Genomic DNA, 72,089 nt, shown 5'->3' with positions numbered 1-72,089 from the left:
AACTAACTTTTTCTTAAAAACCTAACTTATACCAAAACTAACTTTTTCGAAAAAACCTAACTTTTTCGAAAAAACCTAACTTTTACCAAAACTAACTTTTTCGAAAAAACCTAACTTATAAAAAAACTAACTTTTTCGAAAAAACCTAACTTATACCAAAACTCACTTTTTCTAAAAAACCTAACTTTTTCTAAAAAACTTAACTTTTACCAAAACTAACTTTTTCTAAAAAACCTAACTTATACCAAAACTAACTTTTTCGAAAAAACCTTACTTATACCAAAACTAACTTTTTCGAAAAAACCTAACTTATACCAAAACTAACTTTTTCTAAAAAACCTAACTTATACCAAAACTAACTTTTTCGAAAAAACCTAACTTATACCAAAACTAACTTTTTCTCAAAAACCTAACTTATACCAAAACTAACTTTTTCTCAAAAACCTAACTTTTTCTAAAAAACCTAACTTTTACCAAAACTAACTTATTCTAAAAAAAATAACTTTTTCTCAAAAACCTAACTTATACCAAAACTAACTTTTTCTTAAAAACCTAACTTTTTCTTAAAAATCTAACTTTTTCTTAAAAACCTAACTTATACCAAAACTAACTTTTTCGAAAAAACCTAACTTATACCAAAACTAACTTTTTCGAAAAAACCTATCTTTTACCAAAACTAACTTATTCTAAAAAACCTAGCTTTTTCTTAAAAACCTAACTTATACCAAAATTAACTTTTTCTTAAAAACCTAACTTTTTCTAAAAAAAATAACTTATACCAAAACTAACTTTTTCGAAAAAACCTAACTCATACCAAAACTAACTTTTTCATAAAAACCTAACTTATAAAAAAACTAACTTTTTCGAAAAAACCTAACTTATACCAAAACTCACTTTTTCTAAAAAACCTAACTTATACCAAAACTAACTTTTTCGAAAAAACCTAACTCATACCAAAACTAACTTTTTCGAAAAAACCTATCTTTTACCAAAACTAACTTATTCTAAAAAACTAGCTTTTTCTCAAAAACCTAACTTATACCAAAATTAACTTTTTCTTAAAAACCTAACTTTTTCTAAAAAACCTAACTTATACCAAAACTAACTTTTTCGAAAAAACCTAACTCATACCAAAACTAACTTTTTCGAAAAAACCTAACTTATAAAAAAACTAACTTTTTCGAAAAAACCTAACTTATACCAAAACTCACTTTTTCTAAAAAAACCTAACTTATACCAAAACTAACTTTTTCGAAAAAACCTAACTTATACCAAAACTAACTTTTTCGAAAAAACCTAACTTTTACCAAAACTAACTTATTCTAAAAAACCTAGCTTTTTCTCAAAAACCTAACTTATACCAAAATTAACTTTTTCTTAAAAACCTAACTTTTTCTAAAAAACCTAACTTATACCAAAACTAACTTTTTCGAAAAAACCTAACTTTTTCTAAAAAACCTAACTTTTACCAAAACTAACTTATTATAAAAAACCTAACTTTTTCTCAAAAACCTAACTTATACCAAAACTAACTTTTTCTTAAAAACCTAACTTTTTCTTAAAAATCTAACTTTTTCTTAAAAACCTAACTTATACCAAAACTAACTTTTTCGAAAAAACCTAACTTATACCAAAACTAACTTTTTCTTAAAAACCTAACTTATACCAAAACTAACTTATTCTAAAAAACCTAACTTATACCAAAACTAACTTTTTCTTAAAAACCTAACTTATACCAAAACTAACTTTTTCGAAAAAAACCTAACTTTTTCTAAAAAACCTAACTTATACCAAAACTAACTTTTTCTAAAAAACCTTACTTATACCAAAACTAACTTTTTCGAAAAAACCTAACTTATACCAAAAGTAACTTTTTCGAAAAAACCTAATTTATACCAAAACTAACTTTTTCGAAAAAACCTAAATTATACCAAAACTAACTTTTTCGAAAAAACCTAACTTATACCAAAACTAACTTTTTCTCAAAAACCTAACTTATACCAAAACTAACTTTTTCGAAAAAACCTAACTTATACCAAAACTAACTTTTTCTTAAAAACCTAACTTATACCAAAACTAACTTTTTCGAAAAAACCTAACTTATACCAAAACTAACTTTTTCTTAAAAACCTAACTTTTTCGAAAAAACCTAACTTATACCAAAACTAACTTTTTCTAAAAAACCTAACTTATACCAAAACTAACTTTTTCTAAAAAACCTAACTTATACCAAAACTAACTTTTTCGAAAAAACCTAACTTATACCAAAAGTAACTTTTTCGAAAAAACCTAACTTTTTCTAAAAAACCTAACTTATACCAAAACTAACTTTTTCTAAAAAACCTTACTTATACCAAAACTAACTTTTTCGAAAAAACCTAACTTATACCAAAAGTAACTTTTTCGAAAAAACCTAATTTATACCAAAACTAACTTTTTCGAAAAAACCTAAATTATACCAAAACTAACTTTTTCGAAAAAACCTAACTTATACCAAAACTAACTTTTTCTCAAAAACCTAACTTATACCAAAACTAACTTTTTCGAAAAAACCTAACTTATACCAAAACTAACTTTTTCTTAAAAACCTAACTTATACCAAAACTAACTTTTTCGAAAAAACCTAACTTATACCAAAACTAACTTTTTCGAAAAAACCTAACTTTTTCGAAAAAACCTAACTTATACCAAAACTTACTTTTTCTCAAAAACCTAACTTATACCAAAATTAACTTTTTCGAAAAAACCTAACTTTTACCAAAACTAACTTATTCTAAAAAACCTAACTTTTTCTCAAAAACCTAACTTATACCAAAATAAACTTTTTCTTAAAAACCTAACTTTTTCTTAAAAACCTAACTTATACCAAAACTAACTTTTTCTTAAAAACCTTACTTTTTCTCAAAAACCTAACTTATACCAAAACTAACTTTTTCTTAAAAACCTAACTTATACCAAAACTAACTTTTTCGAAAAAACCTAACTTATACCAAAACTAACTTTTTCGAAAAAACCTAATTTATACCAAAACTAACTTTTTCGAAAAAACCTAACTTATACCAAAACTAACTTTTTCTTAAAAACCTAACTTTTTCGAAAAAACCTAACTTATACCAAAACTAACTTTTTCTAAAAAACCTAACTTTTTCATAAAAACCTAACTTATACCAAAACTAACTTTTTCGAAAAAACCTAACTTATATTAAAACTAACTTTTTCTCAAAAACCTAACTTATACCAAAACTAACTTTTTCGAAAAAACCTAACTTATAAAAAAACTAACTTTTTCGAAAAAACCTAACTTATACCAAAACTAACTTTTTCGAAAAAACCTAACTTATACCAAAACTAACTTTTTCTAAAAAACCTTAATTTTTCGAAAAAACCTAACTTTTACCAAAACTAACTTTTTCGAAAAAACCTAACTTTTTCATAAAAACCTAACTTATACCAAAACTAACTTTTTCGAAAAAACCTAACTTTTTCTCAAAAACCTAACTTTTACCAAAACTAACTTTTTCTTAAAAACCTAACTTATACCAAAACTAACTTTTTCGAAAAAACCTAACTTATACCAAAACTAACTTTTTCTAAAAAACCTAACTTATACCAAAACTAACTTTTTCTAAAAAACCTAACTTATACCAAAACTAACTTTTTCGAAAAAACCTAACTTATACCAAAACTAACTTTTTCATAAAAACCTAACTTATACCAAAACTAACTTTTTCGAAAAAACCTAACTTATACCAAAACTAACTTTTTCTAAAAAACCTTAATTTTTCGAAAAAACCTAACTTTTACCAAAACTAACTTTTTCGAAAAAACCTAACTTTTTCATAAAAACCTAACTTATACCAAAACTAACTTTTTCTAAAAAACCTAACTTTTTCTCAAAAACCTAACTTTTACCAAAACTAACTTTTTCTTAAAAACCTAACTTATACCAAAACTAACTTTTTCGAAAAAACCTAACTTATACCAAAACTAACTTTTTCTAAAAAACCTAACTTATACCAAAACTAACTTTTTCTTAAAAACCTAACTTATACCAAAACTAACTTTTTCGAAAAAACCTAACTTATACCAAAACTAACTTTTTCTAAAAAACCTTAATTTTTCGAAAAAACCTAACTTTTACCAAAACTAACTTTTTCGAAAAAACCTAACTTTTTCATAAAAACCTAACTTATACCAAAACTAACTTTTTCGAAAAAACCTAACTTTTTCTCAAAAACCTAACTTTTACCAAAACTAACTTTTTCTTAAAAACCTAACTTATACCAAAACTAACTTTTTCGAAAAAACCTAACTTATACCAAAACTAACTTTTTCGAAAAAACCTAACTTATACCAAAACTAACTTTTTCTAAAAAACCTAACTTATACCAAAACTAACTTTTTCTAAAAAACCTAACTTATACCAAAACTAACTTTTTCGAAAAAACCTAACTTATACCAAAACTAACTTTTTCGAAAAAACCTAACTTATACCAAAACTAACTTTTTCATAAAAACCTAACTTATACCAAAACTAACTTTTTCGAAAAAACCTAACTTATACCAAAACTAACTTTTTCAAAAAAACCTTACTTTTTCGAAAAAACCTAACTTTTACCAAAACTAACTTTTTCGAAAAAACCTAACTTTTTCATAAAAACCTAACTTATACCAAAACTAACTTTCTCGAAAAAACCTAACTTTTTCTCAAAAACCTAACTTTTACCAAAACTAACTTTTTCTTAAAAACCTAACTTATACCAAAACTAACTTTTTCGAAAAAACCTAACTTATACCAAAACTAACTTTTTCTAAAAAACCTAACTTATACCAAAACTAACTTTTTCTAAAAAACCTAACTTATACCAAAACTAACTTTTTCTAAAAAACCTAACTTATACCAAAACTAACTTTTTCGAAAAAACCTAATTTATACCAAAACTAACTTTTTCGAAAAAACCTAACTTATACCAAAACTAACTTTTTCTCAAAAACCTAACTTATACCAAAACTAACTTTTTCGAAAAAACCTAACTTATACCAAAACTAACTTTTTCTTAAAAACCTAACTTATATCAAAACTAACTTTTTCGAAAAAACCTAACTTATACCAAAACTAACTTTTTCTAAAAAACCTTACTTTTTCGAAAAAACCTAACTTTTACCAAAACTAACTTTTTGGAAAAAACCTAACTTTTTCATAAAAACCTAACTTATACCAAAACTAACTTTTTCGAAAAAACCTAACTTTTTCTCAAAAACCTAACTTTTACCAAAACTAACTTTTTCTTAAAAACCTAACTTATACCAAAACTAACTTTTTCAAAAAAACCTAACTTATACCAAAACTAACTTTTTCTAAAAAACCTAACTTATACCAAAACTAACTTTTTCGAAAAAACCTAACTTATACCAAAACTAACTTTTTCTAAAAAACCTAACTTATACCAAAACTAACTTTTTCGAAAAAACCTAATTTATACCAAAACTAACTTTTTCGAAAAAACCTAACTTATACCAAAACTAACTTTTTCTCAAAAACCTAACTTATACCAAAACTAACTTTTTCGAAAAAACCTAACTTATACCAAAACTAACTTTTTCTAAAAAACCTTACTTTTTCGAAAAAACCTAACTTTTACCAAAACTAACTTTTTCGAAAAAACCTAACTTTTTCGAAAAAACCTAACTTATACCAAAACTAACTTTTTCGAAAAAACCTAACTTATACCAAAACTAACTTTTTCGAAAAAACCTAACTTATACCAAAACTAACTTTTTCTAAAAAACCTTACTTTTTCGAAAAAACCTAACTTTTACCAAAACTAACTTTTTCGAAAAAACCTAACTTTTTCGAAAAAACCTAACTTATACCAAAACTAACTTTTTCGAAAAAACCTAACTTATACCAAAACTAACTTTTTCGAAAAAACCTAACTTAAACCAAAACTAACTTTTTCTTAAAAACCTAACTTATACCAAAACTAACTTTTTCGAAAAAACCTAACTTTTACCAAAACTAACTTTTTCTAAAAAACCTAACTTATACCAAAACTAACTTTTTCGAAAAAACCTAACTTATACCAAAACTAACTTTTTCGAAAAAACCTAACTTTTTCGAAAAAACCTAACTTTTACCAAAACTAACTTTTTCGAAAAAACCTAACTTTTTCGAAAAAACCTAACTTATACCAAAACTAACTTTTTCGAAAAAACCTAATTTATACCAAAACTAACTTTTTCGAAAAAACCTAACTTATACCAAAACTAACTTTTTCTCAAAAACCTAACTTATACCAAAACTAACTTTTTCGAAAAAACCTAACTTATACCAAAACTAACTTTTTCTTAAAAACCTAACTTATATCAAAACTAACTTTTTCGAAAAAACCTAACTTATACCAAAACTAACTTTCTCTAAAAAACCTTACTTTTTCGAAAAAACCTAACTTTTACCAAAACTAACTTTTTGGAAAAAACCTAACTTTTTCATAAAAACCTAACTTATACCAAAACTAACTTTTTCGAAAAAACCTAACTTTTTCTCAAAAACCTAACTTTTACCAAAACTAACTTTTTCTTAAAAACCTAACTTATACCAAAACTAACTTTTTCAAAAAAACCTAACTTATACCTAAACTAACTTTTTCTAAAAAACCTAACTTATACCAAAACTAACTTTTTCGAAAAAACCTAACTTATACCAAAACTAACTTTTTCTAAAAAACCTAACTTATACCAAAACTAACTTTTTCGAAAAAACCTAATTTATACCAAAACTAACTTTTTCGAAAAAACCTAACTTATACCAAAACTAACTTTTTCTCAAAAACCTAACTTATACCAAAACTAACTTTTTCGAAAAAACCTAACTTATACCAAAACTAACTTTTTCTAAAAAACCTTACTTTTTCGAAAAAACCTAACTTTTACCAAAACTAACTTTTTCGAAAAAACCTAAGTTTTTCGAAAAAACCTAACTTATACCAAAACTAACTTTTTCGAAAAAACCTAACTTATACCAAAACTAACTTTTTCGAAAAAACCTAACTTATACCAAAACTAACTTTTTCTAAAAAACCTTTCTTTTTCGAAAAAACCTAACTTTTACCAAAACTAACTTTTTCGAAAAAACCTAACTTTTTCGAAAAAACCTAACTTATACCAAAACTAACTTTTTCGAAAAAACCTAACTTATACCAAAACTAACTTTTTCGAAAAAACCTAACTTAAACCAAAACTAACTTTTTCTTAAAAACCTAACTTATACCAAAACTAACTTTTTCGAAAAAACCTAACTTTTACCAAAACTAACTTTTTCTAAAAAACCTAACTTATACCAAAACTAACTTTTTCGAAAAAACCTAACTTATACCAAAACTAACTTTTTCGAAAAAACCTTACTTTTTCGACAAAACCTAACTTTTAAAAAAACTAATTTTTTCGAAAAAACCTAACTTTTACCAAAACTAACTTTTTCTAAAAAACCTAACTTTTTCAAAAAAACCTTACTTTTTCATAAAAACCTAACTTATACCAAAACTAACTTTTTCGAAAAAACCTAACTTATACCAAAACTAACTTTTTCGAAAAAACCTAACTTATACCAAAACTAACTTTTTCGAAAAAACCTAACTTATACCAAAACTAACTTTTTCTAAAAAACCTTACTTTTTCGAAAAACCTAACTTTTACCAAAACTAACTTTTTCGAAAAAACCTAACTTTTTCGAAAAAACCTAACTTATACCAAAACTAACTTTTTCGAAAAAACCTAACTTATACCAAAACTAACTTTTTCGAAAAAACCTAACTTTTTCTAAAAAACCTAACTTTTACCAAAACTAACTTTTTCTAAAAAACCTAACTTATACCAAAACTAACTTTTTCGAAAAAACCTAACTTATACCAAAACTAACTTTTTCGAAAAAACCTTACTTTTTCGACAAAACCTAACTTTTAAAAAAACTAATTTTTTCGAAAAAACCTAACTTTTACCAAAACTAACTTTTTCTAAAAAACCTAACTTTTTCAAAAAAACCTTACTTTTTCGACAAAACCTAACTTTTAAAAAAACTAACTTTTTCGAAAAAACCTAACTTATACCAAAACTAACTTTTTCTAAAAAACCTTACTTTTTCGAAAAAACCTAACTTTTTCATAAAAACCTAACTTATACCAAAACTAACTTTTTCGAAAAAACCTAACTTATACCAAAACTAACTTTTTCTTAAAAACCTAACTTATACCAAAACTAACTTTTTCGAAAAAACCTAACTTTTTCTTAAAAACCTAACTTATACCAAAACTAACTTTTTCGAAAAAACCTAACTTATGCCAAAACTAACTTTTTCGAAAAAACCTAACTTATACCAAAACTAACTTTTTCTCAAAAACCTAACTTGTACCAAAACTAACTTTTTCGAAAAAACCTAACTTATACCAAAACTAACTTTTTTGAAAAAACCTAACTTATACCAAAACTAACTTTTTCGAAAAAACCTAACTTTTTCTAAAAAACCTAACTTTTACCAAAACTAACTTATTATAAAAAACCTAACTTTTTCGAAAAAACCTAACTTATACCAAAACTAACTTTTTCGAAAAAACCTAACTTATAAAAAAACTAACTTTTTCTTAAAAACCTAACTTATACCAAAACTAACTTTTTCGAAAAAACCTAACTTTTTCTAAAAAACCTAACTTATACCAAAACTAACTTTTTCGAAAAAACCTAACTTATACCAAAACTAACTTTTTCTTAAAAACCTAACTTATACCAAAACTAACTTTTTCTAAAAAACCTAACTTATACCAAAACTAACTTTTTCGAAAAAACCTAACTTATACCAAAACTAACTTTTTCGAAAAAACCTAACATATACCAAAACTAACTTTTTCTAAAAAACCTAACTTATACCAAAACTAACTTTTTCTCAAAAACCTAACTTATATCAAAACTAACTTTTTCGAAAAAACCTAACTTATACCAAAACTAACTTTTTCTTAAAAACCTAACTTATACCAAAACTAACTTTTTCGAAAAAACCTAACTTATACCAAAACTAACTTTTTCTAAAAAACCTTACTTTTTCGAAAAAACCTAACTTTTTCATAAAAACCTAACTTATACCAAAACTAACTTTTTCGAAAAAACCTAACTTATACCAAAACTAACTTTTTCTTAAAAACCTAACTTATACCAAAACTAACTTTTTCGAAAAAACCTAACTTTTTCTTAAAAACCTAACTTATACCAAAACTAACTTTTTCGAAAAAACCTAATTTATACCAAAACTAACTTTTTCGAAAAAACCTAACTTATACCAAAACTAACTTTTTCTAAAAAACCTTACTTTTACCAAAACTAACTTTTTCGAAAAAACCTAACTTATACCAAAACTAACTTTTTCTTAAAAACCTAACTTATACCAAAACTAACTTTTTCGAAAAAACCTAACTTTTTCTTAAAAACCTAACTTATACCAAAACTAACTTTTTCTCAAAAACCTAACTTGTACCAAAACTAACTTTTTCGAAAAAACCTAACTTATACCAAAACTAACTTTTTTGAAAAAAACCTAACTTATACCAAAACTAACTTTTTCGAAAAAACCTAACTTTTTCTAAAAAACCTAACTTTTACCAAAACTAACTTTTTCTAAAAAACCTAACTTTTTCGAAAAAACCTAACTTATACCAAAACTAACTTTTTCGAAAAAACCTAACTTATACCAAAACTAACTTTTTCGAAAAAACCTAACTTATACCAAAACTAACTTTTTCGAAAAAACCTAACTTTTTCTAAAAAACCTAACTTATACCAAAACTAACTTTTTCGAAAAAACCTAACTTATACCAAAACTAACTTTTTCTTAAAAACCTAACTTATACCAAAACTAACTTTTTCTCAAAAACCTAACTTATACCAAAACTAACTTTTTCTAAAAAACCTTACTTTTTCGAAAAAACCTAACTTATACCAAAACTAACTTTTTCGAAAAAACCTAACTTATACCAAAACTAACTTTTTCGAAAAAACCTAACTTTTTCTTAAAAACCTAACTTATGCCAAAACTAACTTTTTCGAAAAAACCTAATTTATACCAAAACTAACTTTTTCGAAAAAACCTAACTTATACCAAAACTAACTTTTTCTAAAAAACCTTACTTTTACCAAAACTAACTTTTTCGAAAAAACCTAACTTATACCAAAACTAACTTTTTCTTAAAAACCTAACTTATACCAAAACTAACTTTTTCGAAAAAACCTAACTTTTTCTTAAAAACCTAACTTATACCAAAACTAACTTTTTCGAAAAAACCTAACTTATACCAAAACTAACTTTTTCTTAAAAACCTAACTTATACCAAAACTAACTTTTTCTAAAAAACCTAACTTATACCAAAACTAACTTTTTCTCAAAAACCTAACTTATACCAAAACTAACTTTTTCTAAAAAACCTTACTTTTTCGAAAAAACCTAACTTATACCAAAACTAACTTTTTCGAAAAAACCTAACTTATACCAAAACTAACTTTTTCGAAAAAACCTAACTTTTTCTTAAAAACCCAACTTATACCAAAACTAACTTTTTCGAAAAAACCTAACTTATACCAAACCAAACTTTTTCTCAAAAACCTAACTTGTACCAAAACTAACTTTTTCGAAAAAACCTAACTTATACCAAAACTAACTTTTTTGAAAAAACCTAACTTATACCAAAACTAACTTTTTCGAAAAAACCTAACTTTTTCTAAAAAACCTAACTTTTACCAAAACTAACTTTTTCTAAAAAACCTAACTTTTTCGAAAAAACCTAACTTATACCAAAACTAACTTTTTCGAAAAAACCTAACTTATACCAAAACTAACTTTTTCTTAAAAACCTAACTTATACCAAAACTAACTTTTTCGAAAAAACCTTACTTTTTCTAAAAAACCTAACTTATACCAAAACTAACTTTTTCGAAAAAACCTAACTTATACCAAAACTAACTTTTTCTTAAAAACCTAACTTATACCAAAACTAACTTTTTCTAAAAAACCTAACTTATACCAAAACTAACTTTTTCGAAAAAACCTAACTTATACCAAAACTAACTTTTTCGAAAAAACCTAACTTTTACCAAAAAACCTAACTTTTTCTAAAAAACCTAACTTATACCAAAACTAACTTTTTCTAAAAAACCTAACTTATACCAAAACTAACTTTTTCTTAAAAACCTAACTTATACCAAAACTAACTTTTTCTAAAAAACCTAACTTATGCCAAAACTAACTTTTTCGAAAAAACCTAACTTATAAAAAAAACTAACTTTTTCGAAAAAACCTAACTTATACCAAAACTCACTTTTTCTAAAAAACCTAACTTATACCAAAACTAACTTTTTCGAAAAAACCTAACTTTTACCAAAACTAACTTTTTCGAAAAAACCTAACTTTTTCATAAAAACCTAACTTATACCAAAACTAACTTTTTCGAAAAAACCTAACTTATACCAAAACTAACTTTTTCTTAAAAACCTAACTTATACCAAAACTAACTTTTTCTTAAAAACCTAACTTATACCAAAACTAACTTTTTCGAAAAAACCAAACTTATACCAAAACTAACTTTTTCTAAAAAACCTTACTTTTTCGAAAAAACCTAACTTTTGCCAAAACTAACTTTTTCGAAAAAACCTAACTTTTTCATAAAAACCTAACTTATACCAAAACTAACTTTTTCTCAAAAACCTAACTTATACCAAAACTAACTTTTTCTCAAAAACCTAACTTATACCAAAACTAACTTTTTCTCAAAAACCTAACTTATACCAAAACTAACTTTTTCGAAAAAACCTAACTTATACCAAAACTAACTTTTTCGAAAAAACCTAACTTATACCAAAACTAACTTTTTCGAAAAAACCTACCTTATACCAAAACTAACTTTTTCTTAAAAACCTAACTTATACCAAAACTAACTTTTTCGAAAAAACCTAACTTATACCAAAACTAACTTTTTCGAAAAAACCTAACTTTTTCATAAAAACCTAACTTATACCAAAACTAACTTTTTCGAAAAAACCTAACTTATACCAAAACTAACTTTTTCATAAAAACCTAACTTATACCAAAACTAACTTTTTCGAAAAAACCTAACTTATACCAAAACTCACTTTTTCTAAAAAACCTAACTTATACCAAAACTAACTTTTTCTAAAAAACCTTACTTATACCAAAACTAACTTTTTCATAAAAACCTAACTTATACCAAAACTAACTTTTTCTAAAAAACCTAACTTATACCAAAACTAACTTTTTCTAAAAAACCTAACTTATACCAAAATTAACTTTTTCTAAAAAACCTTACTTTTTCGAAAAAACCTAACTTTTACCAAAACTAACTTTTTCGAAAAAACCTAACTTTTTCATAAAAACCTAACTTATACCAAAACTAACTTTTTCGAAAAAACCTAACTTATACCAAAACTAACTTTTTCTTAAAAACCTAACTTATACCAAAACTAACTTTTTCTTAAAAACCTAACTTATACCAAAACTAACTTTTTCGAAAAAACCAAACTTATACCAAAACTAACTTTTTCTAAAAAACCTTACTTTTTCGAAAAAACCTAACTTTTGCCAAAACTAACTTTTTCGAAAAAACCTAACTTTTTCATAAAAACCTAACTTATACCAAAACTAACTTTTTCTCAAAAACCTAACTTATACCAAAACTAACTTTTTCTCAAAAACCTAACTTATACCAAAACTAACTTTTTCTCAAAAACCTAACTTATACCAAAACTAACTTTTTCGAAAAAACCTAACTTATACCAAAACTAACTTTTTCGAAAAAACCTAACTTATACCAAAACTAACTTTTTCGAAAAAACCTACCTTATACCAAAACTAACTTTTTCTTAAAAACCTAACTTATACCAAAACTAACTTTTTCGAAAAAACCTAACTTATACCAAAACTAACTTTTTCGAAAAAACCTAACTTTTTCATAAAAACCTAACTTATACCAAAACTAACTTTTTCGAAAAAACCTAACTTATACCAAAACTAACTTTTTCTAAAAAACCTAACTTATACCAAAACTAACTTTTTCTCAAAAACCTAACTTATACCAAAACTAACTTTTTCTCAAAAACCTAACTTATACCAAAACTAACTTTTTCGAAAAAACCTAACTTATACCAAAACTAACTTTTTCGAAAAAACCTAACTTATACCAAACTAACTTTTTCTAAAAAAAACCTAACTTATACCAAAACTAACTTTTTCGAAAAAACCTAACTTATACCAAAACTAACTTTTTCGAAAAAACCTAACTTATACCAAAACTAACTTTTTCTTAAAAACCTAACTTATACCAAAACTAACTTTTTCGAAAAAACCTAACTTATACCAAAACTAACTTTTTCTAAAAAACCTTACTTTTTCGAAAAAACCTAACTTTTACCAAAACTAACTTTTTCGAAAAAACCTAACTTTTTCATAAAAACCTAACTTATACCAAAACTAACTTTTTCGAAAAAACCTAACTTATACCAAAACTAACTTTTTCATAAAAACCTAACTTATACCAAAACTAACTTTTTCGAAAAAACCTAACTTTTTCATAAAAACCTAACTTATACCAAAACTAACTTTTTCGAAAAAACCTAACTTATACCAAAACTAACTTTTTCTTAAAAACCTAACTTATACCAAAACTAACTTTTTCGAAAAAACCTAACTTATACCAAAACTAACTTTTTCGAAAAAACCTAATTTATACCAAAACTAACTTTTTCGAAAAAACCTAACTTATACCAAAACTAACTTTTTCGAAAAAACCTAACTTATACCAAAACTAACTTTTTCTAAAAAACCTAACTTATACCAAAACTAACTTTTTCTAAAAAACCTAACTTATACCAAAACTAACTTTTTCATAAAAACCTAACTTATACCAAAACTAACTTTTTCTTAAAAACCTAACTTATACCAAAACTAACTTTTTCGAAAAAACCTAACTCATACCAAAACTAACTTTTTCGAAAAAACCTAACTTATAAAAAAACTAACTTTTTCGAAAAAACCTAACTTATACCGAAACTAACTTTTTCGAAAAAACCTAACTTATACCAAAACTAACTTTTTCTAAAAAACCTTACTTTTTCGAAAAAACCTAACTTTTACCAAAACTAACTTTTTCGAAAAAACCTAACTTTTTCATAAAAACCTAACTTATAAAAAAACTACCTTTTTCATAAAAACCTAACTTATACCAAAACTAACTTTTTCGAAAAAACTTAACTTATACCAAAACTAACTTTTTCGAAAAAACCTAACTTATACCAAAACTAACTTTTTCGAAAAAACCTAACTTTTTCATAAAAACCTAACTTATACCAAAACTAACTTTTTCGAAAAAACCTAACTTATACCAAAACTAACTTTTTCATAAAAACCTAACTTATACCAAAACTAACTTTTTCTCAAAAACCTAACTTATACCAAAACTAACTTTTTCGAAAAAACCTAACTTATACCAAAACTAACTTTTTCTCAAAAACCTAACTTTTTCATAAAAACCTAACTTATACCAAAACTAACTTTTTCGAAAAAACCTAACTTATACCAAAACTAACTTTTTCGAAAAAACCTAACTTTTTCATAAAAACCTAACTTATACCAAAACTAACTTTTTCGAAAAAACCTAACTTATACCAAAACTAACTTTTTCATAAAAACCTAACTTATACCAAAACTAACTTTTTCTCAAAAACCTAACTTATACCAAAACTAACTTTTTCTCAAAAACCTAACTTATACCAAAACTAACTTTTTCGAAAAAACCTAACTTTTTCATAAACACCTAACTTATACCAAAACTAACTTTTTCGAAAAAACCTAACTTATACCAAAACTAACTTTTTCATAAAAACCTAACTTATACCAAAACTAACTTTTTCGAAAAAACCTAACTTATACCAAAACTAACTTTTTCTCAAAAACCTAACTTATACCAAAACTAACTTTTTCGAAAAAACCTAACTTTTTCATAAAAACCTAACTTATACCAAAACTAACTTTTTCTCAAAAACCTAACTTATACCAAAACTAACTTTTTCTCAAAAACCTAACTTATACCAAAACTAAGTTTTTCGAAAAAACCTAACTTTTTCATAAAAACCTAACTTATACCAAAACTAACTTTTTCGAAAAAACCTAACTTATACCAAAACTAACTTTTTCATAAAAACCTAACTTATACCAAAACTAACTTTTTCTCAAAAACCTAACTTATACCAAAACTAACTTTTTCTCAAAAACCTAACTTATACCAAAACTAACTTTTTCGAAAAAACCTAACTTTTTCATCAAAACCTAACTTATACCAAAACTAACTTTTTCGAAAAAACCTAACTTATACCAAAACTAACTTTTTCATAAAAACCTAACTTATACCAAAACTAACTTTTTCTCAAAAACCTAACTTATACCAAAACTAACTTTTTCTCAAAAACCTAACTTATACCAAAACTAACTTTTTCTCAAAAACCTAACTTATACCAAAACTAACTTTTTCGAAAAAACCTAACTTATACCAAAACTAACTTTTTCGAAAAAACCTAACTTATACCAAAACTAACTTTTTCGAAAAAACCTAACTTATACCAAAACTAACTTTTTCTTAAAAACCTAACTTATACCAAAACTAACTTTTTCGAAAAAACCTAACTTATACCAAAACTAACTTTTTCGAAAAAACCTAACTTTTTCATAAAAACCTAACTTATACCAAAACTAACTTTTTCGAAAAAACCTAACTTATACCAAAACTAACTTTTTCTAAAAAACCTAACTTATACCAAAACTAACTTTTTCTCAAAAACCTAACTTATACCAAAACTAACTTTTTCTCAAAAACCTAACTTATACCAAAACTAACTTTTTCGAAAAAACCTAACTTATACCAAAACTAACTTTTTCGAAAAAACCTAACTTATACCAAAACTAACTTTTTCTAAAAAACCTAACTTATACCAAAACTAACTTTTTCGAAAAAACCTAACTTATACCAAAACTAACTTTTTCGAAAAAACCTAACTTATACCAAAACTAACTTTTTCTTAAAAACCTAACTTATACCAAAACTAACTTTTTCGAAAAAACCTAACTTATACCAAAACTAACTTTTTCTAAAAAACCTTACTTTTTCGAAAAAACCTAACTTTTACCAAAACTAACTTTTTCGAAAAAACCTAACTTTTTCATAAAAACCTAACTTATACCAAAACTAACTTTTTCGAAAAAACCTAACTTATACCAAAACTAACTTTTTCATAAAAACCTAACTTATACCAAAACTAACTTTTTCGAAAAAACCTAACTTTTTCATAAAAACCTAACTTATACCAAAACTAACTTTTTCGAAAAAACCTAACTTATACCAAAACTAACTTTTTCTTAAAAACCTAACTTATACCAAAACTAACTTTTTCGAAAAAACCTAACTTATACCAAAACTAACTTTTTCGAAAAAACCTAATTTATACCAAAACTAACTTTTTCGAAAAAACCTAACTTATACCAAAACTAACTTTTTCGAAAAAACCTAACTTTTTCATAAAAACCTAACTTATACCAAAACTAACTTTTTCGAAAAAACCTAACTTATACCAAAACTAACTTTTTCTCAAAAACCTAACTTATACCAAAACTAACTTTTTCATAAAAACCTAACTTATACCAAAACTAACTTTTTCTTAAAAACCTAACTTATACCAAAACTAACTTTTTCGAAAAAACCTAACTCATACCAAAACTAACTTTTTCGAAAAAACCTAACTTATAAAAAAACTAACTTTTTCTAAAAAACCTAACTTATACCGAAACTAACTTTTTCGAAAAAACCTAACTTATACCAAAACTAACTTTTTCTAAAAAACCTTACTTTTTCGAAAAAACCTAACTTTTACCAAAACAAACTTTTTCGAAAAAACCTAACTTTTTCATAAAAACCTAACTTATAAAAAAACTAACTTTTTCATAAAAACCTAACTTATACCAAAACTAACTTTTTCGAAAAAACTTAACTTATACCAAAACTAACTTTTTCGAAAAAACCTAACTTATACCAAAACTAACTATTTCGAAAAAACCTAATTTATACCAAAACTAACTTTTTCGAAAAAACCTAATTTATACCAAAACTAACTTTTTCTAAAAAACCTAACTTATACCAAAACTAACTTTTTCGAAAAAACCTAATTTATACCGAAACTAACTTTTTCTTAAAAACCTAACTTATACCAAAACTAACTTTTTCGAAAAAACCTAACTTATACCAAAACTAACTTTTTCGAAAAAACCTAATTTATACCAAAACTAACTTTTTCGAAAAAACCTAAATTATACCAAAACTAACTTTTTCGAAAAAACCTAACTTATACCAAAACTAACTTTTTCGAAAAAACCTAACTTATACCAAAACTAACTTTTTTGAAAAAACCTAATTTATACCAAAACTAACTTTTTCGAAAAAAACTAATTTATACCAAAACTAACTTTTTCTTAAAAACCTAACTTATACCAAAACTAACTTTTTCGAAAAAACCTAACTTATACCAAAACTAACTTTTTCTAAAAAACCTTACTTTTTCGAAAAAACCTAACTTATACCAAAACTAACTTTTTCGAAAAAACCTAACTTTTTCATAAAAACCTAACTTATACCAAAACTAACTTTTTCTAAAAAACCTAACTTATACCAAAACTAACTTTTTCGGAAAAACCTAACTTATACCAAAACTAACTTTTTCGAAAAAACCTAACTTATACCAAAACTAACTTTTTCATAAAAACCTAACTTATACCAAAACTAACTTTTTCGAAAAAACCTAACTTATACCAAAACTAACTTTTTCGAAAAAACCTAATTTATACCAAAACTAACTTTTTCGAAAAAACCTAATTTATACCAAAACTAACTTTTTCGAAAAAACCTAACTTATACCAAAACTAACTTTTTCGAAAAAACCTAATTTATACCAAAACTAACTTTTTCGAAAAAACCTAACTTATACCAAAACTAACTTTTTCATAAAAACCTAACTTATACCAAAACTAACTTTTTCTTAAAAACCTAACTTATACCAAAACTAACTTTTTCGAAAAAACCTAACTTATACCAAAACTAACTTTTTCGAAAAAACCTAATTTATACCAAAACTAACTTTTTCGAAAAAACCTAATTTATACCAAAACTAACTTTTTCGAAAAAACCTAACTTATACCAAAACTAACTTTTTCGAAAAAACCTAATTTATACCAAAACTAACTTTTTCGAAAAAACCTAACTTATACCAAAACTAACTTTTTCATAAAAACCTAACTTATACCAAAACTAACTTTTTCGAAAAAACCTAACTTTTTCATAAAAACCTAACTTATACCAAAACTAACTTTTTCGAAAAAACCTAACTTATACCAAAACTAACTTTTTCGAAAAAACCTAACTTTTTCATAAAAACCTAACTTATACCAAAACTAACTTTTTCGAAAAAACCTAACTTATACCAAAACTAACTTTTTCGAAAAAACCTAACTTTTTCGAAAAAACCTAACTTATACCAAAACTAACTTTTTCTAAAAAACCTTACTTTTTTGAAAAAACCTAACTTATACCAAAACTAACTTTTTCGGAAAAACCTAACTTATACCAAAACTAACTTTTTCGAAAAAACCTAACTTATACCAAAACTAACTTTTTCATAAAAACCTAACTTATACCAAAACTAACTTTTTCGAAAAAACCTAACTTATACCAAAACTAACTTTTTCTTAAAAACCTAACTTATACCAAAACTAACTTTTTCTTAAAAACCTAACTTATACCAAAACTAACTTTTTCGAAAAAACCTAACTTATACCAAAACAAACTTTTTCGAAAAAACCTAATTTATACCAAAACTAACTTTTTCGAAAAAACCTAATTTATACCAAAACTAACTTTTTCGAAAAAACCTAACTTATACCAGAACTAACTTTTTAGAAAAAACCTAACTTTTTCATAAAAACCTAACTTTTACCAAAACTAACTTTTTCGAAAAAACCTAACTTTTTCATAAAAACCTAACTTATACCAAAACTAACTTTTTCTAAAAAACCTAACTTATACCAAAACTAACTTTTTCTAAAAAACCTAACTTATACCAAAACTAACTTTTTCGAAAAAACCTAACTTATACCAAAACTAACTTTTTCATAAAAACCTAACTTATACCAAAACTAACTTTTTCGAAAAAACCTAACTTTTTCATAAAAACCTAACTTTTACCAAAACTAACTTTTTCGAAAAAACCTAACTTTTTCATAAAAACCTAACTTATACCAAAACTAACTTTTTCATAAAAACCTAACTTATACCAAAACTAACTTTTTCGAAAAAACCTAACTTTTTCATAAAAACCTAACTTATACCAAAACTAACTTTTTCGAAAAAACCTAACTTTTACCAAAACTAACTTTTTCGAAAAAACCTAATTTATACCAAAACTAACTTTTTCGAAAAAAAAATAACTTATACCAAAACTAACTTTTTCTTAAAAACCTAACTTATACCAAAACTAACTTTTTCTAAAAAACCTAACTTATACCAAAACTAACTTTTTCGAAAAAACCTAACTTATACCAAAACTAACTTTTTCGAAAAAACCTAATTTATACCAAAACTAACTTTTTCGAAAAAACCTAACTTATACCAAAACTAACTTTTTCGAAAAAACCTAACTTATAAAAAAACTAACTTTTTCTTAAAAACCTAACTTATACCAAAACTAACTTTTTCTAAAAAACCTAACTTATACCAAAACTAACTTTTTCGAAAAAACCTAACTTATACCAAAACTAACTTTTTCGAAAAAACCTAACTTATACCAAAACTAACTTTTTCTAAAAAACCTAACTTATACCAAAACTAACTTTTTCTCAAAAACCTAACTTATACCAAAACTAACTTTTTCGAAAAAACCTAATTTATACCAAAACTAACTTTTTCTAAAAAACCTAACTTATACCAAAACTAACTTTTTCGAAAAAACCTAACTTATACCAAAACTAACTTTTTCATAAAAACCTAACTTATACCAAAACTAACTTTTTCGAAAAAACCTAACTTATACCAAAACTAACTTTTTCGAAAAAACCTAACTTTTTCATAAAAACCTAACTTTTACCAAAACTAACTTTTTCGAAAAAACCTAACTTTTTCATAAAAACCTAACTTATACCAAAACTAACTTTTTCTAAAAAACCTAACTTATACCAAAACTAACTTTTTCTAAAAAACCTAACTTATACCAAAACTAACTTTTTCGAAAAAACCTAACTTATACCAAAACTAACTTTTTCATAAAAACCTAACTTATACCAAAACTAACTTTTTCGAAAAAACCTAACTTTTTCATAAAAACCTAACTTTTACCAAAACTAACTTTTTCGAAAAAACCTAACTTTTTCATAAAAACCTAACTTATACCAAAACTAACTTTTTCATAAAAACCTAACTTATACCAAAACTAACTTTTTCGAAAAAACCTAACTTTTTCATAAAAACCTAACTTATACCAAAACTAACTTTTTCGAAAAAACCTAACTTATACCAAAACTAACTTTTTCGAAAAAACCTTATTTATACCAAAACTAACGTTTTCGAAAAAAAATAACTTATACCAAAACTAACTTTTTCTTAAAAACCTAACTTATACCAAAACTAACTTTTTCTAAAAAACCTAACTTATACCAAAACTAACTTTTTCGAAAAAACCTAACTTATACCAAAACTAACTTTTTCGAAAAAACCTAATTTATACCAAAACTAACTTTTTCGAAAAAACCTAACTTATACCAAAACTAACTTTTTCGAAAAAACCTAACTTATACCAAAACTAACTTTTTCTTAAAAACCTAACTTATACCAAAACTAACTTTTTCTAAAAAACCTAACTTATACCAAAACTAACTTTTTCATAAAAACCTAACTTATACAAAAACTAACTTTTTCGAAAAATCCTAACTTATACCAAAACTAACTTTTTCGAAAAAACCTAATTTATACCAAAACTAACTTTTTCGAAAAAAAATAACTTATACCAAAACTAACTTTTTCATAAAAACCTAACTTATACCAAAACTAACTTTTTCGAAAAAACCTAACTTTTTCATAAAAACCTAACTTATACCAAAACTAACTTTTTCGAAAAAACCTAACTTATACCAAAACTAACTTTTTCGAAAAAACCTAATTTATACCAAAACTAACTTTTTCGAAAAAACCTAACTTATACCAAAACTAACTTTTTCTTAAAAACCTAACTTATACCAAAACTAACTTTTTCTAAAAAACCTAATTTATACCAAAACTAACTTTTTCGAAAAAACCTAACTTATACCAAAACTAACTTTTTCTTAAAAACCTTACTTTTTCGAAAAAACCTAACTTATACCAAAACTAACTTTTTCGAAAAAACCTAACTTATACCAAAACTAACTTTTTCTAAAAAACCTAACTTTTTCGAAAAAACCTAACTTTTTCTTAAAAACCTAACTTATACCAAAACTAACTTTTTCTTAAAAACCTAACTTATACCAAAACTAACTTTTTCGAAAAAACCTAACTTATACCAAAACTAACTTTTTCGAAAAAACCTAACTTATACCAAAACTAACTTTTTCGAAAAAACCTAACTTATACCAAAACTAACTTTTTCATAAAAACCTAACTTATACCAAAACTAACTTTTTCGAAAAAACCTAACTTATACCAAAACTAACTTTTTCGAAAAAACCAAATTTATACCAAAACTAACTTTTTCGAAAAAACCTAACTTATACCAAAACTAACTTTTTCTCAAAAACCTAACTTATACCAAAACTAACTTTTTCGAAAAAACCTAACTTTTACCAAAACTAACTTTTTCGAAAAAACCTAACTTTTTCATAAAAACCTAACTTATACCAAAACTAACTTTTTCGAAAAAACCTAACTTATACCAAAACTAACTTTTTCTTAAAAACCTAACTTATACCAAAACTAACTTTTTCTAAAAAAACCTAACTTATACCAAAACTAACTTTTTCGAAAAAACCTAACTTATACCAAAACTAACTTTTTCGAAAAAACCTAACTTATACCAAAACTAACTTTTTCTTAAAAACCTAACTTATACCAAAACTAACTTTTTCTAAAAAACCTAACTTATACCAAAACTAACTTTTTCGAAAAAACCTAACTTATACCAAAACTAACTTTTTCGAAAAAACCTTACTTATACCAAAACTACCTTTTTCGAAAAAACCTAACTTATACCAAAACTAACTTTTTCTTAAAAACCTAACTTATACCAAAACTAACTTTTAAGAAAAAACCCAACTTATACCAAAACTAACTTTTTCTAAAAAACCTAACTTATACCAAATCTAACTTTTTCGAAAAAACCTAACTTATACCAAAACTAACTTTTTCGAAAAAACCTTACTTATACCAATACTAACTTTTTCGAAAAAACCTAACTCATACCAAAACTAACTTTTTCGAAAAAACCTAACTCATATCAAAACTAACTTTTTCGAAAAAACCTAACTTATACCAAAACTAACTTTTTCTAAAAAACCTAACTTATACCAAAACTAACTTTTTCGAAAAAACCTAATTTATACCAAAACTAACTTTTTCGAAAAAACCTAACTTATACCAAAACTAACTTTTTCGAAAAAACCTAACTTATACCAAAACTAACTTTTTCTAAAAAACCTAACTTATACCAAAACTAACTTTTTCTCAAAAACCTAACTTATACCAAAACTAACTTTTTCTAAAAAACCTAACTTATACCAAAACTAACTTTTTCGAAAAAACCTAACTTATACCAAAACTAACTTTTTCATAAAAACCTAACTTATACCAAAACTAACTTTTTCGAAAAAACCTAACTTATACCAAAACTAACTTTTTCGAAAAAACCTAACTTATACCAAAACTAACTTTTTCGAAAAAACCTAACTTATACCAAAACTAACTTTTTCTAAAAAACCTAACTTATACCAAAACTAACTTCTTCTAAAAAACCTTACTTTTTCGAAAAAACCTAAATTATACCAAAACTAACTTTTTCTAAAAAACCTAACTTATACCAAAACTAACTTTTTCTCAAAAACCTAACTTATACCAAAACTAACTTTTTCGAAAAAACCTAACTTATACCAAAACTAACTTTTTCTTAAAAACCTAACTTATACCAAAACTAACTTTTTCGAAAAAACCTTACTTATACCAATACTAACTTTTTCGAAAAAACCTAACTTATACCAAAACTAACTTTTTCGAAAAAACCTAACTTATACCAAAACTAACTTTTTCTTAAAAACCTAACTTATACCAAAACTAACTTTTTCGAAAAAACCTAATTTATACCAAAACTAACTTTTTCGAAAAAACCTAACTTATACCAAAACTAACTTTTTCTCAAAAACCTAACTTATACCAAACTAACTTTTTCGAAAAAACCTAACTTATACCAAAACTAACTTTTTCTTAAAAACCTAACTTATACCAAAACTAACTTTTTCGAAAAAACCTAACTTTTTCATAAAAACCTAACTTATACCAAAACTAACTTTTTCGAAAAAACCTAACTTATACCAAAACTAACTTTTTCTTAAAAACCTAACTTATACCAAAACTAACTTTTTCGAAAAAACCTAACTTATACCAAAACTAACTTTTTCGAAAAAACCTTACTTATACCAATACTAACTTTTTCGAAAAAACCTAATTTATACCAAAACTAACTTTTTCGAAAAAACCTAACTTATACCAAAACTAACTTTTTCGAAAAAACCTAACTTATACCAAAACTAACTTTTTCTAAAATACCTAACTTATACCAAAACTAACTTTTTCTAAAAAACCTAACTTATACCAAAACTAACTTTTTCTTAAAAACCTAACTTATACCAAAACTAACTTTTTCGAAAAAACCTAACTTATACCAAAACTAACTTTTTCGAAAAAACCTAATTTATACCAAAACTAACTTTTTCGAAAAAACCTAACTTAAACCAAAACTAACTTTTTCTCAAAAACCTAACTTATACCAAAACTAACTTTTTCGAAAAAACCTAACTTATACCAAAACTAACTTTTTCATAAAAACCTAACTTATACCAAAACTAACTTTTTCGAAAAAACCTAACTTTTTCATAAAAACCTAACTTATACCAAAACTAACTTTTTCGAAAAAACCTAACTTATACCAAAATTAACTTTTTCTTAAAAACCTAACTTATACCAAAACTAACTTTTTCTAAAAAAACCTAACTTATACCAAAACTAACTTTTTCGAAAAAACCTAACTTATACCAAAACTAACTTTTTCTCAAAAACCTAACTTATACCAAAACTAACTTTTTCGAAAAAACCTAACTTATACCAAAACTAACTTTTTCTCAAAAACCTAACTTACACCAAAACTAACTTTTTCGAAAAAACCTAACTTATACCAAAACTAACTTTTTCATAAAAACCTAACTTATACCAAAACTAACTTTTTCGAAAAAACCTAACTTATACCAAAACTAACTTTTTCTTAAAAACCTAACTTATACCAAAACTAACTTTTTCGAAAAAACCTAACTTATACCAAAACTAACTTTTTCGAAAAAACCTTACTAATACCAATACTAACTTTTTCGAAAAAACCTAACTCATACCAAAACTAACTTTTTCGAAAAAACCTAACTCATACCAAAACTAACTTTTTCGAAAAAACCTAACTTATACCAAAACTAACTTTTTCTAAAACACCTAACTTATACCAAAACTAACTTTTTCGAAAAAACCTAACTTATACCAAAACTAACTTTTTCTAAAACACCTAACTTATACCAAAACTAACTTTTTCGAAAAAACCTAACTTATACCAAAACTAACTTTTTCGAAAAAACCTAATTTATACCAAAACTAACTTTTTCGAAAAAACCTAACTTATACCAAAACTAACTTTTTCTAAAAAACCTAACTTATACCAAAACTAACTTTTTCGAAAAAACCTAATTTATACCAAAACTAACTTTTTCGAAAAAACCTAACTTATACCAAAACTAACTTTTTCGAAAAAACCTAACTTATACCAAAACTAACTTTTTCTAAAATACCGAACTTATACCAAAACTAACTTTTTCTAAAAAACCTAACTTATACCAAAACTAACTTTTTCTTAAAAACCTAACTTATACCAAAACTAACTTTTTCGAAAAAACCTAACTTATACCAAAACTAACTTTTTCGAAAAAACCTAATTTATACCAAAACTAACTTTTTCGAAAAAACCTAACTTATACCAAAACTAACTTTTTCTCAAAAACCTAACTTATACCAAAACTAACTTTTTCGAAAAAACCTAACTTATACCAAAACTAACTTTTTCATAAAAACCTAACTTATACCAAAACTAACTTTTTCGAAAAAACCTAACTTTTTCTAAAAAACCTAACTTATACCAAAACTAACTTTTTCGAAAAAACCTAACTTATACCAAAACTAACTTTTTCTTAAAAACCTAACTTATACCAAAACTAACTTTTTCTAAAAAAACCTAACTTATACCAAAACTAACTTTTTCGAAAAAACCTAATTTATACCAGAACTAACTTTTTCGAAAAAACCTAACTTATACCAAAACTAACTTTTTCGAAAAAACCTAACTTATACCAAAACTAACTTTTTCTAAAAAACCTGACTTATACCAAAACTAACTTTTTCGAAAAAACCTAACTTATACCAAAACTAACTTTTTCTTAAAAACCTAACTTTTACCAAAACTAACTTTTTCGAAAAAACCTAACTTTTTCATAAAAACCTAACTTATACCAGAACTAACTTTTTCTTAAAAACCTAACTTATACCAAAACTAACTTTTTCTTAAAAACCTAACTTATACCAAAACTAACTTTTTCGAAAAAACCTAACTTTTTCATAATAACCTAACTTATACCAAAACTAACTTTTTCTAAAAAACCTAACTTATACCAAAACTAACTTTTTCTTAAAAACTTAACTTATACCAAAACTAACTTTTTCGAAAAAACCTAACTTATACCAAAACTAACTTTTTCTAAAAAACCTTACTTTTTCGAAAAAACCTAACGTTTACCAAAACTAACTTTTTCGAAAAAACCTAACTTTTTCATAATAACCTAACTTATACCAAATTTAACTTTTTCGAAAAAACCTAACTTATACCAAAACTAACTTTTTCGAAAAAACCTAATTTATACCAAAACTAACTTTTTCGAAAAAACCTAACTTATACCAAAACTAACTTTTTCGAAAAAACCTAACTTATACCAAAACTAACTTTTTCTAAAATACCTAACTTATACCAAAACTAACTTTTTCTAAAAAACCTAACTTATACCAAAACTAACTTTTTCTTAAAAACCTAACTTATACCAAAACTAACTTTTTCGAAAAAACCTAACTTTTACCAAAACTAACTTTTTCGAAAAAACCTAATTTATACCAAAACTAACTTTTTCGAAAAAACCTAACTTATACCAAAACTAACTTTTTCTCAAAAACCTAACTTATACCAAAACTAACTTTTTCGAAAAAACCTAACTTATACCAAAACTAACTTTTTCATAAAAACCTAACTTATACCAAAACTAACTTTTTCGAAAAAACCTAACTTTTTCATAAAAACCTAACTTATACCAAAACTAACTTTTTCGAAAAAACCTAACTTATACCAAAACTAACTTTTTCTTAAAAACCTAACTTATACCAAAACTAACTTTTTCTAAAAAAACCTAACTTATACCAAAACTAACTTTTTCGAAAAAACCTAATTTATACCAAAACTAACTTTTTCGAAAAAACCTAACTTATACCAAAACTAACTTTTTCGAAAAAACCTAACTTATACCAAAACTAACTTTTTCGAAAAAACCTAATTTATACCAAAACTAACTTTTTCGAAAAAACCTAACTTATACCAAAACTAACTTTTTCTAAAAAACCTAACTTATACCAAAACTAACTTTTTCGAAAAAACCTAATTTATACCAAAACTAACTTTTTCGAAAAAACCTAACTTATACCAAAACTAACTTTTTCGAAAAAACCTAACTTATACCAAAACTAACTTTTTCTAAAATACCTAACTTATACCAAAACTAACTTTTTCTAAAAAACCTAACTTATACCAAAACTAACTTTTTCTTAAAAACCTAACTTATACCAAAACTAACTTTTTCGAAAAAACCTAACTTATACCAAAACTAACTTTTTCGAAAAAACCTAATTTATACCAAAACTAACTTTTTCGAAAAAACCTAACTTATACCAAAACTAACTTTTTCTCAAAAACCTAACTTATACCAAAACTAACTTTTTCGAAAAAACCTAACTTATACCAAAACTAACTTTTTCATAAAAACCTAACTTATACCAAAACTAACTTTTTTGAAAAAACCTAACTTTTTCATAAAAACCTAACTTATACCAAAACTAACTTTTTCGAAAAAACCTAACTTATACCAAAACTAACTTTTTCTTAAAAACCTAACTTATACCAAAACTAACTTTTTCTAAAAAAACCTAACTTATACCAAAACTAACTTTTTCGAAAAAACCTAATTTATACCAGAACTAACTTTTTCGAAAAAACCTAACTTATACCAAAACTAACTTTTTCGAAAAAACCTAACTTATACCAAAACTAACTTTTTCTAAAAAACCTGACTTATACCAAAACTAACTTTTTCGAAAAAACCTAACTTATACCAAAACTAACTTTTTCTTAAAAACCTAACTTTTACCAAAACTAACTTTTTCGAAAAAACCTAACTTTTTCATAAAAACCTAACTTATACCAGAACTAACTTTTTCTTAAAAACCTAACTTATACCAAAACTAACTTTTTCTTAAAAACCTAACTTATACCAAAACTAACTTTTTCGAAAAAACCTAACTTTTTCATAATAACCTAACTTATACCAAAACTAACTTTTTCTAAAAAACCTAACTTATACCAAAACTAACTTTTTCTTAAAAACTTAACTTATACCAAAACTAACTTTTTCGAAAAAACCTAACTTATACCAAAACTAACTTTTTCTAAAAAACCTTACTTTTTCGAAAAAACCTAACGTTTACCAAAACTAACTTTTTCGAAAAAACCTTACTTTTTCATAATAACCTAACTTATACCAAATTTAACTTTTTCTAAAAAACCTAACTTATACCAAAACTAACTTTTTCGAAAAAACCTAATTTATACCAAAACTAACTTTTTCGAAAAAACCTAACTTATACCAAAACTAACTTTTTCGAAAAAACCTAACTTATACCAAAACTAACTTTTTCTAAAATACCTAACTTATACCAAAACTAACTTTTTCTAAAAAACCTAACTTATACCAAAACTAACTTTTTCTTAAAAACCTAACTTATACCAAAACTAACTTTTTCGAAAAAACCTTACTTTTACCAAAACTAACTTTTTCGAAAAAACCTAATTTATACCAAAACTAACTTTTTCGAAAAAACCTAACTTATACCAAAACTAACTTTTTCTCAAAAACCTAACTTATACCAAAACTAACTTTTTCGAAAAAACCTAACTTATACCAAAACTAACTTTTTCATAAAAACCTAACTTATACCAAAACTAACTTTTTCGAAAAAACCTAACTTTTTCATAAAAACCTAACTTATACCAAAACTAACTTTTTCGAAAAAACCTAACTTATACCAAAACTAACTTTTTCTTAAAAACCTAACTTATACCAAAACTAACTTTTTCTAAAAAAACCTAACTTATACCAAAACTAACTTTTTCGAAAAAACCTAATTTATACCAAAACTAACTTTTTCGAAAAAACCTAACTTATACCAAAACTAACTTTTTCGAAAAAACCTAACTTATACCAAAACTAACTTTTTCTAAAAAACCTAACTTATACCAAAACTAACTTTTTCTAAAAAACCTAACTTATACCAAAACTAATTTTTCTTAAAAACCTAACTTATACCAAAACTAACTTTTTCGAAAAAACCTAATTTATACCAAAACTAACTTTTTCGAAAAAACCTAACTTATACCAAAACTAACTTTTTCTAAAAAACCTAACTTATACCAAAACTAACTTTTTCGAAAAAACCTAACTTATACCAAAACTAACTTTTTCGAAAAAACCTAATTTATACCAAAACTAACTTTTTCGAAAAAACCTAACTTATACCAAAACTAACTTTTTCTAAAAAACCTAACTTATACCAAAACTAACTTTTTCGAAAAAACCTAATTTATACCAAAACTAACTTTTTCGAAAAAACCTAACTTATACCAAAACTAACTTTTTTGAAAAAACCTAACTTATACCAAAACTAACTTTTTCTAAAATACCTAACTTATACCAAAACTAACTTTTTCTAAAAAACCTAACTTATACCAAAACTAACTTTTTCTTAAAAACCTAACTTATACCAAAACTAACTTTTTCGAAAAAACCTAACTTATACCAAAACTAACTTTTTCGAAAAAACCTAATTTATACCAAAACTAACTTTTTCGAAAAAACCTAACTTATACCAAAACTAACTTTTTCTCAAAAACCTAACTTATACCAAAACTAACTTTTTCGAAAAAACCTAACTTATACCAAAACTAACTTTTTCATAAAAACCTAACTTATACCAAAACTAACTTTTTCGAAAAAACCTAACTTTTTCATAAAAACCTAACTTATACCAAAACTAACTTTTTCGAAAAAACCTAACTTATACCAAAACTAACTTTTTCTTAAAAACCTAACTTATACCAAAACTAACTTTTTCTAAAAAAACCTAACTTATACCAAAACTAACTTTTTCGAAAAAACCTAATTTATACCAAAACTAACTTTTTCGAAAAAACCTAACTTATACCAAAACTAACTTTTTCGAAAAAACCTAACTTATACCAAAACTAACTTTTTCTAAAAAACCTAACTTATACCAAAACTAACTTTTTCTAAAAAACCTAACTTATACCAAAACTAACTTTTTCTTAAAAACCTAACTTTTACCAAAACTAACTTTTTCGAAAAAACCTAACTTTTTCATAAAAACCTAACTTATACCTGAACTAACTTTTTCTTAAAAACCTAACTTATACCAAAACTAACTTTTTCTTAAAAACTTAACTTATACCAAAACTAACTTTTTCGAAAAAACCTAACTTTTTCATAATAACCTAACTTATACCAAAACTAACTTTTTCTTAAAAACTTAACTTATACCAAAACTAACTTTTTCGAAAAAACCTAACTTATACCAAAACTAACTTTTTCTAAAAAACCTTACTTTTTCGAAAAAACCTAACGTTTACCAAAACTAACTTTTTCGAAAAAACCTAACTTATACCAAAACTAACTTTTTCGAAAAAACCTAACTTATACCAAAACTAACTTTTTCTAAAAAACCTAACTTTTTCATAAAAACCTAACTTATACCAAAACTAACTTTTACCAAAACTAACTTTTTCGAAAAAACCTAACTTTTTCATAAAAACCTAACTTATACCAAAACTAACTTTTTCTAAAAAACCTAACTTATACCAAAACTAACTTTTTCTAAAAAACCTAACTTATACCAAAACTAACTTTTTCGAAAAAACCTAACTTATACCAAAACTAACTTTTTCTAAAAAACCTAACTTATACCAAAACTAACTTTTTCGAAAAAACGTAACTTATACCAAAACTAAATTTTTCTTAAAAACCTAACTTATACCAAAACTAACTTTTTCTAAAAAACCTAACTTATACCAAAACTAACTTTTTCGAAAAAACCTAACTTATACCAAAACTAAATTTTTCTTAAAAACCTAACTTTTACCAAAACTAACTTTTTCTAAAAAACCTAACTTATACCAAAACTAACTTTTTCTAAAAAACCTAACTTATACCAAAACTAACTTTTTCGAAAAAACCTAACTTATACCAAAACTAACTTTTTCTAAAAAACCTAACTTATACCAAAACTAACTTTTTCTAAAAAACCTAACTTATACCAAAACTAACTTTTTCTCAAAAACCTAACTTATACCAAAACTAACTTTTTCGAAAAAACCTAACTTATACCAAAACTAACTTTTTCTTAAAAACCTAACTTATACCAAAACTAACTTTTTCGAAAAAACCTAACTTATACCAAAACTAACTTTTTCGAAAAAACCTAACTTTTTCATAAAAACCTAACTTATACCAAAACTAACTTTTTCTTAAAAACCTAACTTATACCAAAACTAACTTTTTCTTAAAAACTTAACTTATACCAAAACTAACTTTTTCGAAAAAACCTAACTTTTTCATAATAACTTAACTTATACCAAAACTAACTTTTTCTTAAAAACTTAACTTATACCAAAACTAACTTTTTCGAAAAAACCTAACTTATACCAAAACTAACTTTTTCTAAAAAACCTTACTTTTTCGAAAAAACCTAACGTTTACCAAAACTAACTTTTTCGAAAAAACCTAACTTATACCAAAACTAACTTTTTCGAAAAAACCTAACTTATACCAAAACTAACTTTTTCTAAAAAACCTAACTTTTTCATAAAAACCTAACTTATACCAAAACTAACTTTTACCAAAACTAACTTTTTCGAAAAAACCTAACTTTTTCATAAAAACCTAACTTATACCAAAACTAACTTTTTCTCAAAAACCAAACTTATACCAAAGCTAACTTTTTCGAAAAAACCTAACTTATACCAAAACTAACTTTTTCGAAAAAACCTAACTTATACCAAAACTAACTTTTTCTAAAAAACCTAACTTATACCAAAACTAACTTTTTCGAAAAAACCTAACTTATACCAAAACTAAATTTTTCTTAAAAACCTAACTTATACCAAAACTAACTTTTTCTAAAAAACCTAACTTATACCAAAACTAACTTTTTCGAAAAAACCTAACTTATACCAAAACTAAATTTTTCTTAAAAACCTAACTTTTACCAAAACTAACTTTTTCTAAAAAACCTAACTTATACCAAAACTAACTTTTTCTAAAAAACCTAACTTATACCAAAACTAACTTTTTCGAAAAAACCTAACTTATACCAAAACTAACTTTTTCTAAAAAACCTAACTTATACCAAAACTAACTTTTTCTAAAAAACCTAACTTATACCAAAACTAACTTTTTCTCAAAAACCTAACTTATACCAAAACTAACTTTTTCGAAAAAACCTAACTTATACCAAAACTAACTTTTTCTTAAAAACCTAACTTATACCAAAACTAACTTTTTCGAAAAAACCTAACTTATACCAAAACTAACTTTTTCGAAAAAACCTAACTTTTTCATAAAAACCTAACTTATACCAAAACTAACTTTTTCGAAAAAACCTAACTTATACCAAAACTAACTTTTTCGAAAAAACCTAACTTATACCAAAACTAACTTTTTCTTAAAAACCTAACTTATACCAAAACTAACTTTTAACAAAAAACCCAACTTATACCAAAACTAACTTTTTCGAAAAAACCTAACTTATACCAAAACTAACTTTTTCTAAAAAACCTAACTTATACCAAAACTAACTTTTTCGAAAAAACCTAACTTATACCAAAACTAACTTTTTCTTAAAAACCTAACTTATACCAAAACTAACTTTTTCGAAAAAACCTAACTTATACCAAAACTAACTTTTTCGAAAAAACCTAACTTATACCAAAACTAACTTTTTCTTAAAAACCTAACTTATACCAAAACTAACTTTTTCGAAAAAACCTAACTTTTTCATAAAAACCTAACTTATGCCAAAACTAACTTTTTCTTAAAAACCTAACTTATACCAAAACTAACTTTTTCTAAAAAACCTAACTTATACCAAAACTAACTTTTAAGAAAAAACCCAACTTATACCAAAACTAACTTTTTCGAAAAAACCTAACTTATACCAAAACTAACTTTTTCTAAAAAACCTTACTTTTTCGAAAAAACCTAACTTTTACCAAAACTAACTTTTTCTAAAAAACCTTACTTATACCAAAACTAACTTTTTCGAAAAAACCTAACTTATACCAAAACTAACTTTTTCTTAAAAACCTAACTTGTACCAAAACTAACTTTTTCGAAAAAACCTAACTTATACCAAAACTAACTTTTTCGAAAAAACCTAACTTATACCAAAACTAACTTTTTCGAGAAAACCTAACTTATAAAAAAACTAACTTTTTCGAAAAAACCTAACTTATACCAAAACTCACTTTTTCGAAAAAACCTAACTTATACCAAAACTAACTTTTTTGAAAAAACCTTACTTTTTCGAAAAAACCTAACTTTTACCAAAACTAACTTATTATAAAAAACCTAACTTTTTCTCAAAAACCTAACTTATACCAAAACTAACTTTTTCTTAAAAACCTAACTTTTTCTTAAAAATCTAACTTTTTCTTAAAAAAGTTTTCTTTTTTTCTTTTTCGAAAAAACCTAACTTATACCAAAACTAACTTTTTCTTAAAAACCTAACTTATACCAAAACTAACTTTTTCGAAAAAACCTAACTTTTTCGAAAAAACCTAACTTATACCAAAACTAACTTTTTCTAAAAAACCTAACTTATACCAAAACTAACTTTTTCTTAAAAACCTAACTTATACCAAAACTAACTTTTTCGAAAAAACCTAACTTTTTCATAAAAACCTAACTTATGCCAAAACTAACTTTTTCTTAAAAACCTAACTTATACCAAAACTAACTTTTTCTTAAAAACCTAACTTATACCAAAACTAACTTTTAAGAAAAAACCCAACTTATACCAAAACTAACTTTTTCGAAAAAACCTAACTTATACCAAAACTAACTTTTTCTAAAAAACCTTACTTTTTCGAAAAAACCTAACTTTTACCAAAACTAACTTTTTCTAAAAAACCTTACTTATACCAAAACTAACTTTTTCGAAAAAACCTAACTTATACCAAAACTAACTTTTTCTTAAAAACCTAACTTGTACCAAAACTAACTTTTTCGAAAAAACCTAACTTATACCAAAACTAACTTTTTCGAAAAAACCTAACTTATACCAAAACTAACTTTTTCGAGAAAACCTAACTTATAAAAAAACTAACTTTTTCGAAAAAACCTAACTTATACCAAAACTCACTTTTTCGAAAAAACCTAACTTATACCAAAACTAACTTTTTTGAAAAAACCTTACTTTTTCGAAAAAACCTAACTTTTACCAAAACTAACTTATTATAAAAAACCTAACTTTTTCTCAAAAACCTAACTTATACCAAAACTAACTTTTTCTTAAAAACCTAACTTTTTCTTAAAAATCTAACTTTTTCTTAAAAAAGTTTTCTTTTTTTCTTTTTCGAAAAAACCTAACTTATACCAAAACTAACTTTTTCTTAAAAACCTAACTTATACCAAAACTAACTTTTTCGAAAAAACCTAACTTTTTCATAAAAACCTAACTTATACCAAAACTAACTTTTTCTTAAAAACCTAACTTATACCAAAACTAACTTTTTCTAAAAAACCTAACTTATACCAAAACTAACTTTTTCGAAAAAACCTAACTTATACCAAAACTAACTTTTTCTAAAATACCTAACTTATACCAAAACTAACTTTTTCTAAAAAACCTAACTTATACCAATACTAACTTTTTCGAAAAAACCTAACTTATACCAAAACTAACTTTTTCGAAAAAACCTAACTCATACCAAAACTAACTTTTTCGAAAAAACCTAACTTATAAAAAAACTAACTTTTTCGAAAAAACCTAACTTATACCAAAACTCACTTTTTCTAAAAAACCTAACTTTTTCTAAAAAACCTAACTTATACCAAAACTAACTTTTTCGAAAAAACCTAACTTTTTCGAAAAAACCTAACTTTTACCAAAATTTACTTTTTCGAAAAAACCTAACTTTTACCAAAACTAACTTTTTCGAAAAAACCTAACTTTTTCATAAAAACCTAACTTATACCAAAACTAACTTTTTCTAAAAAACCTATTAGGAGTATTAATGTGTTCGTGCGGTTTTCAACCAAAGTTTTGGGCTCTGTTTTGGCGAAATGGTAATTTATTCAATTTTCAAAATACTGTCCGTCACTTTCCACAACCTTCTTCCACCTTTCAGGCAACTTTCTGATCCCGTCGCGGAAAAAAGATGGCGGTTTGGCCGCTAACCAATCCTCCATCCATTTTTGCACTTCTTGGTGATTATGGAACTGCTGGTCAGCCAGGCTGTGTTCCATCGACCGGAACAAATAGTAATCAGAAGGGGCAATGTCTGGGCTATACGGCGGGTGGGGTAGGACATCCCATTTGAGTGTTTTTAAATAATTTTTAACCGGTACCGCTATATGTGGCCTGGCATTGTCATGTAGCAATATGACTTTGTCGTGTCTATCGGCGTATTGTGGTCTTTTTTCTTTCAAAGTACGGCTTAAACGCATCAATTGTCGTCTATAGACCTCCCCAGTGATCTTTTCGTTTGGTTGTAGCAGCTCATAATACACCACACCCAGCTGGTCCCACCAAATACACAGCATGATCTTCGCGCCATGAATATTCGGCTTGGCTGTCGATGATGTGGCATGTCCGGGGTATCCATACGTTGCACGACGTTTTGGATTATCGTAATGTACCCACTTTTCATCACCAGTCACTATTCGATGCAAAAATCCCTTCCGCTCTTGCCTTTGGAGCAGTTGTTCACAAGTGAACAAACGGCGTTCGACGTCTCTTGGCTTCAGGTCATAGGGCAACCAATTTCCCACCTTCCGGATCATTCCCATTGCTTTTAATCGAAGAGAAATGGTTGGCTGAGCCACTCCCAGTGTCTGTGCAAGTGTTTTTTGGTTTTGTGATGGATCTTCATCCAGTATTGCCTCTAATTCTCCATCCTCAAACTTTCGTGGTCCTCCGGAACGCTCCTCATCTTCCAAATCAAAATTGCCACTTTTGAACCGTGCAAACCACTTCTGACACGTTCGTTCAGCTAGAGCATGGTCACCATACACTTCTACCAAAATTTTATGACTTTCGGCAGCCTTTTTCTTCATATTGAAATAATGAAGCAAAACTCCCCGCAAAAACACATTATTTGGTACAAATGATGCCATGTTCGGTGCTCGCAGATACTATGTTATTTACTATTTATCAAAATGACAGATAGTGGATATTGTAGCCCAATAATGACACTTCAAATTGGCAGTGTTGCCAGATTCAATAAATATGTACTAAATAAATGGGAGCATTAATACCAAAACCGCACGAACACATTAATACACCTAATAACTTATACCAAAACTAACTTTTTCTAAAAAACCTAACTTATACCAATACTAACTTTTTCGAAAAAACCTTACTTTTTCGAAAAAACCTAACTTTTACCAAAACTAACTTATTATAAAAAACCTAACTTTTTCTCAAAAACCTAACTTATACCAAAACTAACTTTTTCTTAAAAACCTAACTTTTTCTTAAAAATCTAACTTTTTCTTAAAAAAGTTTTCTTTTTTTCTTTTTCGAAAAAACCTAACTTATACCAAAACTAACTTTTTCTTAAAAACCTAACTTATACCAAAACTAACTTTTTCGAAAAAACCTAACTTTTTCGAAAAAACCTAACTTATACCAAAACTAACTTTTTCTAAAAAACCTAACTTATACCAAAACTAACTTTTTCTTAAAAACCTAACTTATACCAAAACTAACTTTTTCGAAAAAACCTAACTTTTTCTAAAAAACCTAACTTATACCAAAACTAACTTTTTCGAAAAAACCTAACTTTTTCGAAAAAACCTAACTTTTACCAAAACTTACTTTTTCGAAAAAACCTAACTTTTACCAAAACTAACTTTTTCGAAAAAACCTAACTTTTTCATAAAAACCTAACTTATACCAAAACTAACTTTTTGTAAAAAACCTAACTTATACCAAAACTAACTTTTTCAAAAAAACCTAACTTATACCAAAACTAACTTTTTCTAAAAAACCTAACTTATACCAATACTAACTTTTTCGAAAAAACCCAACTTATACCAAAACTAACTTTTTCTTAAAAACCTAACTTATACCAAAACTAACTTTTTCGAAAAAACCTAACTTATACCAAAACTAACTTTTTCTAAAAAACCTAACTTTTTCTAAAAAACCTAACTTATACCAAAACTAACTTTTTCTAAAAAACCTAACTTATACCAAAACTAACTTTTTCTAAAAAACCTAACTTATACCAATACTAACTTTTTCGAAAAAACCTAACTTATACCAAAACTAACTTTTTCGAAAAAACCTAACTCATACCAAAACTAACTTTTTCGAAAAAACCTAACTTATAAAAAAACTAACTTTTTCGAAAAAACCTAACTTATACCAAAACTCACTTTTTCTAAAAAACCTAACTTTTTCTAAAAAACCTAACTTATACCAAAACTAACTTTTTCGAAAAAACCTAACTTTTTCGAAAAAACCTAACTTTTACCAAAACTTACTTTTTCGAAAAAACCTAACTTTTACCAAAACTAACTTTTTCGAAAAAACCTAACTTTTTCATAAAAACCTAACTTATACCAAAACTAACTTTTTCTAAAAAACCTAACTTATACCAAAACTAACTTTTTCTAAAAAACCTAACTTATACCAATACTAACTTTTTCGAAAAAACCTTACTTTTTCGAAAAAACCTAACTTTTACCAAAACTAACTTATTATAAAAAACCTAACTTTTTCTCAAAAACCTAACTTATACCAAAACTAACTTTTTCTTAAAAACCTAACTTTTTCTTAAAAATCTAACTTTTTCTTAAAAAAGTTTTCTTTTTTTCTTTTTCGAAAAAACCTAACTTATACCAAAACTAACTTTTTCTTAAAAACCTAACTTATACCAAAACTAACTTTTTCGAAAAAACCTAACTTTTTCGAAAAAACCTAACTTATACCAAAACTAACTTTTTCTAAAAAACCTAACTTATACCAAAACTAACTTTTTCTTAAAAACCTAACTTATACCAAAACTAACTTTTTCGAAAAAACCTAACTTTTTCTAAAAAACCTAACTTATACCAAAACTAACTTTTTCGAAAAAACCTAACTTTTTCGAAAAAACCTAACTTTTACCAAAACTTACTTTTTCGAAAAAACCTAACTTTTACCAAAACTAACTTTTTCGAAAAAACCTAACTTTTTCATAAAAACCTAACTTATACCAAAACTAACTTTTTCTAAAAAACCTAACTTATACCAAAACTAACTTTTTCAAAAAAACCTAACTTATACCAAAACTAACTTTTTCTAAAAAACCTAACTTATACCAATACTAAATTTTTCGAAAAAACCCAACTTATACCAAAACTAACTTTTTCTTAAAAACCTAACTTATACCAAAACTAACTTTTTCGAAAAAACCTAACTTATACCAAAACTAACTTTTTCTAAAAAACCTAACTTTTTCGAAAAAACCTAACTTATACCAAAACTAACTTTTTCTTAAAAACCTAACTTATACCAAAACTAACTTTTTCTAAAAAACCTAACTTATACCAAAACTAACTTTTTCGAAAAAACCTAACTTATACCAAAACTAACTTTTTCGAAAAAACCTAACTTTTACCAAAAAACCTAACTTTTTCTAAAAAACCTAACTTATACCAAAACTAACTTTTTCTAAAAAACCTAACTTTTTCTAAAAAACCTAACTTATACCAAAACTAACTTTTTCGAAAAAACCTAACTTTTTCGAAAAAACCTAACTTTTACCAAAACTTACTTTTTCGAAAAAACCTAACTTTTACCAAAACTAACTTTTTCGAAAAAACCTAACTTTTTCATAAAAACCTAACTTATACCAAAACTAACTTTTTCTAAAAAACCTAACTTATACCAAAACTAACTTTTTCTAAAAAACCTAACTTATACCAAAACTAACTTTTTCTAAAAAACCTAACTTATACCAATACTAACTTTTTCGAAAAAACCTAACTTATACCAAAACTAACTTTTTCGAAAAAACCTAACTCATACCAAAACTAACTTTTTCGAAAAAACCTAACTTATAAAAAAACTAACTTTTTCGAAAAAACCTAACTTATACCAAAACTAACTTTTTCTAAAAAACCTAACTTATACCAAAACTAACTTTTTCTAAAAAACCTAACTTATACCAAAACTAACTTTTTCGAAAAAACCTAACTTATACCAAAACTAACTTATTCTAAAAAACCTAACTTTTTCTCAAAAACCTAACTTATACCAAAACTAACTTTTTCTTAAAAACCTAACTTATACCAAAACTAACTTTTTCGAAAAAACCTAACTTATACCAAAACTAACTTTTTCTTAAAAACCTAACTTTTTCGAAAAAACCTAACTTTTTCGAAAAAACCTAACTTTTACCAAAACTAACTTTTTCGAAAAAACCTAACTTATACCAAAACTAACTTTTTCTAAAAAACCTAACTTTTTCTAAAAAACCTAACTTTTACCAAAACTAACTTTTTCTAAAAAACCTAACTTATACAAAAACTAACTTTTTCTAAAAAACCTAACTTATACCAAAACTAACTTTTTCGAAAAAACCTAACCTATACCAAAACTAACTTTTTCGAAAAAACCTAACTTATACCAAAACTAACTTTTTCGAAAAAACCTAACTTTTTCTTAAAAACCTAACTTATACCAAAACTTACTTTTTCTCAAAAACCTAACTTATACCAAAATTAACTTTTTCGAAAAAACCTAACTTTTACCAAAACTAACTTATTCTAAAAAACCTAACTTTTTCTCAAAAACCTAACTTATACCAAAATTAACTTTTTCTTAAAAACCTAACTTTTTCTTAAAAACCTAACTTATACCAAAACTAACTTTTTCTTAAAAACCTTACTTTTTCTCAAAAACCTAACTTATACCAAAACTAACTTTTTCTTAAAAACCTAACTTTTTCTTAAAAACCTAACTTATACCAAAACTAACTTTTTCGAAAAAACCTAATTTATACCAAAACTAACTTTTTCGAAAAAACCTAACTTATACCAAAACTAACTTTTTCTTAAAAACCTAACTTTTTCGAAAAAACCTAACTTATACCAAAACTAACTTTTTCTAAAAAACCTAACTTTTTCATAAAAACCTAACTTATACCAAAACTAACTTTTTCGAAAAAACCTAACTTATATTAAAACTAACTTTTTCTCAAAAACCTAACTTATACCAAAACTAACTTTTTCTAAAAAACCTAACTTATACCAAAACTAACTTTTTCGAAAAAACCTAACTTATACCAAAACTAACTTTTTCGTAAAAACCTAACTTATACCAAAACTAACTTTTTCGAAAAAACCTAACTTTTTCATAAAAACCTAACTTATACCAAAACTAACTTTTTCGAAAAAACCTAACTTATACCAAAACTAACTTTTTCGAAAAAACCTAATTTATACCAAAACTAACTTTTTCGAAAAAACCTAAATTATACCAAAACTAACTTTTTCGAAAAAACCTAACTTATACCAAAACTAACTTTTTCTCAAAAACCTAACTTATACCAAAACTAACTTTTTCGAAAAAACCTAACTTATACCAAAACTAACTTTTTCGAAAAAACCTAACTTTTTCATAAAAACCTAACTTATACCAAAACTAACTTTTTCGAAAAAACCTAACTTATACCAAAACTAACTTTTTCGAAAAAACCTAACTTATACCAAAACTAACTTTTTCGAAAAAACCTAACTTTTACCAAAACTAACTTATTCTAAAAAACCTAACTTTTTCTAAAAAACCTAACTTATACCAAAATTAACTTTTTCTTAAAAACCTAACTTTTTCTAAAAAACCTAACTTTTTCGAAAAAACCTAACTTTTACCAAAACTAACTTTTTCGAAAAAACCTAACTTATAAAAAAAACTAACTTTTTCTAAAAAACCTAACTTTTACCAAAACTAACTTTTTCTAAAAAACCTTACTTTTTCGAAAAAACCTAACTTATACCAAAACTAACTTTTTCTTAAAAACCTAACTTATAAAAAAACTAACTTTTTTTTAAAAAAATAACTTTTACCAAAACTAACTTTTTCGAAAAAACCTAACTTTTTCATAAAAACCTAACTTATACCAAAACTAACTTTTTCGAAAAAACCTAACTTATACCAAAACTAACTTTTTTTTAAAAAAATAACTTTTACCAAAACTAACTTTTTCGAAAAAACCTAACTTTTTCGAAAAAACCTAACTTTTTCGAAAAAACCTAACTTTTACCAAAACTAACTTTTTCGAAAAAACCTAACTTTTTCTCAAAAACCTAACTTTTACCAAAACTAACTTTTTCTTAAAAACCTAACTTATACCAAAACTAACTTTTTCGAAAAAACCTAACTTATACCAAAACTAACTTTTTCGAAAAAACCTAATTTATACCAAAACTAACTTTTTCGAAAAAACCTAACTTATACCAAAACTAACTTTTTCGAAAAAACCTAATTTATACCAAAACTAACTTTTTCGAAAAAACCTAACTTATACCAAAACTAACTTTTTCTAAAAAACCTAACTTATACCAAAACTAACTTTTTCTAAAAAACCTAACTTTTTCATAAAAACCTAACTTATACCAAAACTAACTTTTTCGAAAAAACCTAACTTATACCAAAACTAACTTTTTCGAAAAAACCTAACTTTTTCATAAAAACCTAACTTATACCAAAACTAACTTTTTCGAAAAAACCTAACTTATACCAAAACTAACTTTTTCGAAAAAACCTAACTTATACCAAAACTAACTTTTTCTAAAAAACCTTACTTTTTCGAAAAAACCTAACTTATACCAAAACTAACTTTTTCGAAAAAACCTAACTTTTTCTTAAAAACCTAACTTATACCAAAACTAACTTTTTCGAAAAAACCTAACTTATACCAAAACTAACTTTTTCGAAAAAACCTAACTTATACCAAAACTAACTTTTTCTAAAAAACCTTACTTTTTCGAAAAAACCTAACTTTTACCAAAACTAACTTTTTCGAAAAAACCTAACTTTTTCATAAAAACCTAACTTATACCAAAACTAACTTTTTCGAAAAAACCTAACTTATACCAAAACTAACTTTTTCTTAAAAACCTAACTTTTACCAAAACTAACTTTTTTGAAAAAACCTAACTTTTTCATAAAAACCTAACTTATACCAAAACTAACTTTTTCTTAAAAACCTAACTTATACCAAAACTAACTTTTTCTTAAAAACCTAACTTATACCAAAACTAACTTTTAAGAAAAAACCCAACTTATACCAAAACTAACTTTTTCGAAAAAACCTAACTTATACCAAAACTAACTTTTTCTAAAAAACCTAACTTATACCAAAACTAACTTTTTCGAAAAAACCTAACTTATACCAAAACTAACTTTTTCTTAAAAACCTAATTTATACCAAAACTAACTTTTTCGAAAAAACCTAACTTATACCAAAACTAACTTTTTCTTAAAAACCTAACTTATACCAAAACTAACTTTTTCTAAAAAACCTAACTTTTTCGAAAAAACCTAACTTATACCAAAACTAACTTTTTCTAAAAAACCTTACTTTTTCTTAAAAACCCAACTTATACCAAAAATAACTTTTTCGAAAAAACCTAACTTATACCAAAACTAACTTTTTCTAAAAAACCTATATTATACCAGAACTAACTTTTTCGAAAAAACCTAACTTATACCAAAACTAACTTTTTCGAAAAAACCTAACTTATACCAAAACTAACTTTTTCGAAAAAACCTAACTTATACCAAAACTAACTTTTTCTAAAAAACCTAACTTATACCAAAACTAACTTTTTCGAAAAAACCTAACTTATACCAAAACTAACTTTTTCTAAAAAACCTAACTTATACCAAAACTAACTTTTTCTAAAAAACCTAACTTTTTTGAAAAAACCTAACTTATACCAAAACTAACTTTTTCGAAAAAACCTAACTTATACCAAAACTAACTTTTTCGAAAAAACCTAACTTATACCAAAACTAACTTTTTCGAAAAAACCTAACTTATACCAAAACTAACTTTTTCGAAAAAACCTAACTTATACCAAAACTAACTTTTTCTTAAAAACCTAACTTATACCAAAACTAACTTTTTCGAAAAAACCTAACTTATACCAAAACTAACTTTTTCGAAAAAACCTAACTTATACCAAAACTAACTTTTTCTTAAAAACCTAACTTATACCAAAACTAACTTTTTCGAAAAAACCTAACTTATACCAAAACTAACTTTTTCTTAAAAACCTAACTTATACCAAAACTAACTTTTTCTAAAAAACCTAACTTATACCAAAACTAACTTTTTCGAAAAAACCTAACTTATACCAAAACTAACTTTTTCGAAAAAACCTAACTTTTTCTAAAAAACCTAACTTATACCAAAACTAACTTTTTCTTAAAAACCTAACTTATACCAAAACTAACTTTTTCGAAAAAACCTAACTTATACCAAAACTAACTTTTTCGAAAAAACCTAACTTATACCAAAACTAACTTTTTCTTAAAAACCTAACTTATACCAAAACTAACTTTTTCGAAAAAACCTAACTTTTACCAAAACTAACTTTTTCTAAAAAACCTAACTTATACCAAAACTAACTTTTTCGAAAAAACCTAACTTATACCAAAACTAACTTTTTCGAAAAAACCTAACTTATACCAAAACTAACTTTTTCGAAAAAACCTAACTTTTTCTAAAAAACCTAACTTTTACCAAAACTAACTTATTATAAAAAACCTAACTTTTTCTCAAAAACCTAACTTATACCAAAACTAACTTTTTCGAAAAAACCTAACTTATACCAAAACTAACTTTTTCTTAAAAACCTAACTTATACCAAAACTAACTTTTTCTAAAAAACCTTACTTTTTCGAAAAAACCTAACTTTTACCAAAACTAACTTTTTCATAAAAACCTAACTTATACCAAAACTAACTTTTTCGAAAAAACCTAACTTATACCAAAACTAACTTTTTCTAAAAAACCTAACTTTTACCAAAACTAACTTTTTCGAAAAAACCTAACTTTTTCATAAAAACCTAACTTATACCAAAACTAACTTTTTCTTAAAAACCTAACTTATACCAAAACTAACTTTTTCTTAAAAACCTAACTTATACCAAAACTAACTTTTAAGAAAAAACCCAACTTATACCAAAACTAACTTTTTCGAAAAAACCTAACTTATACCAAAACTAACTTTTTCTTAAAAACCTAACTTATACCAAAACTAACTTTTTCGAAAAAACCTAACTTATACCAAAACTAACTTTTTCTAAAAAACCTATCTTATACCAAAACTAACTTTTTCTAAAAAACCTAACTTTTTCGAAAAAACCTAACTTTTACCAAAACTAACTTTTTCGAAAAAACCTAACTTATACCAAAACTAACTTTTTCGAAAAAACCTAACTTATACCAAAACTAACTTTTTCGAAAAAACCTAACTTTTTCTAAAAAACCTAACTTTTACCAAAACTAACTTATTATAAAAAACCTAACTTTTTCTCAAAAACCTAACCTATACCAAAACTAACTTTTTCTTAAAAACCTAACTTATACCAAAACTAACTTTTTCGAAAAAACCTAACTTATACCAAAACTAACTTTTTCGAAAAAACCTAACTTATACCAAAACTAACTTTTTCTTAAAAACCTAACTTATACCAAAACTAACTTTTTCTTAAAAACCTAACTTATACCAAAACTAACTTTTTCGAAAAAACCTAACTTATACCAATACTAACTTTTTCGAAAAAACCTAACTTATACCAAAACTAACTTTTTCGAAAAAACCTAACTCATACCAAAACTAACTTTTTCGAAAAAACCTAACTTATAAAAAAACTAACTTTTTCGAAAAAACCTAACTTATACCAAAACTCACTTTTTCTAAAAAACCTAACTTTTTCTAAAAAACCTAACTTTTACCAAAACTAACTTTTTCTAAAAAACCTAACTTATACCAAAACTAACTTTTTCTAAAAAAACCTAACTTATACCAAAACTAACTTTTTCGAAAAAACCTAACTTATACCAAAACTAACTTTTTCGAAAAAACCTAACTTATACCAAAACTAACTTTTTCGAAAAAACCTAACTTATACCAAAACTAACTTTTTCTAAAAAACCTTACTTTTTCGAAAAAACCTAACTTTTACCAAAACTAACTTTTTCGAAAAAACCTAACTTTTTCATAAAAACCTAACTTATACCAAAACTAACTTTTTCGAAAAAACCTAACTTATACCAAAACTAACTTTTTCGAAAAAACCTTACTTATACCAAAACTAACTTTTTCTAAAAAACCTTACTTTTTCGAAAAAACCTAACTTTTACCAAAACTAACTTTTTCTAAAAAACCTAACTTATACCAAAACTAACTATTTCTAAAAAACCTAACTTATACCAAAACTAACTGTTTCGAAAAAACCTAACTTATACCAAAACTAACTTTTTCGAAAAAACCTAACTTATACCAAAACTAACTTTTTCTTAAAAACCCAACTTATACCAAAACTAACTTTTTCGAAAAAACCTAACTTATACCAAAACTAACTTTTTCGAAAAAACCTAACTTATACCAAAACTAACTTGTTCTTAAAAACCTAACTTATACCAAAACTAACTTTTTCGAAAAAACCTAACTTATAAAAAAACTAACTTTTTCGAAAAAACCTAACTTATACCAAAACTCACTTTTTCTAAAAAACCTAACTTTTTCTAAAAAACCTAACTTTTACCAAAACTAACTTTTTCTAAAAAACCTAACTTATACCAAAACTAACTTTTTCGAAAAAACCTAACTTATACCAAAACTAACTTTTTCTTAAAAACCTAACTTATACCAAAACTAACTTTTTCGAAAAAACCTAACTTATACCAAAACTAACTTTTTCGAAAAAACCTAACTTATACCAAAACTAACTTTTTCGAAAAAACCTAACTCATACCAAAACTAACTTTTTCGAAAAAACCTAACTTATAAAAAAACTAACTTTTTCGAAAAAACCTAACTTATACCAAAACTCACTTTTTCTAAAAAACCTAACTTTTTCTAAAAAACCTAACTTTTACCAAAACTAACTTTTTCTAAAAAACCTAACTTATACCAAAACTAACTTTTTCTAAAAAAACCTAACTTATACCAAAACTAACTTTTTCTCAAAAACCTAACTTATACCAAAACTAACTTTTTCTTAAAAACCTAACTTATACCAAAACTAACTTTTTCTAAAAAACCTTACTTTTTCGAAAAAACCTAACTTTTACCAAAACTAACTTTTTCGAAAAAACCTAACTTTTTCATAAAAACCTAACTTATACCAAAACTAACTTTTTCGAAAAAACCTAACTTATACCAAAACTAACTTTTTCGAAAAAACCTTACTTATACCAAAACTAACTTTTTCTAAAAAACCTTACTTTTTTGAAAAAACCTAACTTTTACCAAAACTAATTTTTTCTAAAAAACCTAACTTATACCAAAACTAACTTTTTCTAAAAAACCTAACTTATACCAAAACTAACTTTTTCGAAAAAACCTAACTTATACCAAAACTAACTTTTTCGAAAAAACCTAACTTATACCAAAACTAACTTTTTCTTAAAAACCTAACTTATACCAAAACTAACTTTTTCGAAAAAACCTAACTTATACCAAAACTAACTTTTTCGAAAAAACCTAACTTATACCAAAACTAACTTTTTCTTAAAAACCTAACTTATACCAAAACTAACTTTTTCGAAAAAACCTAACTTATACCAAAACTAACTTTTTCTTAAAAACCTAACTTATACCAAAACTAACTTTTTCTAAAAAAACCTAACTTATACCAAAACTAACTTTTTCGAAAAAACCTAATTTATACCAAAACTAACTTTTTCGAAAAAACCTAACTTTTACCAAAACTAACTTTTTCTAAAAAACCTAACTTATACCAAAACTAACTTTTTCTAAAAAACCTAACTTATACCAAAACTAACTTTTTCGAAAAAACCTAACTTATACCAAAACTAACTTTTTCGAAAAAACCTAACTTATACCAAAACTAACTTTTTCTTAAAAACCTAACTTTTACCAAAACTAACTTTTTCGAAAAAACCTAACTTTTTCATAAAAACCTAACTTATACCAAAACTAACTTTTTCTTAAAAACCTAACTTATACCAAAACTAACTTTTTCTTAAAAACCTAACTTATACCAAAACTAACTTTTAAGAAAAAACCCAACTTATACCAAAACTAACTTTTTCGAAAAAACCTAACTTATACCAAAACTAACTTTTTCTTAAAAACCTAACTTATACCAAAACTAACTTTTCCGAAAAAACCTAACTTATACCAAAACTAACTTTTTCTAAAAAACCTTACTTTTACCAAAACTAACTTTTTCGAAAAAACCTAACTTATACCAAAACTAACTTTTTCGAACAAACCTAACTTATACCAAAACTAACTTTTTCTTAAAAACCTAACTCATACCAAAACTAACTTTTTCGAAAAAACCTAACTTATAAAAAAACTAACTTTTTCGAAAAAACCTAACTTATACCAAAACTCACTTTTTCTAAAAAACCTAACTTTTTCTAAAAAACCTAACTTTTACCAAAACTAACTTTTTCTAAAAAACCTAACTTATACCAAAACTAACTTTTTCTAAAAAAACCTAACTTATACCAAAACTAACTTTTTCGAAAAAACCTAACTTATACCAAAACTAACTTTTTCGAAAAAACCTAACTTATACCAAAACTAACTTTTTCGAAAAAACCTAATTTAAACCAAAACTAACTTTTTCGAAAAAACCTAACTTATACCAAAACTAACTTTTTCGAAAAAACCTTACTTTTTCGAAAAAACCTAACTTATACCAAAACTAACTTTTTCGAAAAAACCTAACTTATACCAAAACTAACTTTTTCTCAAAAACCTAACTTATACCAAAACTAACTTTTTCTTAAAAACCTAACTTATACCAAAACTAACTTTTTCGAAAAAACCTAACTTATACCAAAACTAACTTTTTCTAAAAAATCTTACTTTTTCGAAAAAACCTAACTTTTACCAAAACTAACTTTTTCGAAAAAACCTAACTTTTTCATAAAAACCTAACTTATACCAAAACTAACTTTTTCGAAAAAACCTAACTTATACCAAAACTAACTTTTTCTTAAAAACCTAACTTATACCAAAACTAACTTTTTCTAAAAAACCTAACTTATACCAAAACTAACTTTTTCGAAAAAACCTTACTTTTTCGACAAAACCTAACTTTTAAAAAAACTAATTTTTTCGAAAAAACCTAACTTTTACCAAAACTAACTTTTTCTAAAAAACCTAACTTTTTCGAAAAAACCTTACTTTTTCGAAAAAACCTAACTTTTACCAAAACTAACTTTTTCTTAAAAACCTAACTTTTTCTCAAAAACCTAACTTATACCAAAACTAACTTTTTCGAAAAAACCTAACTTATACCAAAACTAACTTTTTTGAAAAAACCTAACTTATACCAAAACTAACTTTTTCGAAAAAACCTAACTTTTTCTAAAAAACCTAACTTTTTCTTAAAAACCTAACTTTTACCAAAACTAACTTGTTCGAAAAAACCTAACTTATACCAAAACTATTTTTTTCGAAAAAACCTAACTTATACCAAAACTAACTTATTATAAAAAACCTAACTTTTTCTCAAAAACCTAACTTATACCAAAACTAACTTTTTCTTAAAAACCTAACTTATACCAAAACTAACTTTTTCTTAAAAAATTAACTTATACCAAAACTAACTTTTAAGAAAAAACCCAACTTATACCAAAACTAACTTTTTCTTAAAAACCTAACTTTTTCTTAAAAAACTAACTTTTTCTTAAAAACCTAACTTATACCAAAACTAACTTTTTCGAAAAAACCTAACTTATACCAAAACTAACTTTTTCTAAAAAACCTTACTTTTTCGAAAAAACCTAACTTATACCAAAACTAACTTTTTCGAAAAAACCTAACTTATACCAAAACTAACTTTTTCTCAAAAACCTAACTTATACCAAAACTAACTTTTTCTTAAAAACCTAACTTATACCAAAACTAACTTTTTCGAAAAAACCTAACTTATGCCAAAACTAACTTTTTCGAAAAAACCTAATTTATACCAAAACTAACTTTTTCGAAAAAACCTAACTTATACCAAAACTAACTTTTTCTAAAAAACCTTACTTTTTCGAAAAAACCTAAATTATACCAAAACTAACTTTTTCTAAAAAACCTAACTTATACCAAAACTAACTTTTTCTCAAAAACCTAACTTATACCAAAACTAACTTTTTCGAAAAAACCTAACTTATACCAAAACTAACTTTTTCTTAAAAACCTAACTTATACCAAAACTAACTTTTTCTTAAAAACCTAACTTATACCAAAACTAACTTTTTCGAAAAAACCTAACTTTTTCTTAAAAACCTAACTTATACCAAAACTAACTTTTTCTAAAAAACCTAACTTATTCCAAAACTAACTTTTTCGAAAAAACCTAACTTATACCAAAACTAACTTTTTCTTAAAAACCTAACTTATACCAAAACTAACTTTTTCGAAAAAACCTAACTTTTTCTAAAAAACCTAACTTTTACCAAAACTAACTTTTTCTCAAAAACCTAACTTATACCAAAACTAACTTTTTCGAAAAAACCTAACTTATACCAAAACTAACTTTTTCGAAAAAACCTAACTTATACCAAAACTAACTTTTTCGAAAAAACCTAATTTATACCAAAACTAACTTTTTCGAAAAAACCTAAATTATACCAAAACTAACTTTTTCGAAAAAACCTAACTTATACCAAAACTAACTTTTTCTCAAAAACCTAACTTATACCAAAACTAACTTTTTCGAAAAAACCTAATTTATACCAAAACTAACTTTTTCGAAAAAACCTAACTTTTTCATAAAAACCTAACTTATACCAAAACTAACTTTTTCGAAAAAACCTAACTTATACCAAAACTAACTTTTTCGAAAAAACCTAACTTATACCAAAACTAACTTTTTCTAAAAAACCTAACTTATACCAAAACTAACTTTTTCTAAAAAACCTTACTTTTTCGAAAAAACCTAAATTATACCAAAACTAACTTTTTCTAAAAAACCTAACTTATACCAAAACTAACTTTTTCTCAAAAACCTAACTTATACCAAAACTAACTTTTTCGAAAAAACCTAACTTTTACCAAAACTAACTTTTTCTTGAAAACCTAACTTATACCAAAACTAACTTTTTCGAAAAAACCTAACTTATACCAAAACTAACTTTTTCTAAAAAACCTTACTTTTTCGAAAAAACCTAACTTTTACCAAAACTAACTTTATCGAAAAAACCTAACTTTTTCATAAAAACCTAACTTATACCAAAACTAACTTTTTCTTAAAAACCTAACTTATACCAAAACTAACTTTTTCGAAAAAACCTAACTTTTTCATAAAAACCTAACTTATACCAAAACTAACTTTTTCGAAAAAACCTAACTTATACCAAAACTAACTTTTTCTTAAAAACCTAACTTATACCAAAACTAACTTTTTCTTAAAAACCTAACTTATACCAAAACTAACTTTTTCGAAAAAACCTTACTTATACCAATACTAACTTTTTCGAAAAAACCTAACTTATACCAAAACTAACTTTTTCGAAAAAACCTAACTTATACCAAAACTAACTTTTTCGAAAAAACCTAACTTATACCAAAACTAACTTTTTCGAAAAAACCTAATTTATACCAAAACTAACTTTTTCGAAAAAACCTAACTTATACCAAAACTAACTTTTTCTCAAAAACCTAACTTATACCAAAACTAACTTTTTCGAAAAAACCTAACTTATACCAAAACTAACTTTTTCTTAAAAACCTAACTTATACCAAAACTAGCTTTTTCGAAAAAACCTAACTTTTTCATAAAAACCTAACTTATACCAAAACTAACTTTTTCGAAAAAACCTAACTTATACCAAAACTAACTTTTTCTTAAAAACCTAACTTATACCAAAACTAACTTTTTCTTAAAAACCTAACTTATACCAAAACTAACTTTTTCGAAAAAACCTTACTTATACCAATACTAACTTTTTCGAAAAAACCTAACTCATACCAAAACTAACTTTTTCGAAAAAACCTTACTCATACCAAAACTAACTTTTTCGAAAAAACCTAACTTATACCAAAACTAACTTTTTCTAAAAAACCTAACTTATACCAAAACTAACTTTTTCTAAAAAACCTAACTTATACCAAAACTAACTTTTTCGAAAAAACCTAACTTATACCAAAACTAACTTATTCGAAAAAATCTAATTTATACCAAAACTAACTTTTTCTAAAAAACCTAACTTATACCAAAACTAACTTTTTCTAAAAAACCTAACTTATACCAAAACTAACTTTTTCGAAAAAACCTAACTTATACCAAAACTAACTTTTTCGAAAAAATCTAATTTATACCAAAACTAACTTTTTCTCAAAAACCTAACTTATACCAAAACTAACTTTTTCTTAAAAACCTAACTTATACCAAAACTAACTTTTTCTTAAAAAATTAACTTATACCAAAACTAACTTTTAAGAAAAAACCCAACTTATACCAAAACTAACTTTTTCTTAAAAACCTAACTTTTTCTTAAAAAACTAACTTTTTCTTAAAAACCTAACTTATACCAAAACTAACTTTTTCGAAAAAACCTAACTTATACCAAAACTAACTTTTTCTAAAAAACCTTACTTTTTCGAAAAAACCTAACTTATACCAAAACTAACTTTTTCGAAAAAACCTAACTTATACCAAAACTAACTTTTTCTCAAAAACCTAACTTATACCAAAACTAACTTTTTCTTAAAAACCTAACTTATACCAAAACTAACTTTTTCGAAAAAACCTAACTTATGCCAAAACTAACTTTTTCGAAAAAACCTAATTTATACCAAAACTAACTTTTTCGAAAAAACCTAACTTATACCAAAACTAACTTTTTCTAAAAAACCTTACTTTTTCGAAAAAACCTAAATTATACCAAAACTAACTTTTTCTAAAAAACCTAACTTATACCAAAACTAACTTTTTCTCAAAAACCTAACTTATACCAAAACTAACTTTTTCGAAAAAACCTAACTTATACCAAAACTAACTTTTTCTTAAAAACCTAACTTATACCAAAACTAACTTTTTCTTAAAAACCTAACTTATACCAAAACTAACTTTTTCGAAAAAACCTAACTTTTTCTTAAAAACCTAACTTATACCAAAACTAACTTTTTCTAAAAAACCTAACTTATTCCAAAACTAACTTTTTCGAAAAAACCTAACTTATACCAAAACTAACTTTTTCTTAAAAACCTAACTTATACCAAAACTAACTTTTTCGAAAAAACCTAACTTTTTCTAAAAAACCTAACTTTTACCAAAACTAACTTTTTCTCAAAAACCTAACTTATACCAAAACTAACTTTTTCGAAAAAACCTAACTTATACCAAAACTAACTTTTTCGAAAAAACCTAACTTTTTCATAAAAACCTAACTTATACCAAAACTAACTTTTTCGAAAAAACCTAACTTATACCAAAACTAACTTTTTGGAAAAAACCTAACTTATACCAAAACTAACTTTTTCTAAAAAACCTAACTTATACCAAAACTAACTTTTTCTAAAAAACCTTACTTTTTCGAAAAAACCTAAATTATACCAAAACTAACTTTTTCTAAAAAACCTAACTTATACCAAAACTAACTTTTTCTCAAAAACCTAACTTATACCAAAACTAACTTTTTCGAAAAAACCTAACTTATACCAAAACTAACTTTTTCTTGAAAACCTAACTTATACCAAAACTAACTTTTTCGAAAAAACCTAACTTATACCAAAACTAACTTTTTCTAAAAAACCTTACTTTTTCGAAAAAACCTAACTTTTACCAAAACTAACTTTTTCGAAAAAACCTAACTTTTTCATAAAAACCTAACTTATACCAAAACTAACTTTTTCTTAAAAACCTAACTTATACCAAAACTAACTTTTTCGAAAAAACCTAACTTTTTCATAAAAACCTAACTTATACCAAAACTAACTTTTTCGAAAAAACCTAACTTATACCAAAACTAACTTTTTCTTAAAAACCTAACTTATACCAAAACTAACTTTTTCTTAAAAACCTAACTTATACCAAAACTAACTTTTTCGAAAAAACCTTACTTATACCAATACTAACTTTTTCGAAAAAACCTAACTTATACCAAAACTAACTTTTTCGAAAAAACCTAACTTATACCAAAACTAACTTTTTCGAAAAAACCTAACTTATACCAAAACTAACTTTTTCGAAAAAACCTAATTTATACCAAAACTAACTTTTTCGAAAAAACCTAACTTATACCAAAACTAACTTTTTCTCAAAAACCTAACTTATACCAAAACTAACTTTTTCGAAAAAACCTAACTTATACCAAAACTAACTTTTTCTTAAAAACCTAACTTATACCAAAACTAGCTTTTTCGAAAAAACCTAACTTTTTCATAAAAACCTAACTTATACCAAAACTAACTTTTTCGAAAAAACCTAACTTATACCAAAACTAACTTTTTCTTAAAAACCTAACTTATACCAAAACTAACTTTTTCTTAAAAACCTAACTTATACCAAAACTAACTTTTTCGAAAAAACCTTACTTATACCAATACTAACTTTTTCGAAAAAACCTAACTCATACCAAAACTAACTTTTTCGAAAAAACCTAACTCATACCAAAACTAACTTTTTCGAAAAAACCTAACTTATACCAAAACTAACTTTTTCTAAAAAACCTAACTTATACCAAAACTAACTTTTTCTAAAAAACCTAACTTATACCAAAACTAACTTTTTCGAAAAAACCTAACTTATACCAAAACTAACTTTTTCGAAAAAATCTAATTTATACCAAAACTAACTTTTTCTAAAAAACCTAACTTATACCAAAACTAACTTTTTCTAAAAAACCTAACTTATACCAAAACTAACTTTTTCGAAAAAACCTAACTTATACCAAAACTTACTTTTTCGAAAAAACCTAACTTATACCAAAACTAACTTTTTCGAAAAAACCTAACTTATACCAAAACTAACTTTTTCTAAAAAACCTAACTTATACCAAAACTAACTTTTTCTTAAAAACCTAACTTATACCAAAACTAACTTTTTCGAAAAAACCTAACTTATACCAAAACTAACTTTTTCGAAAAAACCTAATTTATACCAAAACTAACTTTTTCGAAAAAACCTAACTTATACCAAAACTAACTTTTTCTCAAAAACCTAACTTATACCAAAACTAACTTTTTCGAAAAAACCTAACTTATACCAAAACTAACTTTTTCATAAAAACCTAACTTATACCAAAACTAACTTTTTCGAAAAAACCTAACTTTTTCGAAAAAACCTAACTTATACCAAAACTAACTTTTTCGAAAAAACCTAACTTATACCAAAACTAACTTTTTCTTAAAAACCTAACTTATACCAAAACTAACTTTTTCTAAAAAAACCTAACTTATACCAAAACTAACTTTTTCGAAAAAAACCTAATTTATACCAAAACTAACTTTTTCGAAAAAACCTAACTTATACCAAAACTAACTTTTTCTCAAAAACCTAACTTATACCAAAACTAACTTTTTCGAAAAAACCTAACTTATACCAAAACTAACTTTTTCATAAAAACCTAACTTATACCAAAACTAACTTTTTCGAAAAAACCTAACTTTTTCGAAAAAACCTAACTTATACCAAAACTAACTTTTTCGAAAAAACCTAACTTATACCAAAACTAACTTTTTCTTAAAAACCTAACTTATACCAAAACTAACTTTTTCTAAAAAAACCTAACTTATACCAAAACTAACTTTTTCGAAAAAAACCTAATTTATACCAAAACTAACTTTTTCGAAAAAACCTAACTTATACCAAAACTAACTTTTTCGAAAAAACCTAACTTATACCAAAACTAACTTTTTCTTAAAAACCTAACTTATACCAAAACTAACTTTTTCTAAAAAAACCTAACTTGTACCAAAACTAACTTTTTCGAAAAAACCTAATTTATACCAAAACTAACTTTTTCGAAAAAACCTAACTTATACCAAAACTAACTTTTTCGAAAAAACCTAACTTATACCAAAACTAACTTTTTCGAAAAAACCTAACTTATACCAAAACTAACTTTTTCGAAAAAACCTAACTTATACCAAAACTAACTTTTTCTTAAAAACCTAACTTATACCAAAACTAACTTTTTCGAAAAAACCTAACTTATACCAAAACTAACTTTTTCTTAAAAACCTAACTTATACCAAAACTAACTTTTTCGAAAAAACCTAACTTTTTCATAAAAACCTAACTTATACCAAAACTAACTTTTTCTAAAAAACCTAACTTATACCAAAACTAACTTTTTCTAAAAAACCTAACTTATACCAAAACTAACTTTTTCGAAAAAACCTAACTTATACCAAAACTAACTTTTTCGAAAAAACCTAACTTATACCAAAACTAACTTTTTCGAAAAAACCTAACTTATACCAAAACTAACTTTTTCTTAAAAACCTAACTTATACCAAAACTAACTTTTTCGAAAAAACCTAACTTATACCAAAACTAACTTTTTCTTAAAAACCTAACTTATACCAAAACTAACTTTTTCGAAAAAACCTAACTTTTACCAAAACTAACTTTTTCGAAAAAACCTAACTTTTTCATAATAACCTAACTTATACCAAAACTAACTTTTTCGAAAAAACCTAACTTATACCAAAACTAACTTTTTCTTAAAAACCTAACTTTTACCAAAACTAACTTTTTCGAAAAAACCTATTTTATACCAAAACTTACTTTTTCTAAAAAACCTAACTTATACCAAAACTAACTTTTTCTAAAAAACCTAACTTATACCAAAACTAAGTTTTTCTAAAAAACCTAACTTTTTCGAAAAAACCTAACTTATACCAAAACTAACTTTTTCGAAAAAACCTAACTTATACCAAAACTAACTTTTTCTAAAAAACCTAACTTATACCAAAACTAACTTTTTCGAAAAAACCTAACTTATACCAAAACTAACTTTTTCTAAAAAACCTAACTTATACCAAAACTAACTTTTTCTAAAAAACCTAACTTTTTCGAAAAAACCTAACTTATACCAAAACTAACTTTTTCGAAAAAACCTAACTTATACCAAAACTTACTTTTTCTAAAAAACCTATATTATACCAAAACTAACTTTTTCGAAAAAACCTAACTTATACCAAAACTAACTTTTTCTAAAAAACCTAACTTTTACCAAAACTAACTTTTTCTAAAAAACCTAACTTTTTCGAAAAAACCTAACTTATAATAAAACTAACTTTTTCGAAAAAACCTAACTTATACCAAAACTAACTTTTTCTAAAAAACCTAACTTATACCAAAACTAACTTTTTCGAAAAAACCTAACTTATACCAAAACTAACTTTTTCTAAAAAACCTAACTTATACCAAAACTAACTTATTCTAAAAAACCTAACTTTTTCGAAAAAACCTAACTGATACCAAAACTAACTTTTTCGAAAAAACCTAACTTATACCAAAACTAACTTTTTCTAAAAAACCTAACTTATACCAAAACTAACTTTTTCTAAAAAACCTAACTTATACCAAAACTAACTTTTTCTAAAAAACCTAACTTTTTCGAAAAAACCTAACTTATACCAAAACTAACTTTTTCGAAAAAACCTAACTTATACCAAAACTAACTTTTTCTTAAAAACCTAACTTATACCAAAACTAACTTTTTCGAAAAAACCTAACTTATACCAAAACTAACTTTTTCTAAAAAACCTAACTTATACCAAAACTAACTTTTTCGAAAAAACCTTACTTATACCAAAGCTAACTTTTTCGAAAAAACCTGACTTTTTCTTAAAAACCTAACTTATACCAAAACTTACTTTTTCTCAAAAACCTAACTTATACCAAAATTAACTTTTTCGAAAAAACCTAACTTTTACCAAAACTAACTTTTTCTAAAAAAACCTAACTTATACCAAAACTAACTTTTTCTAAAAAAACCTAACTTGTACCAAAACTAACTTTTTCGAAAAAACCTAACTTATACCAAAACTAACTTTTTCTAAAAAACCTAACTTATACCAAAACTAACTTTTTCGAAAAAACCTAACTTATACCAAAACTAACTTTTTCGAAACAACCTAACTTATACCAAAACTAACTTTTTCGAAAAAACCTAACTTATACCAAAACTAACTTTTTCTAAAAAAACCTAACTTATACCAAAACTAACTTTTTCGAAAAAACCTAACTTATACCAAAACTAACTTTTTCGAAAAAACCTAACTTATACCAAAACTAACTTTTTCGAAACAACCTAACTTATACCAAAACTAACTTTTTCGAAAAAACCTAACTTATACCAAAACTAACTTTTTCTAAAAAACCTAACTTATACCAAAACTAACTTTTTCTAAAAAACCTAATTTATACCAAAACTAAGTTTTTCTAAAAAACCTAACTTTTTCGAAAAAACCTAACTTATACCAAAACTAACTTTTTCTAAAAAACCTAACTTTTTCGAAAAAACCTAACTTATACCAAAACTAACTTTTTCGAAAAAACCTAACTTATACCAAAACTTACTTTTTCTAAAAAACCTATATTATACCAAAACTAACTTTTTCGAAAAAACCTAACTTATACCAAAACTAACTTTTTCTAAAAAACCTAACTTTTACCAAAACTAACTTTTTCTAAAAAACCTAACTTTTTCGAAAAAACCTAACTTATAATAAAACTAACTTTTTCGAAAAAACCTAACTTATACCAAAACTAACTTTTTCGAAAAAACCTAACTTATACCAAAACTAACTTTTTCGAAAAAACCTAACTTTTTCTTAAAAACCTAACTTATACCAAAACTTACTTTTTCTCAAAAACCTAACTTATACCAAAATTAACTTTTTCGAAAAAACTTAACTTTTACCAAAACTAACTTTTTCTAAAAAAACCTAACTTATACCAAAACTAACTTTTTCTAAAAAAACCTAACTTATACCAAAACTAACTTTTTCGAAAAAACCTAACTTATACCAAAACTAACTTTTTCGAAAAAACCTAACTTATACCAAAACTAACTTTTTCGAAAAAACCTAACTTATACCAAAACTAACTTTTTCGAAAAAACCTAACTTATACCAAAACTAACTTTTTCTTAAAAACCTAACTTTTTCGAAAAAACCTAACTTATACCAAAACTAACTTTTTCTAAAAAACCTAACTTTTTCATAAAAACCTAACTTATACCAAAACTAACTTTTTCGAAAAAACCTAACTTATACCAAAACTAACTTTTTCTCAAAAACCTAACTTATACCAAAACTAACTTTTTCGAAAAAACCTAACTTATACCAAAACTAACTTTTTCGAAAAAACCTAATTTATACCAAAACTAACTTTTTCTTAAAAACCTAACTTTTTCTAAAAAACCTAACTTATACCAAAACTAACTTTTTCTAAAAAACCTAACTTATACCAAAACTAACTTTTTCTAAAAAACCTAACTTATACCAAAACTAACTTTTTCTAAAAAACCTAACTTTTTCGAAAAAACCTAACTTATACCAAAACTAACTTTTTCGAAAAAACCTAACTTTTTCGAAAAAACCTAACTTATACCAAAACTAACTTTTTCTAAAAAACCTAACTTTTTCATAAAAACCTAACTTATACCAAAACTAACTTTTTCGAAAAAACCTAACTTTTTCTCAAAAACCTAACTTTTACCAAAACTAACTTTTTCTTAAAAACCTAACTTATACCAAAACTAACTTTTTCGAAAAAACCTAATTTATACCAAAACTAACTTTTTCGAAAAAACCTAACTTATACCAAAACTAACTTTTTCTCAAAAACCTAACTTATACCAAAACTAACTTTTTCGAAAAAACCTAACTTATACCAAAACTAACTTTTTCGAAAAAACCTAATTTATACCAAAACTAACTTTTTCTCAAAAACCTAACTTATACCAAAACTAACTTTTTCGAAAAAACCTAACTTATACCAAAACTAACTTTTTCGAAAAAACCTAATTTATACCAAAACTAACTTTTTCTTAAAAACCTAACTTTTTCTAAAAAACCTAACTTATACCAAAACTAACTTTTTCTAAAAAACCTAACTTATACCAAAACTAACTTTTTCTAAAAAACCTAACTTATACCAAAACTAACTTTTTCTAAAAAACCTAACTTTTTCGAAAAAACCTAATTTATACCAAAACTAACTTTTTCTTAAAAACCTAACTTTTTCGAAAAAACCTAACTTATACCAAAACTAACTTTTTCTCAAAAACCTAACTTATACCAAAACTAACTTCTTCGAAAAAACCTAACTTATACCAAAACTAACTTTTTCGAAAAAACCTAATTTATACCAAAACTAACTTTTTCTCAAAAACCTAACTTATACCAAAACTAACTTTTTCGAAAAAACCTAACTTATACCAAAACTAACTTTTTCGAAAAAACCTAATTTATACCAAAACTAACTTTTTCTAAAAAACCTAACTTTTTCGAAAAAACCTAACTTTTACCAAAACTAACTTTTTCGAAAAAACCTAACTTATACCAAAACTAACTTTTTCTTAAAAACCTAACTTATACCAACACTAACTTTTTCTTAAAAACCTAACTTATACCAAAACTAACTTTTACGAAAAAACCTAACTTATACCAAAACTAACTTTTTCGAAAAAACCTAACTTATACCAAAACTAACTTTTTCTATAAAACCTAACTTATACCAAAACTAACTTTTTCTTAAAAACCTTACTTTTACCAAAACTAACTTTTTCGAAAAAACCTAACTTTTTCATAAAAACCTAACTTATACCAAAACTAACTTTTTCTAAAAAACCTAACTTTTTCGAAAAAACCTAACTTTTACCAAAACTAACTTTTTCGAAAAAACCTAACTTATACCAAAACTAACTTTTTCTTAAAAACCTAACTTATACCAACACTAACTTTTTCTTAAAAACCTAACTTATACCAAAACTAACTTTTTCGAAAAAACCTAACTTATACCAAAACTAACTTTTTCGAAAAAACCTAACTTTTTCTAAAAAACCTAACTTATACCAAAACTAACTTTTTCGAAAAAACCTAACTTATAAAAAACTAACTTTTTCTTAAAAACCTAACTTATACCAAAACTAACTTTTTCTAAAAAACCTAACTTATACCAAAACTAACTTTTTCTAAAAAACCTTACTTTTTCGAAAAAACCTAACTTATACCAAAACTAACTTTTTCGAAAAAAACTAACTTATACCAAAACTAACTTTTTCTAAAAAACCTAACTTATACCAAAACTAACTTTTTCGAAAAAACCTAACTTATACCAAAACTAACTTTTTCGAAAAAACCAAACTTTTACCAAAAAACCTAACTTTTTCTAAAAAACCTAACTTATACCAAAACTAACTTTTTCTAAAAAACCTAACTTATACCAAAACTAACTTTTTCGAAAAAACCTAACTTTTTCGAAAAAACCTAACTTTTACCAAAACTTACTTTTTCGAAAAAACCTAACTTATACCAAAACTAACTTTTTCTAAAAAACCTTACTTTTTCGAAAAAACCTAACTTTTACCAAAACTAACTTTTTCGAAAAAACCTAACTTTTTCATAAAAACCTAACTTATACCAAAACTAACTTTTTCGAAAAAACCTAACTCATACCAAAACTAACTTTTTCAAAAAAACCTAACTTATAAAAAAAACTAACTTTTTCGAAAAAACCTAACTTATACCAAAACTAACTTTTTCTAAAAAACCTTACTTTTTCGAAAAAACCTAACTTTTACCAAAACTAACTTTTTCGAAAAAACCTAACTTTTTCTAAAAAAACCTAACTTATACCAAAACTAACTTTTTCTTAAAAACCTAACTTATACCAAAACTAACTTTTTCGAAAAAACCTAACTTTTTCATAAAAACCTAACTTATACCAAAACTAACTTTTTCTTAAAAACCTAACTTTTACCAAAACTAACTTTTTCGAAAAAACCTAACTTTTTCATAAAAACCTAACTTATACCAAAACTAACTTTTTCGAAAAAACCTAACTTATACCAAAACTAACTTTTTCTAAAAAACCTAACTTATACCAAAACTAACTTTTTCTTAAAAACCTAACTTATACCAAAACTAACTTTTTCGAAAAAACCTAACTTTTTCTTAAAAACCTAACTTCTACCAAAACTAACTTTTTCTAAAAAACCTAACTTATACCAAAACTAACATTTTCTAAAAAACCTAACTTATACCAAAACTAACTTTTTCTAAAAAAACCTAACTTATACCAAAACTAACTTTTTCGAAAAAACCTAATTTATACCAAAACTAACTTTTTCGAAAAAACCTAACTTATACCAAAACTCACTTTTTCTAAAAAACCTAACTTATACCAAAACTAACTTTTTCGAAAAAACCTAACTTATACCAAAACTAACTTTTTCTTAAAAACCTAACTTATACCAAAACTAACTTTTTCGAAAAAACCTAACTTATACCAAAACTAACTTTTTCTAAAAAACCTTACTTTTTCGAAAAAACCTTACTTTTACCAAAACTAACTTTTTCGAAAAAACCTAACTTTTTCATAAAAACCTAACTTATACCAAAACTTACTTTTTCTAAAAAACCTAACTTATACCAAAACTAACTTTTTCTAAAAAACCTAACTTATACCAAAACTAACTTTTTCGAAAAAACCTAACTTATACCAATACTAACTTTTTCGAAAAAACCTAACTTATACCAAAACTAACTTTTTCGAAAAAACCTAACTCATACCAAAACTAACTTTTTCAAAAAAACCTAACTTATAAAAAAAACTAACTTTTTCGAAAAAACCTAACTTATACCAAAACTAACTTTTTCTAAAAAACCTTACTTTTTCGAAAAAACCTAACTTTTACCAAAACTAACTTTTTCGAAAAAACCTAACTTTTTCTAAAAAAACCTAACTTATACCAAAACTAACTTTTTCTTAAAAACCTAACTTTTACCAAAACTAACTTTTTCGAAAAAACCTAACTTTTTCATAAAAACCTAACTTATACCAAAACTAACTTTTTCTTAAAAACCTAACTTTTACCAAAACTAACTTTTTCGAAAAAACCTAACTTTTTCATAAAAACCTAACTTATACCAAAACTAACTTTTTCGAAAAAACCTAACTTATACCAAAACTAACTTTTTCTAAAAAACCTAACTTATACCAAAACTAACTTTTTCTTAAAAACCTAACTTATACCAAAACTAACTTTTTCGAAAAAACCTAACTTTTTCTTAAAAACCTAACTTCTACCAAAACTAACTTTTTCTAAAAAACCTAACTTATACCAAAACTAACATTTTCTAAAAAACCTAACTTATACCAAAACTAACTTTTTCTAAAAAAACCTAACTTATACCAAAACTAACTTTTTCGAAAAAACCTAATTTATACCAAAACTAACTTTTTCGAAAAAACCTAACTTATACCAAAACTCACTTTTTCTAAAAAACCTAACTTATACCAAAACTAACTTTTTCGAAAAAACCTAACTTATACCAAAACTAACTTTTTCTTAAAAACCTAACTTATACCAAAACTAACTTTTTCGAAAAAACCTAACTTATACCAAAACTAACTTTTTCGAAAAAACCTAACTTTTACCAAAACTAACTTTTTCGAAAAAACCTAACTTATACCAAAACTAACTTTTTCTTAAAAACCTAACTTATACCAAAACTAACTTTTTCGAAAAAACCTAACTTATACCAAAACTAACTTTTTCTAAAAAACCTTACTTTTTCTCAAAAACCTAACTTATACCAAAATTAACTTTTTCTTAAAATCCTAACTTTTTCTAAAAAACCTAACTTATACCAAAACTAACTTTTTCGAAAAAACCTAACTTATACCAAAACTAACTTTTTCTTAAAAACCTAACTTATACCAAAACTAACTTTTTCGAAAAAACCTAACTTATACCAAAACTAACTTTTTCTAAAAAACCTTACTTTTTCGAAAAAACCTAACTTTTACCAAAACTAACTTTTTCGAAAAAACCTAACTTTTTCATAAAAACCTAACTTATACCAAAACTAACTTTTTCTTAAAAACCTAACTTTTACCAAAACTAACTTTTTCGAAAAAACCTAACTTTTTCATAAAAACCTAACTTATACCAAAACTAACTTTTTCTTAAAAACCTAACTTTTACCAAAACTAACTTTTTCGAAAAAACCTAACTTATACCAAAACTAACTTTTTCTAAAAAACCTAACTTATACCAAAACTAACTTTTTCGAAAAAACCTAACTTATACCAAAACTAACTTTTTCTAAAAAACCTAACTTATACCAAAACTAACTTTTTCTAAAAAACCTAACTTATACCAAAACTAACTTTTTCTTAAAAACCTAACTTATACCAAAACTAACTTTTTCGAAAAAACCTAACTTATACCAAAACTAACTTTTTCTAAAAAACCTAACTTCTACCAAAACTAACTTTTTCTTAAAAACCTAACTTATACCAAAACTAACTTTTTCGAAAAAACCTAACTTATACCAAAACTAACTTTTTCGAAAAAACCTAATTTATACCAAAACTAACTTTTTCGAAAAAACCTAACTTATACCAAAACTAACTTTTTCTTAAAAACCTAACTTATACCAAAACTAACTTTTTCGAAAAAACCTAACTTTTTCATAAAAACCTAAGTTATACCAAAACTAACTTTTTCGAAAAAACCTAACTTATACCAAAACTAACTTTTTCTAAAAAACCTAACTTATACCAAAACTAATTTTTTTTTAAAAACCTAACTTATACCAAAACTAACTTTTTCGAAAAAACCTAACTTATACCAAAACTAACTTTTTCTCAAAAACCTAACTTATACCAAAACTAACTTTTTCGAAAAAACCTAACTTATACCAAAACTAACTTTTTCGAAAAAACCTAACTTTTTCATAAAAACCTAACTTATACCAAAACTAACTTTTTCTTAAAAACCTAACTTTTACCAAAACTAACTTTTTCGAAAAAACCTAACTCATACCAAAACTAACTTTTTCGAAAAAACCTAACTTATACCAAAACTAACTTTTTCGAAAAAACCCAACTTATACCAAAACTAACTTTTTCTAAAAAACCTAACTTATACCAATACTAACTTTTTCGAAAAAACCTAACTTATACCAAAACTAACTTTTTCGAAAAAACCTAACTCATACCAAAACTAACTTTTTCGAAAAAACCTAACTTATACCAAAACTAACTTTTTCTAAAAAACCTAACTTATACCAAAACTAACTTTTTCTAAAAAACCTAACTTATACCAAAACTCACTTTTTCGAAAAAACCTAACTTATACCAAAACTAACTTTTTCGAAAAAACCTAACTTATACCAAAACTAACTTTTTCGAAAAAACCTAACTTTTACCAAAACTAACTTATTCTAAAAAACCTAGCTTTTTCTCAAAAACCTAACTTATACCAAAATTAACTTTTTCTTAAAAACCTAACTTTTTCTAAAAAACCTAACTTATACCAAAACTAACTTTTTCGAAAAAACCTAACTTATACCAAAACTAACTTTTTCTTAAAAACCTAACTTATACCAAAACTAACTTTTTCGAAAAAACCTAACTTATACCAAAACTAACTTTTTCTAAAAAACCTTACTTTTTCGAAAAAACCTTACTTTTACCAAAACTAACTTTTTCGAAAAAACCTAACTTTTTCATAAAAACCTAACTTATACCAAAACTAACTTTTTCGAAAAAACCTAACTTATACCAAAACTAACTTTTTCTTAAAAACCTAACTTTTACAAAAACTAACTTTTTCGAAAAAACCTAACTTTTTCTTAAAAACCTAACTTATACCAAAACTAACTTTTTCTCAAAAACCAAACTTAACCAAAACTAACTTTTTCGAAAAAACCTAACTTATACCAAAACTAACTTTTTCTAAAAAACCTAACTTATACCAAAAATAACTTTTTCGAAAAAACCTAACTTATACCAAAACTAACTTTTTCTTAAAAACCTAACTTTTACCAAAAAACCTAACTTTTTCTAAAAAACCTAACTTATACCAAAACTAACTTTTTCGAAAAAACCTAACTTTTTCTAAAAAACCTAACTTATACCAAAACTAACTTTTTCTTAAAAACCTAACTTATACCAAAACTAACTTTTTCGAAAAAACCTAACTTATACCAAAACTAACTTTTTCTTAAAAACCTAACTTATACCAAAACTAACTTTTTCGAAAAAACCTAACTTATACCAAAACTAACTTTTTCTTAAAAACCTAACTTATACCAAAACTAACTTTTTCGAAAAAACCTAACTTTTTCGAAAAAACCTAACTTATACCAAAACTAACTTTTTCGAAAAAACCTAACTTATACCAAAACTAACTTTTTCTAAAAAACCTAACTTATACCAAAACTAACTTTTTCGAAAAAACCTAACTTATACCAAAACTAACTTTTTCGAAAAAACCTAACTTTTTCTAAAAAACCTAACTTATACCAAAACTAACTTTTTCTTAAAAACCTAACTTATACCAAAACTAACTTTTTCGAAAAAACCTAACTTATACCAAAACTAACTTTTTTGAAAAAACCTAACTTATACCAAAACTAACTTTTTCGAAAAAACCTAACTTTTTCTAAAAAACCTAACTTTTACCAAAACTAACTTATTATAAAAAACCTAACTTTTTCTCAAAAACCTAACTTATACCAAAACTAACTTTTTCTTAAAAACCTAACTTTTTCTTAAAAATCTAACTTTTTCTTAAAAACCTAACTTATACCAAAACTAACTTTTTCGAAAAAACCTAACTTATACCAAAATTAACTTTTTCTTAAAAACCTAACTTATACCAAAACTAACTTTTTCGAAAAAACCTAACTTTTTCGAAAAAACCTAACTTATACCAAAACTAACTTTTTCGAAAAAAACCTAACTTTTTCTAAAAAACCTAACTTTTACCAAAACTAACTTATTATAAAAAACCTAACTTTTTTCTCAAAAACCTAACTTATACCAAAACTAACTTTTTCTTAAAAACCTAACTTTTCTTAAAAATCTAACTTTTTCTTAAAAACCTAACTTATACCAAAACTAACTTTTCGAAAAAACCTAACTTATACCAAAACTAACTTTTTCGAAAAAACCAAACTTATACCAAAACTAACTTTTTCGAAAAAACCTAACTTATACCAAAACTAACTTTTTTCTAAAAAACCTAACTTATACCAAAAATAACTTTTTCGAAAAAACCTAACTTATACCAAAACTAACTTTTTCTTAAAAACCTAACTTTTACCAAAAAACCTAACTTTTTCTAAAAAACCCAACTTATACCAAAACTAACTTTTTCTAAAAAACCTAACTTATACCAAAACTAACTTTTTCGAAAAAACCTTACTTTTTCGAAAAAACCTAACTTTTACCAAAACTTACTTTTTCGAAAAAACCTAACTTATACCAAAACTAACTTTTTCGAAAAAACCTAACTTTTACCAAAACTGACTTTTTCGAAAAAACCTAACTTTTTCATAAAAACCTAACTTATACCAAAACTAACTTTTTCGAAAAAACCTAACTTATACCAAAACTAACTTTTTCTAAAAAACCTAACTTATACCAAAACTAACTTTTTCGAAAAAACCTAACTTATACCAAAACTAACTTTTTCGAAAAAACCTAACTCATACCAAAACTAACTTTTTCGAAAAAACCTAACTTATAAAAAAACTAACTTTTTCGAAAAAACCTAACTTATACCAAAACTAACTTTTTCTAAAAAACCTTACTTATACCAAAACTAACTTTTTCGAAAAAACCTAACTTATACCAAAACTAACTTTTTCTAAAAAACCTTACTTATACCAAAACTAACTTTTTCGAAAAAACCTAACTTATACCAAAACTAACTTTTTCGAAAAAACCTAACTTTTACCAAAACTAACTTATTCTAAAAAAACCTAACTTTTTCTCAAAAACCTAACTTATACCAAAATTAACTTTTTCTTAAAAACCTAACTTTTTCTAAAAAACCTAACTTTTTCTCAAAAACCTAACTTTAACCAAAACTAACTTTTTCGAAAAAACCTAACTTATAAAAAAACTAACTTTTTCTCAAAAACCTAACTTATACCAAAACTAACTTTTTCTAAAAAACCTTACTTTTTCTAAAAAACCTAACTTATACCAAAACTAACTTTTTCTTAAAAACCTAACTTATACCAAAACTAACTTTTTCGAAAAAACCTAACTTATACCAAAACTAACTTTTTCGAAAAAACCTAACTTATACCAAAACTAACTTTTTCTTAAAAACCTAACTTTTTCTTAAAAATCTAACTTTTTCTTAAAAACCTAACTTATACCAAAACTAACTTTTTCGAAAAAACCTAACTTATACCAAAATTAACTTTTTCTTAAAAACCTAACTTATACCAAAACTAACTTTTTCGAAAAAACCTAACTTTTTCGAAAAAACCTAACTTATACCAAAACTAACTTTTTCGGAAAAACCTAACTTTTACCAAAAAACCTAACTTTTTCTAAAAAACCTAACTTATACCAAAACTAACTTTTTATAAAAAACCTAACTTATACCAAAACTAACTTTTTCTTAAAAACCTAACTTATACCAAAACTAACTTTTTCTAAAAAAACCTAACTTATACCAAAAATAACTTTTTCGAAAAAACCTAACTTATACCAAAACTAACTTTTTCTTAAAAACCTAACTTTTACCAAAAAACCTAACTTTTTCTAAAAAACCTAACTTATACCAAAACTAACTTTTTCTAAAAAACCTAACTTATACCAAAACTAACTTTTTCGAAAAAACCTTACTTTTTCGAAAAAACCTAACTTTTACCAAAACTTACCTTTTTCGAAAAAAACCTAACTTATACCAAAACTAACTTTTTCGAAAAAACCTAACTTTTACCAAAACTGACTTTTTCGAAAAAACCTAACTTTTTCATAAAAACCTAACTTATACCAAAACTAACTTTTTCTAAAAAAACCTAACTTATACCAAAACTAACTTTTTTCTAAAAAACCTAACTTATACCAAAACTAACTTTTTTCGAAAAAACCTAACTTATACCAAAACTAACTTTTTCGAAAAAACCTAACTTATACCAAAACTAACTTTTTCGAAAAAACCTAAATTATAAAAAAACTAACTTTTTCGAAAAAACCTAACTTATACCAAAACTAACTTTTTCTAAAAAACCTTACTTATACCAAAACTAACTTTTTCGAAAAAACCTAACTTATACCAAAACTAACTTTTTCGAAAAAACCTAACTCATACCAAAACTAACTTTTTCGAAAAAACCTAACTTATAAAAAAACTCACTTTTTCTAAAAAACCTAACTTATACCAAAACTAACTTTTTCTAAAAAACCTTACTTATACCAAAAACTAACTTTTTCGAAAAAACCTAACTTATACCCAAAACTAAACTTTTTCGAAAAAACCTAACTTTTACCAAAACTAACTATTCTAAAAAACCTAACTTTTTCTCAAAAACCTAACTTATACCAAAATTAACTTTTTCTTAAAAACCTAACTTTTTCTAAAAAACCTAACTTTTTCTCAAAAACCTAACTTTAACCAAAACTAACTTTTTCGAAAAAAACCTAACTTATAAAAAAACTAACTTTTTCGAAAAAACCTAACTTATACCAAAACTAACTTTTTCTAAAAAACCTTACTTTTTCTAAAAAACCTAACTTATACCAAAACTAACTTTTTCTTAAAAACCTAACTTATACCAAAACTAACTTTTTCGAAAAAACCTAACTTATACCAAAACTAACTTTTTCGAAAAAACCTAACTTATACCAAAACTAACTTTTTCTTAAAAACCTAACTTATACCAAAACTAACTTTTTCTAAAAAACCTAACTTTTTCGAAAAAACCTAACTTATACAAAAACTAACTTTTTCGAAAAAACCTAACTTATACCAAAACTAACTTTTTCGAAAAAACCTAACTTTTTCTAAAAAACCTAACTTATAACAAAACTAACTTTTTCTTAAAAACCTAACTTATACCAAAACTAACTTTTTCGAAAAAACCTAACTTATACCAAAACTAACTTTTTCGAAAAAACCTAACTTATACCAAAACTAACTTTTTCGAAAAAACCTAACTTTTTCTAAAAAACCTAACTTATACCAAAACTAACTTTTTCTTAAAAACCTAACTTATACCAAAACTAACTTTTTCTCAAAAACCTAACTTATACCAAAATTAACTTTTTCTTAAAAACCTAACTTTTTCTAAAAAACCTAACTTTTTCTCAAAAACCTAACTTTAACCAAAACTAACTTTTTCGAAAAAACCTAACTTATAAAAAAACTAACTTTTTCTCAAAAACCTAACTTATACCAAAACTAACTTTTTCTAAAAAACCTTACTTTTTCTAAAAAACCTAACTTATACCAAAACTAACTTTTTCTTAAAAACCTAACTTATACCAAAACTAACTTTTTCGAAAAAACCTAACTTATACCAAAACTAACTTTTTCGAAAAAACCTAACTTATACCAAAACTAACTTTTTCTTAAAAACCTAACTTTTTCTTAAAAATCTAACTTTTTCTTAAAAACCTAACTTATACCAAAACTAACTTTTTCGAAAAAACCTAACTTATACCAAAATTAACTTTTTCTTAAAAACCTAACTTATACCAAAACTAACTTTTTCGAAAAAACCTAGCTTTTTCGAAAAAACCTAACTTATACCAAAACTAACTTTTTCGGAAAAACCTAACTTTTACCAAAAAACCTAACTTTTTCTAAAAAACCTAACTTATACCAAAACTAACTTTTTATAAAAAACCTAACTTATACCAAAACTAACTTTTTCTTAAAAACCTAACTTATACCAAAACTAACTTTTTCTAAAAAACCTAACTTATACCAAAAATAACTTTTTCGAAAAAACCTAACTTATACCAAAACTAACTTTTTCTTAAAAACCTAACTTTTACCAAAAAACCTAACTTTTTCTAAAAAACCTAACTTATACCAAAACTAACTTTTTCTAAAAAACCTAACTTATACCAAAACTAACTTTTTCGAAAAAACCTTACTTTTTCGAAAAAACCTAACTTTTACCAAAACTTACTTTTTCGAAAAAACCTAACTTATACCAAAACTAACTTTTTCGAAAAAACCTAACTTTTACCAAAACTGACTTTTTCGAAAAAACCTAACTTTTTCATAAAAACCTTACTTATACCAAAACTAACTTTTTCTAAAAAACCTAACTTATACCAAAACTAACTTTTTCTAAAAAACCTAACTTATACCTAAACTAACTTTTTCGAAAAAACCTAACTTATACCAAAACTAACTTTTTCGAAAAAACCTAACTTATACCAAAACTAACTTTTTCGAAAAAACCTAACTTATAAAAAAACTAACTTTTTCGAAAAAACCTAACTTATACCAAAACTAACTTTTTCTAAAAAACCTTACTTATACCAAAACTAACTTTTTCGAAAAAACCTAACTTATACCAAAACTAACTTTTTCGAAAAAACCTAACTCATACCAAAACTAACTTTTTCGAAAAAACCTAACTTATAAAAAAACTCACTTTTTCTAAAAAACCTAACTTATACCAAAACTAACTTTTTCTAAAAAACCTAACTTATACCAAAACTAACTTTTTCTAAAAAACCTAACTTATACCAAAACTAACTTTTTCGAAAAAACCTAACTTATACCAAAACTAACTTTTTCGAAAAAACCTAACTTATAAAAAAACTAACTTTTTCGAAAAAACCTTACTTATACCAAAACTAACTTTTTCGAAAAAACCTAACTTATACCAAAACTAACTTTTTCGAAAAAACCTAACTTTTACCAAAACTAACTTATTCTAAAAAACCTAACTTTTTCTCAAAAACCTAACTTATACCAAAATTAACTTTTTCTTAAAAACCTAACTTTTTCTAAAAAACCTAACTTTTTCTCAAAAACCTAACTTTAACCAAAACTAACTTTTTCGAAAAAACCTAACTTATAAAAAAACTAACTTTTTCGAAAAAACCTAACTTATACCAAAACTAACTTTTTCTAAAAAACCTTACTTTTTCTAAAAAACCTAACTTATACCAAAACTAACTTTTTCTTAAAAACCTAACTTTTTCTCAAAAACCTAACTTATACCAAAATTAACTTTTTCTTAAAAACCTAACTTTTTCTAAAAAACCTAACTTTTTCTCAAAAACCTAACTTTAACCAAAACTAACTTTTTCGAAAAAACCTAACTTATAAAAAAACTAACTTTTTCGAAAAAACCTAACTTATACCAAAACTAACTTTTTCGAAAAAACCTAACTTATACCAAAACTAACTTTTTCTTAAAAACCTAACTTATACCAAAACTAACTTTTTCTAAAAAACCTAACTTTTTCGAAAAAACCTAACTTATACAAAAACTAACTTTTTCGAAAAAACCTAACTTATACCAAAACTAACTTTTTCGAAAAAACCTAACTTTTTCTAAAAAACCTAACTTATAACAAAACTAACTTTTTCTTAAAAACCTAACTTATACCAAAACTAACTTTTTCGAAAAAACCTAACTTATACCAAAACTAACTTTTTCGAAAAAACCTAACTTATAAAAAAACTAACTTTTTCGAAAAAACCTAACTTATACCAAAACTAACTTTTTCTAAAAAACCTTACTTTTTCTAAAAAACCTAACTTATACCAAAACTAACTTTTTCTTAAAAACCTAACTTTTTCTCAAAAACCTAACTTATACCAAAATTAACTTTTTCTTAAAAACCTAA

General features: G+C 24.5%; 1 long non-coding RNA gene across 12 annotated transcripts; it reads right to left on the bottom strand.

Annotated features, from left to right (window-relative positions):
* Positions 1–36,850: 36,850 nt before the first annotated feature.
* LOC125774320 (uncharacterized) lies at positions 36,851–64,783 on the bottom strand. 12 transcript variants are annotated; one of them, XR_007420791.1, is made up of 3 exons: positions 64,751–64,783; positions 45,673–45,707; positions 36,851–36,904 (listed from the first exon to the last, which is right to left on the bottom strand). It is a non-coding gene; the product is annotated as an uncharacterized LOC125774320 (long non-coding RNA). The 12 variants fall into 12 exon arrangements; XR_007420795.1 differs by lacking the exon at positions 64,751–64,783 and adding an exon at positions 59,289–59,321; XR_007420799.1 differs by lacking the exon at positions 64,751–64,783 and adding an exon at positions 58,634–58,666.
* Between the last annotated feature and the right edge of the window lie 7,306 nt (positions 64,784–72,089).

The sequence above is a fragment of the Anopheles funestus genome, unplaced genomic scaffold (genome assembly GCF_943734845.2).
Source record: "Anopheles funestus unplaced genomic scaffold, idAnoFuneDA-416_04 scaffold_148_ctg1, whole genome shotgun sequence".
Taxonomy (NCBI): domain Eukaryota; kingdom Metazoa; phylum Arthropoda; class Insecta; order Diptera; family Culicidae; genus Anopheles; species Anopheles funestus.
This window is presented reverse-complemented; position numbering and strand designations above follow the sequence as displayed.